The sequence below is a fragment of the Vipera ursinii genome (assembly GCF_947247035.1).
Source record: "Vipera ursinii genome assembly, chromosome: 6".
Classification (NCBI taxonomy): Eukaryota; Metazoa; Chordata; class Lepidosauria; order Squamata; family Viperidae; genus Vipera; species Vipera ursinii.
Genome location: NC_139515.1, coordinates 27,017,697 through 27,089,785, shown reverse-complemented (window position 1 = coordinate 27,089,785; position 72,089 = coordinate 27,017,697). Strand labels below are relative to the sequence as shown.

General features: G+C 39.3%; 2 protein-coding genes across 4 annotated transcripts; both read left to right on the top strand.

The window, feature by feature from the left end:
* The first annotated feature begins 3,666 nt into the window (after positions 1-3,666).
* On the top strand, positions 3,667-13,512 carry CAV2 (caveolin 2). Of its 2 annotated transcripts, XM_083365452.1 has the most exons (4): positions 3,667-4,088; positions 4,564-4,751; positions 8,130-8,288; positions 10,991-13,512. In XM_083365452.1, the coding sequence occupies exons 1-3, from the start codon at positions 3,687-3,689 to the stop codon at positions 8,275-8,277; spliced, it is 738 nt and encodes a 245-aa protein (XP_083221578.1). In that variant the 5' UTR covers positions 3,667-3,686; the 3' UTR covers positions 8,278-8,288; positions 10,991-13,512. The 2 variants fall into 2 exon arrangements, with proteins under 2 accessions (XP_083221578.1, XP_083221577.1); XM_083365451.1 differs by lacking the exon at positions 8,130-8,288.
* Positions 13,513-19,423: 5,911 nt separating this feature from the next.
* CAV1 (caveolin 1) lies at positions 19,424-70,041 on the top strand. 2 transcript variants are annotated; one of them, XM_083366719.1, is made up of 3 exons: positions 19,424-19,534; positions 21,279-21,443; positions 65,602-70,041. In XM_083366719.1, the coding sequence occupies exons 1-3, from the start codon at positions 19,505-19,507 to the stop codon at positions 65,941-65,943; spliced, it is 537 nt and encodes a 178-aa protein (XP_083222845.1). In that variant the 5' UTR covers positions 19,424-19,504; the 3' UTR covers positions 65,944-70,041. The 2 variants fall into 2 exon arrangements, with proteins under 2 accessions (XP_083222845.1, XP_083222846.1); XM_083366720.1 differs by lacking the exon at positions 19,424-19,534 and adding an exon at positions 19,830-19,882.
* The last annotated feature ends 2,048 nt before the right edge of the window (positions 70,042-72,089 follow it).

Below are 72,089 nucleotides of genomic sequence, written 5' to 3'. Positions count from 1 at the left end.
TTGTAGGAATTGCCACAAACTGAGTTCATATTGATATTGCCAGTGTATGTAATACCTTTCTTTCTAATGTTAGAAGAAAACTCAGGTCCAGTTCCAAGCTGGGAGAGAGACGCTAGAAATAAAATGGAGGCTGCTTAGGAAAGAAGGTTTACAGTATTGATGAGCAAAACCAACAACATACAATTCTAGGACAGTTGGCAAAATAGTTGGTTAAGTGGATGGATTTTTATGGGGTTATGGCGCTTTGAAGTTGAGATGTTCCAGGTGAGTTGTGCAATGTGTTGGGTTTTGTGTCTTTTGCTATTATAAAGGTGTTAGGTGATTCTTATTGTGCCTGAAAGGTCAACTCCTAATATTTGGATTTAGATAGGTGAATGCAGATTGTAAGAGTCTATATTTTTCTACTTTTTCTAATCCCATCAGCTTTGGCCTTCTGTGGGAGCTGTGTCTGAAGGAGTTTTGTGTATGAATGGATTACAAAATCTACATTCCCAAAGATTTCAGGCTGCCCTGCAACAGTAGGAAGATTGGGGGGTGAATTCTGCCTTTAAGAAGATGTCTCTCCTCTTCTCCTTTAGGAAATATAATATTCTGCTTCTTTTAATATTCCCCAAAATATTACATTCTCTGAAAATAGGGGAGGGGCTTCCCACACTAATACACATTAGACACTTCAAGAAACAAGAAAGAAGCTACTTGTTTTTCCTTCTTTCCTAGTGAAGCAAGCAAAAAATGTGCATGCACTATTTACTTAAAGTAGCCGAAAATGCAAATGATTTGCAAGCTTTCATAATGATAATCATGAAGCGCATAAAAAATGTGATTAAGAGTAAACATAAAGAAGGCCAAACTAATGACAACAGATAAAAGCAAACAACATTGAACTATCAATGAAGATATTGAAGTAATGGGTAGTTTCTACCTTTTACTTTTCAACAGTACAGTTACCAATAAACAAGATCTATACCACAGACTAGCATTTGGTAGGATAGCAATGAATGAATTGGAGAAGCCAAGAAAAGAAATGAGTGGATTATAGAGCAAATCTATTCAGAGTTGCCACTCAAGGCTCAAATGACCAGACTCAAATTGTGATATTTTGAACACATTATGTGAAGATCCAACTCTCTTGAGAAGTTTTAATGCTGAGAAATGTGGAAATAAACAGAAGAAGACAACCAGCAATAAGGTGGTTGATTCAGTCACAACAGCAATGGGTGCCAGATTGGGAACCAATCATCCTTTGAGAAGGTTATGTGGTTGCTAAGAGTCAACACTGATTTTATAGCACATAATCAATCAATCACTTAAGATAACTCTCACATAAAATTCAGTAGAAGTTATACAGAAATAAAGTATATTGTTTACACTCTACTAAAGCAAAATTCTTAATACTCAGTAAGAAACTTTGCAGAGTTCAGTTGAATTTAGCTAGGTAGTTAATATTCATAGTCTGGATCATCTTCATCATAAACTCTTCCATGGATTGTTGTTTTTTTTAATTCCACCTACTTTGTATTTCCTTTCTTCTATTTCCTTCAACCTTGCTAAGTCCAATCACATTCTAGTTCATCAAACATTACATACATGAATGTTTACTTCTGGATCATTACCTGAAACTCTATTTGACCCAGGAATTACTTGTTGCAGTCTCTAGAACTCTATGCATTTGTTTATCAAATTTGTATGGTGCCAATTTTATGCCAACTCATCCAGTTTGAAACTTCTCTCTTCTGCCTGTCCTTCTTTCTCAATGATCTACATTTACAGCCATTGTTTTAAATATTCTAAACAGTGTTTCACTGAAATGTAAAATAATCTTGCCTAAACTTGCCACTGCAACTTACAATATGGTAAATATTTTTAGTGTTGCATCTGGTTCACACACTACATAATAAGCAGTATTCTTCTATGAGCAAGAAAAATCAAGACATGTAACTGTTGCGTACCTATTGCAAACCTACAAAATTAGTGATTATGGAGAAGAATATACTTGAAATGACAATGAAAAAAAGATCAGAGACATAAACATTTAAAACAAAAAGGGCCACTTTTGAAATCTTTGCAGTCCATTTGAGTCCACTCTCTATTTGAATCTACTAAAAAAAGTGTTCATTTTATTTATATCAAAAGTGGGGAGGATGTATGTCTTGGAGTCACTGGGCAATAGTTAAATAACTGTTATTTAACAGTGTGTTAAATAACACACACAGAGAGAGAAAGGCAAACACCTCCTCCCTCCTTGTCTGGCCCATGATGCCATTTCTGAAATTATAGTAGTGAAATAATAATTTTCCATTGTACCCCCCCTGACATACATAAGAAATGATACTGAATTATTGTGAGCAGAGTACTTATTGCACATGTTTGTACAAAACAGCCTTTGCCCCTTATTTTTGGCTCTTATATAGTACAAGATGGCCCTGGAACTTGTCAATCATAACAATGCCTCTGACCACATATGGATTTTCTTTTTTTCATAGTCTTTAAAACTACTTTCTCATAGTAGTCTTTCTACTCCATTATTTGCAGAAGTTAAAACTGAAACTGCCCTTCTACAAGCAAAGGCATGGCCTTGAATAATCAGTAGCGATTGTGTTGTGGCTTGTTTTGTCCATGTTGTGTTTTTTTATTCTTTATTTTTAAAAGCTATAGAATATAAGCTGCAACACTCTCTACATGGGCCTGCCCTTGAGGACCACTCGAAGGCTTCAACTGGTGCAGAATGCGGCCGCGCGAGTTGTGATGGGGGCTTCCCGATACTCCCATGTAACACCTCTACTCCGCGAGCTGCATTGGCTTCCGGTTGCCCTTCGGATGAGATTCAAGGTGCTGGTGATGACCTATAAAGCCCTTAATGGCTTGGGTCCGGGTTATCTGAGGGAACACCTGCTGCCGGCATCAAGCTCCCTTCGTCCCGTGCGCTCCCACAGGGAGGGCCTTCTCAGGATACCGCCGGTTAAGGAATGCCGGCGGGTTATTCCCAGGGGAAGAGCGTTCTCTGTGGGCGCGCCTGCCCTTTGGAATGATTTACCTGCGGAACTCCGGACCGCCCCCGATCTGCGTTCATTTCGCCGGGACCTGAAAACCTGGCTTTTCAATCTATCTGGCCTGGACTGAAGGGGTTTTAGCTTTTTAAACATTGTTTTAATTGTTGGGCTTAATTAATTTAATTTATTTTAATTTATATTATCTTTTATATTGTATTTTATGCTGCCCTGTAAACCGCCCTGAGTCCTTTGGGAATAGGGCGGTATAGAAATTTAAATAAATAAATAAATAAATAAATAAATAAATAAATAAATAAATAAATAAATAAATAAATAAATAAGCAAAGTCCCAAACACATAGATCAACAAAGCAATCCTAAAAATAAAATTAATAAAATCAAGAATGAAGTGGGGAGAGAGAGAGACACACACACACACACACAGAGAGAGAGAGTCTACCTTATATATTACTTATAGATAGGACCAGTGCTTTTTTTTTTGTAAAAGAAAAAGGTGCTGGAACTCACACATGTCATACAACCCGCCTTGCCTACCCTACAAGTTTCCATCCATTCTATGAGAAAAAAAGCCCTGGATAGGACTCTTCGGATAAAGTTAAGTCTCCAAAACTTAGCTGTCAAAGACGCTGCCTTTCTGAGCATGCGCGGCTGCGAAGTGGGTGCGTCTGCAACTTCTATGGAGCTCTGCCGTTCCTGGGCCGCGCAACTGGTTTGCGGCAGCGGCAGCCGCAGAACGCGCGCCGGGAGGGCGTCGCTCGTGGGGGGTCCTCTGGAGCGTGGTCTGGGCTTGGCCTCCTCTGCCCAGCAGCACTCTAGTGCAGAGCCCAGGGCAAAGGAGGGGGCCACCGACAGGTGGGGGAAGGGAAGGCGTCCCCGGGCACAGCCCAGGAATTGCGCCGCCAGACTCAGGCTGCCCAGGCGAGCGATCATGGGGCTGGAGAAAGAGAAAATGGACACCAAAATCTTCATGGATGAGGACGGCTTCAATCGGAGCAACAGCTCCGCGCCGTCGGAGACTGACAAAAATCTGGAGAAAGCGCCCGACCGGGACCCGCACGGGCTTAACAGCCACCTGAAGGTGAGGGCGTCCTGATCCCCGCGCAGACTCTGGCGTCCCTGTCCTCACACCTTTCAATGTCGCCTTCGAACCCCCTTTGAGGAAGTGGAGCGTTTTCTCTTTATGCCATTTAAGGTGAATTTAGCGCGTGGGATATTCCCCCCTCCCGATCCCAGCCTGTGAGAATTCCTCTGGTCTGTTATTTGGGGGGCCGGTTTCCTCGCTCGCTCCCTTGCTCTTCAGAAAAGGAAAGGAAAGCCCGTTTATTTAGGCTCAGAGGTAGTTTCTGAGTTCTCGGTTGTACCTATTTTTTGAATCCATAAACGTCTAAATCCTTCCATGCTAGTCAACCAGATTCTTTCAGAACAGTAACAAAAGCAACAGGTTATTCCTGCTGCCTGCTGCCTGGCGCTTTCCCTCCCCGCGAAGACCCCACTCTGCATTTCAAAAGAGAAACTGTGTTTGCGGTGCTCATGCTTGTTTCCCTCTGTTCCAGCTGGGGTTTGAGGATGTGATAGCGGAGCCTACATCCACTCACTCCTTCGATAAAGTCTGGGTCTGCAGCCATGCTCTCTTTGAGTTCAGCAAGTATCTGATATATAAGCTCCTCACACTTGTCCTTGCCATTCCCTTGGCACTGGTTGCAGGGATTCTCTTTGCTGTGCTCAGTTGCCTGCACATCTGGTAAGAATTTCTACTGAAATGTTAATTTCCCTGTGCAAGTAATGTGAAAAATGTAATCAGTCATGTCAAGTGATCCCAAAGATTGCAAAGAGTATGTTAGAGTGATTTATTTGGAAGGTAGCAGGCTTACAGTCTAATTGCATTACATTTGCTGCAAATAAAATCTACTGAGTTGATATGCTTAATATGTATAATGAATGCCAATTAGATGGAGTTTAGCATCACAGGGTGCCAACTTACCCTGTGCTCAGCTGGCTGCAGATTAGAAGGCCAAAAACGAAAACCTAGAGATATTGGAGGGTGGCGGAGAGAGGTTGCATCTATTTCCTGGCTGACTGATTGGTTGGTTTCCTTTTCTCCTTAAAACAAAGATATCTTTATCTTCCTTTGCTTACAGTAAGAATATATTTAGAACAGGTCTCATACCATTTTCTGGCAAGACATATGGAAAAACGGCAAGGTTGCCTAATTCCCAACCATATCCTTTGAGGAGATTTTTTTTGAAGATGGGATTTCCCAACCTCAAAAATTTAAATGACTCAACAAATGAAAATAAAATAAAAATCTGCAGTAAATCTAAATATGGGACATGATCCCATATTGAATTTTTTCTCCAGCAAAATGGTTGGCGCTCTTTTTTTCACTATGGAGAGGTTTTCAGATCAGTTCTGCAGTATCTTAGATGTTGCTTCAGGACCAGTGCAGCATTGATTTGCAAAATGCTTTGAATGCTTTATGACATTATTGTAGCTGTAGTTTTAAATTAGACCAAGTTCATACCCATGCCCTAAAAACTTGGCTATTCGAGCTTGCCGGCCTGGACTGAGGGTTTTTGGGTTAAGGTTTTAATTTTTACTTATTAGGGCTAATTTAATTTAATTTATTTTAACTTTGTATAGTGTATATTGTATATTGTGTTTTAATTGCCCTGTACACCACCCCGAGTCCTTCGGGAGAAGGGCAGTATATAAATCCAATTTAATAATAATAATAATAATAATAATAATAATAATAATATTCTTTCAACAACAGTTATCAGGTGATAAACACACATCTGAAGCAGACATTGTTTTTAAACAAAATTGGGCCATTCTTTCCCAGAAAGTTTAACTAAACCCTAACTCCCAAGCACCCCTTATTTATTATTTATTTATGTACTTACATATTTACCTAACAATATGTGTAGAACACCCCACCCCCTTAAAGAATGTCACCATTATTCTCACATTCAGATATGTTTAAGACACGGGTATCAAACTCACCATGTCACATGACGTGTCATGACATATTGCAACTTTTTTTGCATTGTCGGAGCTGGGGTGGATGTGGCATCCGTATGATGCAACCATCCCATGGGCTGGCAGTTTGACGCCCCTGGTTTAAGAGGTAAAGAGATATCTTGCCAGAATGCATAAAATAAGCTGATTGTGACATGAGTTTGTCAACTATGAGCCTCAAACCTTTCAGTCTGTATGTACGTGAAAGATACAGAAAGTGTGTGCATGTTATTTGTTGCAACATGCAAAATAATAACAACACTGTCAAAAGGAGCTATTGAGAAGTGCTTTTAGTGAGTATTGAATCCCTGCATTTCAACCACGACTGTAAATTATCTCACTGAAGATGTATCTCCCTATAAGGCATTACTATGGCACAAATATATGAAAGTGATTTTCTATATTATGAGCATTTGTGAGCATAAACCCTTACAAAACTGCATTCAAGATATTAACTTTTTCAGAAGGGATGTGTTCAGTAAATCAGGAAGTGAAAATATTTTCATTAATGAGGTTTTTAACATCCAGAAAAAACTATCTCCAAGCTTATTTAGGGCTTTTTGTGCTATGATTTAACTAGAATTCATTTATAGATTGTAAGCTGTCAAGCAAGTTGATTTGCTGTAGTTGATAATTTCAAAAATTCTATGATCACTGAAGAAAAGTGATACTTGGCACATTTTATAAGTCCTTGGCCAAACAGTAGTCTATCCCATGGTTATCAAGTTCTTGATTATAGTTGTTTTATGGAACCTAAAAACAGATGGAACTGCCTTAGAAGGATGGAAAGCTGAGTCAACCTTGAGCCTGGTGGGATGCAAACCTGCACTAATTGCAGGCAGCTGGTGTTACTTAAGGAGGCATTAGCCCACTGCTCCACCAAGGCTCTTATGAGAATCCAATGCATGTTTCATAACTGAATTCCCCTGGGAAAGTGAAAATGCTGTATCAAATAAGTCTGGTTTTATAGCCCTTACCCATAGAAACAGAGCATTTAAGGTCATTTCATTTTAGGACTCCCCAAAGGGTGATTTCCCATTCCAGTAATGCTTGCCCAAAAATCTGAAGGCTGAGTCAGGTGAATGGACACGTGAGACCATTGTTCTGTCTTCCTGTGGAATCCCTTTGGTTAAGGAGTGTGCAACCGTTGCTTGTTTTGAGGGCAGGGTAGTGAATTCTTCTCAAATGCTCCCAATGTCCTTTGGGAAAGAGCCAAAGTAACTCCAGTTTGTGGATAGTTAGATTACATTCGCAGATGCACAACACACACAGAGACGCATACACAGACATGTACACACGCCTTGCTTCATGCAGTTTCATAAGCGAGTGCAATTCTAGTGCCATGTTTTGTTTCTTCATCTTCAAAACAGGGACTTTATTATTAACATGCTTTAAGACAAAACCTGTTGAAGGTTGAATACCACCACCATGGGTAGGGAAGCACTGCTGACGTGCCAACAGAAAGGAGTTGTTACACTGTTAGCCTGCCAAAAATTCACAGAAAAACTTGACCTCACATTCCTTCTACACCCAGAATGCACCCTGAGTGGAGAAACAATTGCACACCCACATTGGAGGACAGAGAGTTTCACCTCTCCATGAATTAAGAGTATGCTCAAAAAAATAATTTCATCAGGCTTGGTGGACAAATGTTTTTAATGAAATCACAATAATGACAATACAGTAATTTGTTTTTTAAAAGCTATGGTTGCTATTTTAATTTAATTTGGACCTTTAACTTATTGTACCTTTTGTAGGTTTTGTTATACTGGTGGCCATAGTTACATTATCTGTTAGACATAAAAGAATAATCTGAACCTGTGCCAATGCCAAGCACTCTGAATAAGCTGTTTGCAAGCATGTTCTAGAAAAGTTGCTGCTCTGCATTCTTCTGTTGCCTAAATAGATCTTTCTCCTTTTCTTTGGCTGCAGACTTAAATTTAGGAAGAAATGTCAAGAAGTACATTGCAAGTGCTGTATGAATATTTACATATCTTTTAAAATAGATCCTTGTGGTATATGCTTTGCGGTAATTATGTGATCTATTGATTTACTATCAATGTCTCCAGTAAAAGATGCCAAATTCTGTCTGTAATTATAGGAATAAGATGGAAAACCAAACTCCTAAAATGAAAACAAGAATTTTAATACATGCAATTCACTGCAGATTTATTATTTTATTCTTGTTTCCTGGGAGGATTGAAAGAAATGTCCTAGATCTTCCTCACTTGTATGGATTGCTATTGTAACCCTGGCAAAGGTAAATCAAATTTGTGATTAATTGCTTGCCTGTTTGGATTCCAAAACTATCAAAGAACCTCAGCAGCAATTAAAAACACAACTTCTGTTTTTAGATGAAAAGCTCCAACTAACATCAATATATAAATGAAAATAGGGCATTAAAAGTACTACTAGCATCTCATAATACTCTGTGGAAAACTCCAATATTAGCAAAAATTTATTTGTTTATAGATATAGTTTAGAACAAGAGTGGGTGGGGCCAAGCAGGCTTGAGGTCCCAATTGTGGGTGCAAAATCAAGAGAACTAAAGTTTTGACAGAAATTAAAGGGGAAAAACAGAAAATCCTAAGAATTGCAGAATTACCCATTGTACCCCTTGAAAAAAATATCTACCTTCAAAATGCAGACTGAACTTTCCTATTTGTTTTCTGAAAAGGATGAGGAGATCATTCTATAGTTCCAGCAGAAAGAAGGAAGAAAAGAGGACAGGGTTGTTTTCAGTTTGTCAGGAATTATTAGACAATACAAGATAGAATATTAACAACATTTTGTTGCTACTAAATTTTGAATCGTCAAATGGCTTAATGTGATACTTGCTTGTTTAAAAAAAGTTATCAGAAATCTTAAGATTATTTATTTATTTTATTTATTTATTTGTTTTTATAAACCGCCCTTCTCCCGAGGGACTCGGGGCGGTGTACAGAGTAAGGTAGGCAAGCATAATGAAACAGTACTGAAAAACAATAATCAAAACAAACTGGGACCCCAAATAGAGCTATCAGGCCAGGCCGGACTGCTGGAATAGGTAAGTCTTTAAGTCGCGCCGGAAGGTGCGGAGGTCGGGGGCCATCCGGATTTCAGTTGGTAAGCAGTTCCAGAGGGCTGGCGCACCCACTGAGAATGCCCTCCCCCTGGGGGCCACCAGCCGACATTCCTTGAGCGGTGGCACCCTGAGGAGGCCCTCTCTGTGGGAGCGCACAGGGCGGTGGGGTGTTGACATTGGCAGAAGGTGCTCCCGTAGGTAGTCCGGACCCATGCCATGTAGGGCTTTGTATGTCATTGTTAGCACCTTGAACTTCACTCGGAAGGCAACCGGAAGCCAGTGCAGCGCACGGAGGAGAGGTGTGATATGGGAGTATCGGGAGGCTCCCAAAAGTGTCCGTGCCGCTGCACTTTGCACCAGTTGAAGCTTCCGAGTGGATCTCAAGGGCAGCCCCATGTAGAGAGCGTTACAGTAGTCTAGGCGAGAGGTCACAAGGGCATGGGTGACTGTACGTAAGGCATCCAGGTCCAGATAAGGCCGTAGTTGGCGCACCAGTCGAACCCGGGAGAAGGCCAGACAGACAGTCAGAACATACTTTGTTCATATAGAGTATCAAATAGCTGCTTGAAATATAAGTCATCAACATACCCTTGTAATATAACAGCAACCTGTCAGGTGTTGCAGGAGCGCCCAAGCTAATAAAGCCATTAAATTGATAGAGGGTCATGCTATGCCAATGCCATCACCGGAGTGCATTTCTAAGCAGAAGTGATTGGATTCTGATAAATTGGTGAAATACATTAATCATAACATGATGCAGGTCTTCATACCGCTTACCCTTAACAGATCAGCATGTAGTACAGTGCAGCTGGGAAGAAGAGGTAAGACAGTAAAGATAATTAACTTAAAAAAAAACAACACAGTGGCATGGATGAGAAAGGTAGAGTGAAAACCAAGAGAAAAGGCTAGAGGTTCCCCCAAATACAAACTTAACCTATCAACTCCCAAACCCTGATAGCATCAGTGCTGCTTTTGTTGAGTAGAATAAGGGTTGCATTTGAGCATATCCAAGTTTTTAATAGTTGCAAGAAAGTTGTATGAAAGATCATAGCAAGATGATATCTAGCATCTGCTCAAATGTCAGAATAACTAGCTTGCAAACAGGCAAACTGGGAGCAGAAAAAACTTTCTCTTGGGCATTGAGCACATGTTCTTTAGGTAGAAAAAAGGGGGTGGGTATTTCTTTATTAGTTCTACAAATAGCTAAGTGTAATCCTGTTAATTGAGACCTAACTGGAATTGGGAATAAATGTTGACCTATCAAATTAGGGCTAAAAAAATTTAGATAACTATGAACTGGGAGGAAAAAATACAGAAACTCTTTTCTACCATTTAGTGATTATCAGATTTTTGCAACATCACTACAGGAGAACTGAACCCAGGAGAACATTTTTTTTCCTTTTTAATGTGATTAGAAAGCATTATTTCATTTTCATACAACCAAAGAGCAAATGACAAAATAATAAATAGTACTCAACAATGAAGGAAGTTAACAGAGCCCTGCACATATTTACTAAAATCGAGACCCAAAATGTTCTATGGTGTTCATTCAAATTATGTGTTAGTGTGATTGTAGGCTAAAATGAAACAATATCCAGGTTTATTGATCATGCCATTGTGATTTTAATTCATGACTTACTGAATAAAACATATAGTTACTAGATCTGCATATCATACTACATGGTAAACCATGTTTCACAGTCATTTTTGCAACAGGTGATTCTAAGTGAATTAAAAGATTTTGTAGCCATCTATAACCTACAGTAAGACCAATTCTATCTTGCTGGTGCTGTACTAAAATTAGGTGTTATTCAGGATGTTTCAGATCTAGCCATCTTCATTACAAAGGTAATGAAGTTTAAGAAATGATTGCTAATAAGTGTCTCTTTTTTGTCTAGGGTTGTGGTGCCATTCACAAGGTCTTGCCTTTTGATCTTGCCGTCCGTGCAAGCTGTATGGAAGAGCTTGACAGATGTTTTCATTGCACCAGTGTGTCACAGCATGGGACGTTGCTTTTCAGGAATCAACATACGTCTTGACCAAGAGTGAACACTTTGGATCCAATGCTATTTTAGTCTTAAGTTCTATTAAAGTCTCCTTATTGGTATAATATAGAGACATAAGCATTCATTCCAAAGCTACTGCTGTTTAAAGGGCTGACCTTTCCCGCCTTCAGCTGGGTTGCACTTTTTATGGGGGGAAAAGCTTTATTTGGGGACAGAAAAGATACTAGCTTATATTGTAACTAAGAGATAACAAGTGACACTTAACAATGTTAAGGTAATGGTACTTCTAATGCTTGGTTTCCATAAATGTGTTGTGGATAACTAAGAGAGGTCATAATGAGGTATATCAATCAAATGTTCATCTATTGTATCACTCAAATTTCCTGGACATCATGCTACCAATAAATTAGGCCTATTTATTGATGTTAGGCTATACAGCTCTTAGAAATAAGAACAGAATATAAAAGATTACTTTTGAAGAGTTTTCTTATCTGAATTCTGCTGGTCAACTTTTCTAGCCACATAAACAGCTAGCTGTGTTTGTATATAGATTCTATAATCTATCAGCTTCTTGAACTATATAACCTCTTAGTATACAGGTAGTCCTCGACTTACGACCACAACTGAGCCCAAAATTTCTGCTGCTAAGTAATACATTTGTTAATTTTGCCCTATTTTATGATCTTTTTGCCACAGTTGCTTAGTGAATCACTGCAGTTGCTAAATTAGTGACATGGTTGTTAATTGAATCTGGCTTTCCCATTGACTTTGCTTGTCAGAAGGTCACAAAAGGTGATCACATGACCCCAGGATGCTGCAGCCATCATAAATATGAGTCAGTTGCTAAGAATCTGAATTTTGACCATATGACTGGGGATGCTGCAACAGTTGTAAGTGTGAAAAGTGGTCATAAGTCACTTTTTTCAGTGCTGTTGTAACTGAACTATCAGTAAATAAACTGTTGTAAGTCAAGGACTATCTGTACTTCATATTTCAAGTACTGACAGTTTCCCAAACCCATGGATTTCCAACACAATAGGATCTTAAAACCTGGTAGAATCTATGCACAGCTATATTTGAACTCTTCAGTGAATAGTAAAAGTGAAATTTCGATGATTGTTTAGAGCACAGCAAGTCAGAAATGTTTATAGTACAACACAAGCAAAAACCAGGTAAATGCTTACATGGACACAGCCATTTGAGAAGCTAAGTTCAGTATTGCCTGCAAGCCACTGGGGCTCTTTTCCCTGTTTTTATGCTTTAAAATGTTTTGGAACATATATACACATATCCTTGGGTAAAAATGTGCTCCAAGTGCCGTTTCCTAATAACAGAGGCATTCATGCAACCATTTTTCTTCATTTGCATGAATGTGTATAGGAGAAGAGCCTAATGCTGGGAAAGATTGAGGGCAAGAGAAGAAGGGGACGACAGAGAATGAGGTGGCTGGATGGAGTCACTGAAGCAGTAGGCGTGAACTTAAATGGACTCCAGACGATGGTAGAGGACAGGAAGGCCTGGAGGAACGTTGTCCACAGGGTCGTGATGGGTCAGACACGACTTCGCAGCTAACAACAACAACAACTATAGGAAAGCTCTTGCAGGATTTCTGTGAATTAGACTAACATGTAAATTCTCCAAGCTGGGTAAACAAGCATATGCCTTATGGAAGGAGGGAGGTTATAAGGGATATCTTTTAACAGGATTTGAGGGTTTCCAAAATTCTGTAAAGAGTTGTATAGCAAGTAGACACAAAGCTGAACAGATAAAGGATACTGGCTGAATACTTTTCGTATCGTCCACTGTGTATATTCTTAAGTATCAGAAGAAAAAACCTTCCAAATTCACTCTTTAAAATGAGATGTTTATCTGAGAGGAGAGAAAATCTTTATGCTATATTTAATTAAACTTGACTTTTTTGTATATATTGTGTTTTGTATGTAAATGACAAAGTAAAAGTTATCTTGAAGCATTATTCTTATAATCTTGCCTAATGGTTATTCTAAAAACATGCACTGCTTCAGCCAGTGGTCTGCTCTAGAGATCTGCCTTGCATGGAAAGACAATTTCATGCATGCAAGATAGAAAGAGTAGGGGATCCAATGAAGTTGAATTCTATAAAAGAATCAAGCACAGCACTTATGTACATGGTGAACTAAGCATCTCACATAGAACTAAGAAATTTGTAGATATCCTTTCTATCCTAGGATGTGCACATACTTAAACTACAAGCTATGCTCTTACTTTGTGCAATATCTATATCCATTTTAAACACACAAATGTTCAATTAGCTGTATTAATCAAAGATTAATACAGCTTTGATTAAGTTATATAAAACTTCAATTGAAATGCACAGGTGCAATTAAAAACATACACAAGTCCTCTTATAATTTCCCTTTAATGCTGCAAACAATCTGGCAAACAATTCTATAGTATGTATCTTAAAAATTATTTTTATTAAAGTGACTAATATAACATTCATTTTTTTCTGTCTTTATGGTTGAATATAAATACTGTACTTCTCATAATAAGTATATTACTGACAGAGTTAGAAGGATGTTCTCTTGCAAAAAAAACATTTATTTAAAGTTTATTATAGTCATAGACAAAAATTGCAGAAATAAGTATGTCAATTCAATTGCCAAGTGGACTGACATCAATAAGCAATATAATGCCCGTGAGCACCTTTACCAAAGTGTCAATGGAATGTTGGGCACCTGCTAGGATCCCTTTTACACCTGACTTAAAAGAAAACAAAACCGTGAATGGTTGGGAGAAAAAGACAGTCAGATATGTTATGACAGGCCAGTGTATGCCGTGTTTAGCATATATTAGCACAAGAATCTTGATGCCCAGGCAGTCAGGTTTCATGCTAGCAACATGGATTGTTCTTTCTTTTAGGCAGTTCAATGTCCTGGACAATCTTGTCCAGTCCTATGTTATAATATTCCTCTTATTTTCACTTGACATCTACTTTGCAAGTGTTGCAAAGGCACCTTGTTTTGCAAATGCTCACATTTACAAATCAAACTCTTGGCACCCAAGTCATGTTAATTTCTTTTAGCACCTGAATCCCAAGTACCAAGAATACAATGACACATTAAGTAATTTATCCCTGCCTTTCATGGCACATCAAATTGGTGCTTGAGCAAGAGTAAATGGGCAAAATGACTGATTCTAGAAAAAGCAATTTGTGTGAATATCACTATACACTGTATTCATATGCTGCAAAAAATACGCAGAATGTTTTAAAAGGCTTTAGAAAATCAGATTGGATATGACCTCCAGGTCTAATATAGATGTGAAATATGGAGTAAATTGTATTTTCAAAATTCTTTTAATGAGAATATAAAGTTCTCATTAACTGCAGTTGAAGGTTTTATTTATATATTCAACAAAGCAGACACCAACTGAAGTTAAATTTTTAACATAGAACATTTGTATACTACACATGCTTTCCATATGTTTGAATAATGCATATCACCTTTGGTTTCTGGGATAATAATTTGGGAATTGGCGGCATGTCTTCAGAATCATCCTTTTCTGTCAAATTAATCACTGACAGAATGATATAAAGTGAGATGTCAGCCCTTTAAGGAAAGCCAAACAGAAAAAAAAATATTTTTAAAAAATCAAATGTTGGTATCATTTCTACTTGTGGCCCTCTGAATGTTGCTGAACTACAATTCCAGCAACCCCAGCTAGCAGAGACTACAGTAGGGAATGGTGGGAGATGAAGTTCAGCAAAACCTGGACAGATATACATTCTCCAATCCTTTGGGGCCCTAACTAAAACATCACTGAGAGTGACCCTTTCCTACAGCATAGTGACAATGTAAAGAGATCGGGAGAAATATGGGCATCTGGTTTAACTTGTTGTCTTCTAGGCCATGAGGAGTACAAACTATCAGTGTAAATTTTCTCTAGCAACAACACTGACAGGTTGCACCGGTTGGGTATCATTTAGCTGAAGCAGTCGGACACTTTCACTTAGCCAACGTTACTGGCCCCTTCCTTTTCCACCGTCTATTGATGCACTTGCCAACATGCCACACAAGGAACCTGATATTGTAGCTTCCTTCCAAATCCACTATGCAACCAGTTGACTTGACAGAGTTTCTGATTCCCAGTTAGGTATACTTTAACAATATAGAGCAAAAGTGAAGTTTATTTGTTTATTTATTTAGTTGCTCCAAATAGAATAACTAGATTAGTTATGGAAGCACCCTCCAGAATGGAAAGGAAGGGTGGCTGCATCCTTGCCACTGTTGCCTTCATAGGTTTTTTTTTCTTATTTGAATTTCTTTAAAGTGTTGTTTATGTTTTAATTTCTGGCTGGATCCAGTATTTCTCTATTTTAATTTAGTATTATCTTATTAGGCATAACTGTCTACTGAAAGAATGGTATTCATCAGAGAAGAAAAAAGTTTGGAGGGAAGAACTTCTAGGAAGTTTTTTGACCTCCAGTCTATCTTATTCTCCTGATATTGCTCTCCCATCAGACATAACCAGTGCTAATTCTGCTATCTCCAAAGTCCAGACAGGATCATCTAGAATCTAATACATGTTGCAGCTCTATCTAGTAGTCAGTGCTGTTAGGACTTCAATTAAGATCCTGACCAAAGATGCTTGCTGCACCTCCTCTAAAAGATTCTAGGCCCACATCACTGTTATTGGACTATCTTATAGTGAATGGTGATGTAGAAATGTGATAAACAAACACACAAATGTGACACCTCATGACTCTACTGTGTTATTAGTACAGGGGTCTGTACTGACACCAGTCCGTGCCATGCCAGAAACTGGTATGCGCAAACAAGCAAAGCCCCATCCTCAGGACACAGGCACTACATGAAACCACGCCCCCTCCAGTCCACAGAAAAACCTCTCTCCATGGAACTGGTCCCTGTTGCCCAAAAGGTTGGGGACCTCTGATCTAGTAGATAAAACCATTCTGTTAACTGCATCTCACAACTCTGTGCAATATATAGCAAAGGGGCCCCAGAAATGGATTTACTACATTGTAGCAATTGTTTGACTTTGTTGGATCCAAAGAAGCTGACACTCAGTTTATTGAAGAAAGGACAATCCATACCCTTAATCATATCTTATTCTATTTTCAAGGATGTGTTATGTATCTTATTTTTCCTTCAGTAAATAATTGGTAGAAAAGAATGGAGGCATTTTCATAAAAGTGGCTTTACAGGCTGCCAGTTCAGAGGCATTCTAGATATGAAAATGTTGGTTAACGGAACTATAACTGCAACTGCCTTTCTAGAGCTTAGTGATGTGTTTCATTTATCACAAGTTGTTTCAAATATCTGCATTTCTTATATATTCATATTTCACAACTGAGTTTAAGTAGCTACATTTGACCACTTTACCAGACATCACAATTCCTCCTAACCTGTTCTGAAATTCATCTGACCAAATATAAACTGTGCCAGCATGTATGTAACATTCCATGAACTGTGTCTTGCAATGTTGCATGGTTATTACAAAAGAACACCAAACGAAAAAGTTACATAGGATTTTAAAGTTCTGACAAATATTGTTTACTGAAGAGACAGATGGCATTGTTATGCCTAGTGCAAATAAGTAAATAGGAAGGAAGGAAGGAAGGAAGGAAGGAAGGAAGGAAGGAAGGAAGGAAGGAAGGAAGGAAGGTCTTAAAACTCAGAAATTCAATGACTTGAAATTAGGATGAATGAAGGTATGCCTGGATCATGTTTTTCCAGTGACCCATCAAGTCTTCAGGGAAAGCACTGCTTCAGATATTCCCTTGCTCATGAACCACAGGGCTTGAAATGCTTATGATAAATGATTTTTCAGTATTTATTACTGAATATTTGCATCTGAGATGTGGCAAAATTCTCCTGCTTAGGAGCTGGAAGTGATCAAGTTATCATAACCTGTCCTCTTGACAATTCCAATAACTTTTGGGCTAAAAGTCTTCAAGTATGAACCTCCCTTTAGACGTTATTTAATGATTCCCAGAAAGGGTCTGCAAACCCAATATTTTTCTCTGCTCTCATGATTTATGCAGCTTTATCCTTTTGGGGGTTGGTGGGAAGGATGAGCATAGCAGGACTGGATGCAGTTGAGGTTGGCTACTGTGGAAATACTGAAATTCACAATCCTTTTGTATCGACACACTGGATTCAATCTTGACACATAAAAAACGGCAGCAGTGAATCCAAAATACCAACACTGGAACATATGAAAGGGAGTGGTCTCCTAAAGAATGAGAATTCTCGAATACATTGAACTAATGAAATAGATATGCAAAATAATTAGTGTGATCTATCTTATTATTGAAGTCAAGTTTGTGCATGTGTTGTTTTGTATGATTTCTATTCAGTTTTGACTCCTGGTGACTACAAGGGTATCCATGTACAGTAGTTTTCTTGGCAACATTTTCAGACATTACCTTTTTCCTGGAACTGAAAGAGAAGGGACTGGCCCCCAAATGACCCAGCTGGCTTCTCCATGGAGGACTAGAATTCACAGTTTTAGCCCAATGCACCAACTTGGCTCTCATTGCAGCCAGTAGAATGACTGAATCCTTAGCAGCTTGTTTATTTTAAGCAAGACCAAATCACTGCTGGTGTAGAAAGAAAAATCTTCATCAGGGTCTAGTCCAAACTGGGAATAAACAACATGGAGACTGCTTTAGAAAGAAGGTTGTAGTTTATTGAATAGCAGAGCCAGTCAGAAAGATGGCTCTGGAAAAACTGACCACATGGAGCAGAGTGGTGGGCTTTTATACATTCTGGGGCTCTTGAGGTTGTTTCTTGTTCCTGTTTGAGGCTTTGTATTTCCTGTCTCATGTACTTTGACCTGTCTTTGTGTGCCCTTTTGGTATTGGTGGGTTAATCCTATTATGTCTCCTGTCCTTAGAATTTGGGTGAGGGGGATGTAGTTTTTAGGTGTCTTTTTCTTCCTAATTTCTAGCTTCCTGGTGAATGGATTATTACATTTGCATTTCTAAAAGCTGGTTTCTGCTGAGTTGTCTGGCTGTGGGGTGGGAGATGTTTCTGCCTTTTTAAGGATCTTCTCCATTATTCCTTTGGTAAAATATATCCTGCCTTTTTAATATCCCACAAAATATTTCTTTCTCTGGATTCTTCCCATACTGGACAACCAGATGTTTGATTAAATTTCCAGGATTTTGCTGAAGGATTGGACCCAGTGCCCCAACTGTCCCGTGCTAAGTCTCTATCTACTTTGACTTTCTATTTTGCTTTCTTGAAGCTCCTTACACTTTCTTATTTTGCTGCCAGCAACCACACCCTGAATTCCATGCTTTCAGTATGAGCAAAACAGTTTGGAGTCTCTCTCCTCTTCTCTGGCATTAATGCCCTTTAAAATACTTATGCATTACCATCCAACCCCATATGCCCTTTAAATGATCATTTCCAATACCAATGCAATCCAGGTGGTAAAACCTTTGTAAGGCAACACATTTGCTATTTATGGTATCATCAATAGTTTATGTTTAGTAAAACACCATGAAGAACAAACCAGTTCTTTAATATATTCATATGCATACTATACTAACTATGGAGGCAGGGTTTTTTGGGCTGGGAGGGGGAGAAAGAACCAAACAAATAAAAATATTTTGAAATGTAGCAGCGATGAACGAAGGTCCCTATGTCGCTCAGAGGGAAGCCCAAGTTTTCAAACAGAGGTTTTTCGCGCAGAAGCTTGTAATGACCATCAGCTTTGATCCAGCTGGATGACCAACTCTTTCAATCGTTCCGCATGATTCCTCCTCTTGGGGCAGAAGCCCCAAGGCAGCCCGTGACTTTTGCATCACAGCTTTGACAGCAGGAGAGAGGCAGAACAGTAGAGGACTCTCTCTCTCTCTCTTATTTATTTAACCGTTAAGAAAAGACCGCAACCCCAGCGACGAGCAATTGCAAACAAGGCGACCGTGTTCTTTTGCTTTTTTTTTTCCTTTAGCCGGAGCAGCAGGACCGCTCAAGAGGTAGAGCCGGCGCGTGGGCCCGGGGACATTCAGGGTTGCTGGGACTGAACAAAAAACAAGCATCGCCTCTGGCTTCCAACTGGGGAATAAAGTGGCGGGGGGAGGTCTGTTGAACGTGGTTAGGCTGTCCTGTAGTGGGTGGCATTCCCCCGCCCCGCGTGCCCCCGCATCCTTAGGGATGTGGCTCGAGACCTCTCAGCTCTTCCCCAGAGGTAGCAGCAGAAGCAAACTCTGGCGGACGGCCAACCCGGTCACTTGGAGATGCTTCCCACTCGGCAGCCGCCTCTGTGTGTGCGTGCGGGTGCGGGGCGGGGGGAATCGTGTGTGTTGCCAGCGTCAGGTCCCGTCCCTCTTCGGATCCTGCAATTTATCCATCAGAAACATTTCTGCAGCGCCTCGAGCCAGCCCAAGACAGCATGTCTGGGAGCAAATACGTAGATTCAGAGGTAGGAGCTGCTTTGCATTTTTAAAAACTGCTTGACATTCCTGGCAGCCGGTACCTGCACCAGCTGTCTCGCGAGCCCTCTTGGCTCGCCTCTTATCTCATTCTTTCCACCTCGGAGCCCCTTCCCGAGAGGGGAGGAAGCCCGGACTTTTCTGGGCAAGGGGAGGTTATTCGTGTCGGTGGTGGCCGGTAACTCGATCTCCTTGGCTGGGTACTTCTCTTTCCTTCCCCCTCCCCCCCCCACCCCCGGAGCTGGGTTGCTCAGTTTCTTTCGCCCCGCAGCAGTCTAAAGATCGCACCAGCTAGGGCGTCTCCACCCTGAGGCCAGAAGGCAAACGGCTCTCGGCTCGTAAGTGCAGTGGGGGGGGAGGCTCTGCTGCTCTGCAAAATCTCTCGCATGCAAGACCCCCCACACACACACACACAGAGAAAGAGAGACAGACAGACAGACAGACACACACACACCGCGTTGTGGTTATTAATTAAGGTGGGAGAGAGGATTTTTGGAGAACGCAATCCCCAAGTCCAGCGGCCACACGTCTGTAGAGGGGTCTTTCGCTCTTAGGTGGAGCAGATCTGTTGCACCCCATCCAAAAGAGGGAAGCGCGAGTTTGGGATTGCCTTAACAGAATGCCTCGGGTTGGGCCTCCGCCAGGGAGTTTTCACTTCTGACTACTGAGGTTTGGGGGCTTTTTTGTTTTGTTTTGTTTATCCTTTGAAGTAAAACCGACTGGGCATAGGAAAGGCCGATTTCCTCTTCTATTTTAGGAACGTCTCCCCAGAATTCTGCAATTCTTTTCCCTGGGCACCATCAACCAGGCAGCCTTTCCGACGTGGTCCAGTCTAGATTCAGTGACCACGCTGGCTGGGTGCTGGATATTAGAGTGCCAAGACTTTTGAAAGGCTCAAAGTTGGAGAAGGCTTGAAACTTCACTTTTCATTGTCAGTTTACTTCAAATTAAATATTTTGAAGTCTCATTCATCATTCCGCGATGTAATGAATAGTTAGCTATCGCTCTCTTCCGCCCAAATCTGCCTGCGGGAAAATCGGACCAAAACTGTCCTAAGTTGCCCTTATAATGATTGCTGCGTGGTATATTTGTCACCTACCCTAATTCCTTAGAATGCTCAACTGATGCCAACCTCAAATCCTGCCTAGGTAGTCCAAGGAGCCATGTTTGTAGCAGACTGTAGAACGAAATAAAAGGAGACTTTAGGCGATGCACTCGCGTTTCCTCGAGAGTAACTTGATCAAAGGGGAGTTCGTGCAATACGCAAAATATCGTGGGCACTGAAGTCAAGAACCTCCGTCTAACCAAAGGATCTGTGAAGTTGTATCTGGTTTTCTCCCAAGGAGTGGTGGGCGGGTAATTTTTGCATTTATCGGCGATTTCGGCGCCCGAAGCCTGGAAGCGCCGGAATTCAAGGGCGAGGTAGCCGCTCCCTGCCCCGCGGAGCTCGCCTCGCCCTGCTTCTGCCTCTAGAGGCCCCCTGGTGGCTCGAGGAGGAATTGCAGCTCAGGCAGGTTCGCGGAGGGGTGTGGTGAAGGTACTTTTTTATAAACACAGTCTTGAGGACAGTGGCCGGATGATCAGCTCCCCAATTCAGTCAGCAGCTCTGAATCGTAGCGGGAATTATTTTTTCCCACCCCTCCCCTTTTCTTTCCTTTCCTTTCCCAGGGACGCTCAGTTCAGGCAGCGCGGCGGACTGATCGTTTTCCCACCCATCCCCACTTCCCTCTCTAGGGTTTTCTCTACACGGGGCCTATCCGGGAGCAAGGCAACATCTACAAGCCCAACAACAAGGTCATGGCTGACGAACTTAGCGAGAAGGAGTTCCAGGACGTCCACACCAAAGAAATCGACTTGGTTAACCGGGACCCCAAGCATCTCAACGACGAGGTAGTGAAGGTAGGAGATGCAAATCCGTTTCTGCGCCCGCCCTCCCCCCCCACCCCCGTGTTGGAGTGGACGGAGGGAGATGGGAAATCCACGGAAGGTGCGCAGGCATTCCCTCGGGGAAAGTGATGACGGTTTCTTTCTTAAGCTCGGGCTTTCATACAAGGTTAGAAGTTTGCATAATGTCGCTCAGGACTCACTTTTTTAAGGGCGATGGATAAAATCTGACGCACGAGCCAGCAGAGAGTTGCAGGATGTACACCTTTATTACGGTTAAACAATTTTGATGGCAGAAGGAATCAGTTAACATGTTTAGAACGAGAAAAGCACTCTACTGCAGGCTTGAAGCTTTTAAATGTTTACCATCCTAATGGATGCTTTGAGTATATTATTACCTTTTAGAAATGTGACTTATTCCACAAATAATCATCCAGAAAAGCTGCATGCAACTGAATGTGGGTCTCTGTTTTCCAGCAAATTAATATTTGAATGACTTGTTGATCACCTGTAAAATGGAAACAATGCCAGTGACAAGAGTGCTAAAGCTATGAAAAAGTAAAGTATCACAAGATACATAAAAAAGAACAGTCAATCTTGTAGAAAAGTGTTTTGGTTTTGGAGGGGGGGGTTATGGATATCCTCCATAAAGTTTTTGGTATTCTGCATGGGTTAGTGTTTAGGATGCATGTAATTCATTTTTTTTAAATACCGGGTAATTTTACTTCTACACTCACCTCTCAGGGCTTATTGTTGAATAACCATTGCATTATTTTGCAACATTTGCTCATTGAACAGAAAACAAGTTGCTGCCTAAAATAAATTTGGGAGGTTGTATGATTAAGAAGAAACATGCATTTGAATATTTTCTCATTAAACATAACATTATTCACAAGATCCTGACGTCAGAAGATTGGAATAATTAAAGGGGGGGCGGAGAGGAGAACCGTGAATTCATTGGTAAGCTAAACTAATGGAAAAGAGTAGATCTGCAGTATTTAATCACTTTTGGATTATTTAATTCTAAAATGATGAAATTAGGCAAATTGCTTTTTTTTAAAAAAATAGGTATTTTCAACAACTGTAAATAGGGAGTGCTGCTTAGAAACCTATTCCACTTTTTCTATGTCACCGATGGAAATGCCAGCAATAAGATGATATTTATTAAAGGGGTAGAAAGGACAAAAGGAAAGTAAGGATGTCAGGAAGTGTATTTAGACATTTATTTATTTATTTTTGAAATTCCTGTAATGTCCATCACATTTGCGTGAATGACTCTAGGCAGTTTACAAATAAAATAAAATTAAAAGCCATAGTCAAAAACAAAGTTAAAAACAGGAGTTAAAAACAACAATTGCAAAGTTGAAAGGCATACTTTGAGATGTGTATTGGAGGTCACACATAAAGTAGGCAGAGCCTGCCAAAACAAAATAAAATTTGAATTAAGTTAATTCTTAGGACATCTTTCACTTCTTCATCCTTCTGGAGATGGTCTAGAAGTCTCATATAAATTTTGGGGGGATTACATATGGCCTCACATTAAAAGCCATAAATATAGCAGTGGTGACATTTTGTTCTTAACCATTGCCCAGTACAAGTAAATTTAGAATGTGATTGTATGCAGATTGGTCTTAGAATAAATCTCACGAATTCTGGATGCACAGTATTAAACCCTGATTCAGTTTTCAAAGGGTTTTCTTTAAAAACCTCACTCAAATGCAGTTAACAACAACCATATTTTTGTGGGACTTGTATTCCCACAAAAAAAATGCCATGGTCTCCATTTTGTTGCTCAGAGATTTCAGTAAGTTTGTTGCTGATTAACAGGTTGTACAGTTTGAAAAAAAAATGCAAACCCATGCTCTAAATCATTAAAGGATGGTCCAGATTTCTTTAACTGAAAGAAAGATCTGAAAATTTATATGACACGTATTTATGGTTGATGAAAGCACTCTATTTCCTAGATTCAAGGGTCAGTATTTCTGCCTATGCAGACACTGTGGCATCACAGATCACAGATGGGATAGTGTGGGGTGGCAGAATTAGAATTTGTGGAAGTATAGAAAAGGACAAACCAAACCAAAATAGTGGAAGGAGGGTAAAAACAATGAGAGAGAAACAGGGTTTGCCAAAAGGCAGCTCTATACTAATGCCCATTAAAAGTGGCAGCAGCAGACATTTGCACTCAATAGAATGAGTCAGAGGAATGGTGCCACTGCAACGGCTGCATGGTCTATGGAAGAATCAACCAATATTGTGGTGCCGGGGTGGGGTGGGGGCAGATAGATAGGAAGAAGAATAAGGATAAGGTTCAATCTGCCCTTCTTCTGCGCTTTTTCTCTTCTGATACCTGAAGCAGCCAATGTACCATATGTCTACAATAATGTCCAGGTCATCCCTGGGACCGTGCATTAGAGATGGCTGAAAAGGGTCTGGCTGGATTCTATACTGTCACATTGTGCTGGAGTTCCATCTGATCTGTACTGCTTCTATTATATTGATCTGGATTGCAAGATGTTTTGCAAAAGAATCATTTCCAGCTTCACCAGTCCAGACTGCACCTGGAGACACCTTTCCCTGTTAAAAATGTGTCATTTCCCCCACCACCACCACCAAAAAAGAAACATTACAAGAAATGATTGGGCAGAAGGACTCTTTTGAATCTCTTGTTGCTTTGGTAGTCAAACTTGGTCCATTTCAACAAATCTGGGTCAATAGAAATTACTGGGGGGCGGGGTGGATTATCAAAGATAATTCTGGATATTTGCATTTGGAGATATGACTGTTGAGGGTGAAGGGGATATAATTGAAGTCTTCTTGGTTTAGAAAGCCTTTCCTTCTGCAGTGTACTTGACTTAAAACCAAGACATGCAACAGCTGAAAGTTTCACTTGGCTTTTTGATGGAGTGCCAGAGACTGTATGCTGAGGAACAGGACCCAAAGTGGGAAAAGCTAGAAGGAAAATGGTTTGGTTTTTATTTAATGTAATTAATTAAAACCCATTGAAACTATTTAAATACAGTTAAAGTGATTCCTGTCAGTGTATTGTATCATTTTAATGTTTTTCCATACGAGAAATTGCCATTTGGTGACAAATTTGGGAAGAACTTCGAAATCTTAGTTAAGGCTGTACAGTACTATCAGGGCTGAAACCTATTTATAAGAGTTACACAGTAGTGTTCCCTAATGGATGTTATGTAAGGGGAAAAACTGAGTTTACACTATTGTTAGAATATTGGAGTAGGCAAGATTTTTCTAATATTTCTGAGGAAGGTTGATATACATGAGAAAGCTTTGTTGAATACTGCCCAGAGTCACTTTTTTGTGAAATAGGCAGCTATGTAAATTTGACAAATAAATAAACTAAAAGGTTTTTTTAGGCCAACAAGCAACTGAATTTGTACTTCTGGAATTTAATTTTCCAAATTTCTATGAAGGACTTTTATGAAATTGAAAGAGACTCAAGTTGATTCTGGTTATTTTTGTTTTAGTTAACTTTATAAAATTGTAGGTAATTTGTAGTAGAACAAGAGTATATAAATAGTGACATCTGTGAGGAAGTCAAATAATCAGATGGTGGTTATGTCTACATGACTGAAGCTCCACCACATTTGACATGCATGTCACATCAACACATATACCAAAAGCCTCAGGGCTTTGATTGCAGAGTTATGACCTCCATCTTGACTTCTTTGACTTATTCTGCAAACACCCCTGGTCCCTGTATATATATGGAGCATCCATTACAATTGAATAAACAGATGCTACATAAAATATCAAAGTAGATATTTTTCAACTGAGATTAAAAAACTAGTATGTTCATATTTCATAGGCTTGAAGTAGTTTTTAAGCTAGTTCGTATCTTGATAGGAAATTATATCATTTTCACAGTGTTTTGTTTACAATGGTTTTGCTCACAATGTCTTGCTTGCATTATTACATTTATTTTGTCTCAAAGTTAATTCAGAAGTTTGCATAGCACAAGTGGTTCAGTGAACTGGTTAAGAACATATATTACTTAAGAGATTGTATATTTGGACATTTCTGCATGTTATATGTTTCCTAATGCTAGAACTCACTTCTGAGATTCTTTCAAGGATTTTCTTTTAATTGATTGCCAAATGAGCAATTATCACTGTCTACTATATCTGTATTCTATAGTAGTACACTGAAGTGAGCCTTGTCTCATTTCTCCTCTGGGTTTCCATTAATTCTTAATATTTATGAAAAGGATGGGAAACTTTCACTTTGTCCATCAAAGAATCCTTGTTATGATTAGCCAAAGGGCCTTCTAATCTATACCCTTCCACCAGTCACTACAATGTAGGTTCCTCTTCTAAACCCAAAATCATCCAGCAGAATTTCCACACAAGTCAAATATTCTGATTTCAGCCATTACAAATCAAAATTTAGAGAACAACACACTGAATTAGATTTGGGTTTTTCACCAAAAGACAACATTGTCTAAATAGTTAATATTTCTTGCAGATCAGTGCATGAGAAAGTAGATTAATACTGCAACGTAGCTTTTTTAAGTTGGAAGAGAAAATAGGCTTAGAAAGAAAGGAGCATTTCGGGAATTCAGAAAACATACTTCCTAGCCTAGCTTGTTCTTCAGAGCAGCTGAAGGTTACAAAGCAAGAACATCTTACAAGGCTTAGTGATATAAGGAAGGCAGGATGGAATCTACATTGGTCTCTAACAACATATCCAAACAGAAATAGATGGATACTACTGGGAATAAAAGGCAGCTCACACGAAAGAAAAATAAGAGCAAAAATGCATATTTTAGGGGAAATGTTTGCAAACTTTCCTCTAGAGGGAAATCAGATATGTCAGTTACATCCAATGTCTTAAAGAAAAATGGGAATGCTACAAACAGGTTCAAATTATGAACCCATTAAATACAAAAGATTTTCCTCTCCCATCTCCTTGTACTCACATGCTACTGGTGAGGCATTTCAAAAGTATAGACTCATCTGCTGCTTTTTAAAAAAAACTCATTTTGGGGGATGGAGGTTTGCAGCATTTTCTTTTGAAGATAATTCTTCTTTCATTTAGATAAAACAGCAGCCAACTTTTCATCACCTTTAAGAATACTTTAGAACCAGACCCAAGTTACAAATATGAACTGGGTGATGTTATGTAAAGCTTATTTCAGATTGCAGTGACTAGGGGACAGACCTAATTTTTGGTAAAGTTTTGCATCCAAATTGAAAGTTGCTATTCTATGTAATTGCATCGGGGCAGGGGAAACTTCAAAATCAATAGAGTAGAGTAGAGTAGAGTAGAGTAGAGTAGAGTAGAGTAGAGTAGAGTAGAGTAGAGTAGAGTAGAGTAGAACAGAACCTTGGAGGTCTTCTAGTCCAGCCCCTTGCTCAAGCAGGAGAACCTATATACCATCTCAGACAAATGACTGTCTAGCATCTTTTTAAAAATTCAGAGAAGAGCAACTATGATGATCAAAGGCCTGGAGACTAAAACATACAAAGAACAGCTGCAGGACTTGGGTTTAGCTAGTCTAAAGAAAAGAAGAAATAGGGGAGACATGTTAGCAGTATTCCAGTATTTGAGGGGCTGCCACAAAGAAGAGGAGGTCACATTATTCTCCAAAGCACCAGAGGGAAAATGAGAAACAGTGGTTGGAAACTGATAAAAGATAGAAACAACCTGGAATTAAGGAGAAACTTCCTGGCAGTGAGGACAATTAACCCGTGGAACAGCTTGCCTCCAGAAATCGTGAGCACTTCATCACTGGAGATTTTCAAGAAGAGACTAGACAGTAACTTGTCTGAGATGTTAGAGGTTCTCCTGCTTGAGCAGGGGGCTGGACTAGAAGACCTCCAAGGTCCCTTCCAGCTCTATTCTATTCTATCTACAAGTGGTTGCAGACTTACTTTCTGCCCAGTCTAATAGGGATCTTGAAGTAAATGTTACTTTTGAACTGCAATTGTTTGGAACCCTGGTAAATACTTTCAGTCCCTGAGTAAAGGACAGAGAAAAAGTTCTCCTACCAATGTCTGGAACAAATAACAGGGCAAATTTACTGCCTTTTCAAATGTATTTCAATTTTATTTATTTATTTATTTCGATTTATATACCGCCTTTTTCCCGAGGGACTCAGGGCAGTTTACAGGGCAAATTAAAACAATACAATATATATACAGGTTAAAATAAAATTAAATTAAATAGCCCCAAAATAATTAAAAATTAAAACCTTAACCCAAAAACCCTCAGTCCAGGCCGGCAAGCTCGAATAGCCAAGTTTTTAGGTCCCGGCGAAATGAGCGAAGGTCGGGGACCATCTGGAGTTCCACAAGCAGCTGATTCCAAAGGGCAGGCGCGCCCACAGAGAATGCTCTACCCCTGGGGGCCGCCAGCCGGCTCTCCCTGACTGGCAGCACCCTGAGGAGGCCCTCCCTGTGGGAGTGCACAGGAAGTTGATGCTGGCAGCAGGTGCTCCCGAAGATAATCCGGACCCATGCCATTTAGGGCTTTATAGGTCATCACCAACACCTTGAATCTCAATTTCTCAATCTAGTTACAGCTTGGGTATGTTCTGGTTGTCTCCTATCTATACTACCAGCAGATGCCCTCTTTAAACATTCACCTGTAACAGCTTAGCTCATTCTGTAACTGACTAGGCCAATCCTGCTTAGCTTTCAAGCCCAGACTAGGTTAGGGTGTGGTCCATAGCCAAGTAGGTGAATGTGTGTAACTTGCTGCAAATATATCCATTTATCTAGGAATAAGCTTCCTTAAAATGACTTGAGTTCCAGTTTTAAATAAGCATGCATGGGATTGTTAATTAAGCTAAATGATAATAAAATACCAATTTGTTTTAAAAAGAAAGTTCTAGCAACTGTCACTTAAAACATTGACTTGAAAGGCACAATTCCCTTTTTGTGTGAAATTTCTGCTTATATACTTGTCTCTCTCTTTTGCAACTACACTTGTTTTAAATAAACAAGGATCTTTAAGGCACAGAGTAGACCCTTATTTGTCTTCTTGTGATGTTCTTGACTTACTTGAATGTTTGATCCACCATAGCCATTTTAGGGTTATTGAATTACAGATGTGATAATCATTCAGCATTACCCCTCCAAAAATATGCTTTCCGTTTTCATTCCAGTTATAGCGTCAGCTTTTGAAGGTATTCCTGTCACTTCATTTTTCATGTTTCTTTCATAGGCATCCATTATAAGCCACAAGTTGTTTAACATAGTGGCATGCATATTATAATGCCATGATGAAAAATGATGCAAGTCCATTTATTTATTTGAGTCCTTCCTTTATGATTTTTATAAACAAGGCGGCAAACATATCTAATTCTCCTTTCTCCTCCTATTTTCATAACAACAACCACCCAGTGAGGTGAGTTGGGCTAAGAGAGTTTGACTGGTCCAAGGTCCAACAGCTGACTTTCATGGCTAAGGCAGGATTAGAACTCATAATCTCCTGGTTTCTAGCCCCTCCCTTCTTCCTCTCCCTCTCCCTCTTTTGCAAGATGACATCAGCATTATTGTAACATTATTTCCTCTCCCTGCTCTTCTACCATCATATGCCTCAGTTCCTTTATTCAGCAAGTGATACCCCCATTTCCCCGAAAATAAGACCTAACCAGAAAATATGCCCTAGCATGATTTTTCAGGATGCTCGTAATATAAGCCCTTACCCCAAAATAGGCCTCAGTTAAGATCACCAGCCAGATGGAGGCATTTATTACCGTATTTTTCCCAAAATAAGACCTAATCGGAAAATAAGCCCTAATGCATCTTTTGGAGCAAAAATTAATACAAGACCTGGTCTTATTTTCGGGGAAAATAAGTAACTTAGAAACTAGTGTTTGGAATTTAAAAGAATGTAGAGCAAAAGTAGTGACAATATTTGGCCCAATGTTTATGTGTTCCTATAAATCATAGAATTGGAAAAGACTACAAGGATCTCTTAGTTCAACCTTTTGCAGCCCACAGAACCAATTAGATCTTCCTTGAGAAGCAGCTATCAAGACTCTTCCTAAAAACCTCTAGAGATGGAGAATCCAGTTTTCATCAGTACACAGTTCCATTGTTATTTAGGCATAAATAATTTTATTTTCTTAATTACACTAAAATGAAATTTTAGAAAGCATATTTCATACCTATTGTTTCTGATCCCAAGTTTCTGTAGCAACAGAAAATATATTTCATGGAAGCAGCTTTGGAGTCATTACAAAATAATTGTTAAGGTCTGTATTTAGAATCTATTGTTTTGAAGATTGTCCCCCCCCCCCGCCATCTCATAAGGTATCCTGGGCCACCCTGCTCAATTTCCTATAATACTCTAGAGCAGACATGTCAAACACAAGGCCCGGGGGCCAGATCCGGCCCGTGAAGTGGTTTCATGTGGCCCGCGAAGCCATCCTGGAAACAGTGAGGGAATGGCCCCCACTGCCTTGGCCCTGGCCCAGAGACCCTCCTTCTGCCAGAGACCCTCAGATCTGTTCTACTCCTGCCCAGGCCCCCATAGGCACCCTTGATGCGAACGATGTAGAGCTGGCCACGCCCACCCAGTAGGGCATACACACTCTAGCCACGCCTACCCAGTAGGCCACGCCCACCCTGGTCATACCCACCCGGCCCCTTGAGGGCAACCACAATGCTGATGCGGCCCTCAATGAAATTGAGTTTGACACCCCTGCTCTAGAGCAAAACCATATCAGTCCAGAGGGCAGTATAGAAATTTAATAAATAAATAAAAAATAAAATAAATAGCAAAAGAACCAGCTTGGACTAGTAAGGAGGCAATTTGGTCTAGTGATTAATGCACCAGTCTAGAAACCAGGAGCTGTGAATTCTAGTCCAGCTTGAAACATGAAAACCAGCTGGGTGATTTTATATTTATATATATTCTCAGCATTGTGAGAATTATAAAATAGCAGTCCCACACTTACCTGCCTGCTACCAGTGACCCATGGTTAGTGTCAATAATGTGTTCTCTTGGGTGCTTATAAGCCAATATTTTCTCAAAGATGCCTGTGTGGGTGCCAGGTCTTTTGCCATGTAAGTAAGCTTGTTAAAGTGGAAAGGGGTTTCCAGGTTTTGTTGTATGCCTACAGGAGAAATAAGAAACCAAGTTATGAAGAATACATTAGATTAATAATGGAAGATATAAATATGTAACTATTGCTAATAGATTTACACTCTTCAAAGTCACTTTTTTGCATGTATGGGATCCCTGATTTATTCCAGTTAATTGGTTTATTTTATATTCTGTGTATTGTAGCCATTGTTAGAATTTTTGCATTGTGTTTTCCTAATAGAAATAGCACTTAGACTTATATACCACTTCACAGTGCTTTACAGCCCTCTCTAAATGGTTTACAGAGCCAGCCTGTTGCCCCCAACAACCCGGGTCCTCATTTTACCAACCTGGGTCCTCATTTTACCAAGATGGAAGGCTGAGTCAACCTTGAGCCGGTGAGACTCAAATTGCCAAACTGGTGGCAGCCAGGAGTCAGCCTGCAGTGCTGCATTCTAACCACTGCACCACCAAGGCTCCCTAATGCCAACACCTACATAGAAGCACATAGAAGCACAGCCGAACACAGACAGATGATTAAGCAAAGGCCAAGGAATCTGCTCTGTAAACAGTTCTTTACATGGCTTCAGTATTGTTTCACAAAGTGCTTCGTAAAGTTATGTATTTGTTCATTATTTGGGGGTGTTAATATGTCATGTGCCAAGTGCATAAACTTCATGCCAAAGGGGAGAGAGACATTTACAAGGCAGAAAGTAACAAACACGCAGAGGGACGTCTCAGAAGGAACTAAATTTAATGTTGCTGGATAAATGTTGCTGATTTGCATGGACAATGTTGAGTTGCTGACACTGCCTAAGCTCCTTGGCCCTCTGACGGAATAACACAAGAATAATTCACACAAAATAACACAAGTAAGGAATTCTTCAGATGTCTTAAGTATTGTTTCCAAAACTGTTTTGCAATCTGTGAGAAACAGTGGATTTTTTTATAATTTTACTATTTGTATCCTCTGTATAAATAGTACAGAGGATTTTGTTACAGTGAACTAAGTAATAAGAAACTTAAAAGCAAGTCAGAAGATGCTCTGAGCTAGTTTTTGGTAAAATCACTGACTTGGGCTAAGAATTGTATTAATCTATACATCTAACCTATAAAAGTCTAGACATCCATTCAGTGACAGTGGAGTTAGAATTTTCTGTTTCACTTGTTTACCATCTAGCAGTTATCTGGATTCTTACAGACCTCATTAAACCCGAATTGGGAAATTTCAGTGACCAGAAGCCATGGTTAGCATTTCTGGAGCAAAAGTTGATGGGGTGATAATTCAAAATGAGTGACTCCATTATCTTCTATTTTTTCCGGTTTGGAAGACTTTAGAAGCCCTTTTTAAAATTGTGCTAATGGATTTATGCCATCATATTTGTTCCCAATATCAAAATAGTAGAAACCGTAACGTAAATCAGTGTTTTCAACCTTGTCCACTTAAAGAACTGTGGACTTCAATTCCCAAAATTGGCTGAGGATTTCTGGGAGTTGAAGTCCATATTTCTTAAAGTTGCTAAGGTTGAGAAATATTAGCATAGATAATTGGCAATGGAACATGGGATCTAAGGCTGTAAAGAGAAATTTGAGCTGCAGGCAGCCCTTAAATTTTGGATTTCCATATATGCACTAAGATGTAGTTTAATAAGAAACCATTTGATTTCTACAGTAATTTGCATTTAGCAATATGTCAAAGCAAGTTGGCATTTTTTAATCCTTTTTTTGTGGACACTTGCCTTTAACAAATTATACAGGCATGAATATAATTGGAGAAAGCAACTTAAAGAAATCAAAAGGCAATGAATTAAACCATTTTTTTCCTATATTCCCTCTCCCTTATCACTTTTCCATATTACCAATGAATATTAAATAATTCACATTTAAAGATGGCTGTTTGAAAAAGTTAGATGGTGTTTCTCAACCTTAGCAGCTTTAAGAAATGTGGACTTCAACTTGTAGAATTCCCCAACTGGCTGGAGAATTCTAGGGGGTTGAAGTTCACATATTTTGCAGTTTCTTTGAGACACACTGCTTTAGAAGAGAGGCTTATCACAACTAGGCTGTGATAGCTCAGTATGGAAACCACGATCAAAGAAGCTACTTGTAAATAATCAGAATTTTGAGATAGAGGGTAGGAAAGGCTGTTAATTTTAAACAATTTTTGGAAACCCTGGAATAATCTGGTTGATGGAGTTGGAAGCAGGTATTTGATCAGTTACTGAACAGAATCTTCACCCCCTTCACATGTGGGGGGAAAAAGCACCAAGTAGCTCATGCTGAGAACTTTAAAGTTTAAATTCTCTTTAAACTTCTTTAAAAGCTTGCTCAGTTATAAGATGGTTAGTTCCCCATAAGCAGTCTGTTGAAAGTTTATTTTCCTTATAAAGCAGCATAGCCTCTTCACTTTTAATGTATCTTACACAATCATAATATACAGTCACTAGAACCCATAGAACTGCTTTAGAATGGGAAAGAATGTATATTTGTTTATATTTGTCTGAACGTTTTAGCATCCAATGCCAGCATGAATAGTTGAAAACTGTTTAAAATAAATAAAAAAATCTAAAACAGACATAATCTAATGAGAAAAAACATTAAAATTGTAACATTAAATATGTAAAGAATACACAGGAGAGAGAGAGAGAGAGAGAGAGAGAGAGAGAGAGATGCTGGAAGAATCTCATTACACGGAGTCCAGAGGCTATGTGTCCAATGTAAAAAATGGTTATGACGCTTATGTACATAATTCTGTATGTTAGTTGGAATCATTCAAAATTTTTTCCAATGCTTTTTTGTTTCTTCCCCAAGTACATCCTCTCTTTACACCCACATATGGCCTTTATCTGAATCTGTAAATATTACCATAGATTTACCAATAGATTATTGTTTTCAGCCTGCTTGAGCACAGCCAGTCAAATTATGCTGCCTCTCGAAAGGGTGCAGCTGAGAGAAAGGGGCCTTGTATATGTGTGTGCCCTTTGCCAGCTCCTACTCATGGTTGTCTATGACTTGTTTCTCTTAGTTGCTTTTTAAACTAAAATTATAATCCTGTACATGCTTACTGGGAAATAAATGCCTTTCCGATTGGTTAATATTAACTTCGAAAGAAGACGAGGATCTGGCTATTAGACCCTTTACACATTTGTTTTCATCAGAAGCAATCAAGCCATTAAAAACATTTGTGGAATGGCTTGGTATTACTGAGCAAAGATCAACAACATTAAGCCATTGCACAAGTGCAGTTTTGTTATTCAGGTCATTCACTTTATCAACTCTTTCAGCAGTCTGGTATTACCTCTCATCAGGATTAGACATAGTCCAGATACTTAGTTTGGAGATTAATAAACTCTTGCCAGCCCCAACTAGGTATGTTGGCTTCTGGAATCGATCATATTAGTTACACTTCAGTGCTGATCAGAAATGTTGGGTTATGCATTTTAAGAGAATAACTGCTGAAGTTGAGTAAAGTCAGGTTGACTGGTTCAACTGAAGGCATTATTCACATTAAAATAATGCCTAGAACTACAGTTTCAAATACATTGGGAATGTGAAATTGGTTTATTATTACTGTTGGAATTACTGATGGGGGTACCCTCAATGTTAGCCTTTGCATTTAACTGATGGGCATTTCCTCAAGATAATTTATTGGAAAATAATACATTAGTTGGACTTCTGTAGCTCTGGCTTTACAAATGGGCTGATAAAACTTATCTTCTGCACCAAAAGCCCATTCAATTTCAAACTCCTTTGCAATGCACCATAAGTCCAGCCTGCTTTTCCTTCCCTTTCTCCTCATCTACAGCACATCACAAAAACTTTCAGGCTCCTGCTGCCACTGATTGCATGACAATCAAATCAAATTAAATCTTAATTATATTCATAGATGACATAAATAACTAAGAATCATGAGCTGGGCAGGCATGGATGTGGCAGGCAGGCAGTGTTTCCAATGAAAAACAGTACACTGGAGAAACATGCTGGAATGTGCATTCCATCTGACACAGCAGCACAGGATGGGGGAAAACTCAGCTTCCCATAATAATAGAACAAGCTTTTTATTTGCTGCTTGCATTGTACCAGTGTTAGAATACTGCTGCGCTATCATTGATGGGGCATACCTTGCAGCAAATAAGGTATAATCTTCTATGTCATGACTGTCAAACTTGCCGTGTCACGTGATGTGTCGTGACATATCATGGGCACAGCCTCTGCATGATGCAACCAGCCTGCGGGCCGGCAGTTTGACACCCCTGCTGTATGTGAAAGACATAGTTCCGAACCTGGCTTCCCCCTCCAGTCAGGTTTTATATTCTGAAATGTTGGTTTTAATGATACAATTCAGAGATGCATCATCCCTTGTATACTGTATATCTAAGCCAGCAACATTGAACTACAGGTAGTCCTCTATTTACAACCATAATTAAGCCCAAAATTTCTGTTGCTAAGCAAGACAGTTGTTAAGTGAATATTGCCCCATTTTACCATCTTTCTTGCCACTGTTATTAAGTGAAACATTTCAGCTGTTAAATTAGTAACCTTGTTGTTAAGTGAATCTGTGTTCCCATTGACTTTGCTAGTAAGAAAGCTACAAAAGGGATCACAGGACCCCAAGATACTGCAACAGAATAGTTGTAAACAGAATAGTTTACCCTATCCTAGTTTACGCTATCCTTTGCCTTAGCATGACTGTTAGACTTACAGTAAAATAGTGGTAAGAGAAAAGAAAGCTGTGCAGCTCTGTGCACTTCTGTTTCTCTGGGAAATCAGTAATTTCCGAGAGACGATATTCTGAATTGTATAGATGAAAATATATACAGCTGAGCCTGTGCTTTTATTCACCCCTGAAGTGAAGGAATACATACAGTAAATTTACATTTTCTTTCTTTACATTCTATTTGGCATCTTGCAGAAATACAGGCTCACCAACCTCATTTAAGATGCCATAGTCAGGGACTATAGGATGTGTGTAGGGCCGACCAAATAGGTATGATAGAACATACAACATAGAATAATAGAGTTGGAAGGGACCTTGGAGGTCTTCTAGTCCAACCCCCTGCTTGAGCAGAAGACCTTATACCATTCCAGATAAGTGGCTGTCCAGTGGTGGGGAGCACCCACAACTTCTGAATGCATGCTGTTCCATTGGTTGATTGCTGTTATAATTAGGAAAATTCTCCTTAGTTCTAGGTTGCTTCTCTCCTTGGTTATTTTCCACCCATTGTTTCTCATCTTCCTTTTGGTGCTTTGGAATATAGTTTGACCTCCTCATCTTTGTAGGAGCCCCTCAAATATTGGAACAGTGCTATCATGTCACCTCTAGTCCTTCTTTTCATGAGACTGATGAGTCTAATGAAAAGTCCTTCTTTTCATTAGTCCTTCACTAATGAAATTAACTTTTCACTAACTTTTCACTATTTGTTCTTTTCATTAAACTGACCTCAAAATGCACAGATTATGAGTATATATTCCACTCCCTTCTAATTCACAGATATAAATAGGTACTCTTCAGAAGGGTAGGGAAACAATATATGAACACATATCTGAACGAAGGGGATTTTGTAACCATTACCACGTCATTTTCTGATTCGGAGAAAAAAGAGATAAACATAGTAATTTAAAAGTTACAGGACTGTATGCAAAGTGGTATACTTCAGTTTGCTCTTCCTTTCAGAACATTTCTGTTCATAGCTTTAAACTGTGACTTTGCTTGAGTAAAGGCCAAATTCACTCAGGATGTAGAATTACATGAGTTTGGTAAGAATTACATGAGAGATGAAAATGATCCAGAGTTCTGTTTATATCTGAGGCACTTGCTTTATTTTCAACAAAGTGGGGCTGATAAGGTCAGTTCCTCAAATAGGAAAGAGAAAGATTCCATCACAGCTAAGGGTGAAATTGTTGCATTCTTTAGTAAGCCTGCTTCCTACATAAGCAAAGATTTTTAAAGGACATGTTCTTTTTTCTCTCTGTGCAAACTCTGTGGCAAAAGTATATATTTGCAGCAGGCTCTGGATGATGCATCCTTGAAATGACAGCATATAGGCGAGGGGTCTTCAAACTTGGCCCTTTTATGACTTGTGGACTTCAACTCCCAGAATTCCTCAGTCAGTCACGCTGGCTGAGGATTTCTGGGAGTTGAAGTCCACAAGTCATAAAAGGGCCAAGTTTGAAGACCCCTGATATAGGCAATTTTGGCTGATCACAAAAAGAAAATAAAAGAACCTGTCCTTACAAATTTCAGGGCTTTAGGCTAAACTGAGAAGTCAAACAAACTATCCTGGAAGAAGGCAGTGGTTTCTGTACTGTCATTAAGAAATGAGATGCACCAGGCATCACACTCAGTTGCAAGGAAATTTATTTACTTACTTTATTTACAGAAGAATAAGTGAAAGAAAGCATTGACATATACCTCCTGAATCAAACTCTATCCTCAAGTGTGCGTGTTTAATGTGTTTATGACTGCTGTGCTTGCTTCTGATTTAACACTGCCCATCAACTGAAGCTAGCATAGTCTCTTTGTTCGTAGAAATGGGATTTAAAGGACTGGAAAAAGATTGGTGATGTAATAAGATGTCTATAAAACATTTTTGGGAGATGTTGATGTCTATGCTGGTGCTCTAACCTTCATTTTAACAGTAAACCATTACTCAGCAAAGAAAAGTCCACATAATGAAAACTAGAGAGTAAAATTGGATCTTGGATGTAGGATAGTCCATCTTCTCTGCTGTGACCTTCCAAATTCAATTTAATATTATGGTTTGTTCCTTTAGCTTAGTGTGATGTGCGTACAATACTTGAATCTATAAGGCTAAATGTGTTATATGCAAATTATATCACTCAAACCTTGGTTTAAAAATCCTACTCATCAATGTAATGTGTCCTTATCAGTTAAGCAAAACCATTGCAAGGAGCCACACGATGACTGGGATCAAGAATATTTAGATATGGCTGCTCAGTGTGTTGAGCTCTTAGAACACTGTTTCTCAACCTTGACAATTTTAAGATAGATGAACTTTAACTCCCAGAATTCCCCAGCCACCATTGCATGTCTTCCTGTTGGTTAATATTAAATCAACTGGATTCATCCACTCAGAAAGAATACACAAGGATTCCTTGTGCAAGATTTTCATGGCTTCAGTTTATTCTTTCTATCTTAATCCCTTGAATCAGTTCCTGATGCTGCTTCAGTTTCCTGATACTGAGAGTTGCCTGTACAACTTTACATCCAATTCTAAAAGATAAAGGAATTCAAACAGACTCTTGTCTTTTTTGTTAGCCACTGAACTATAGAGCAGTATTGCTGACTTGGTAGAACTTGGAAGAGGGAGAGGAAGAGATGTGTGTGTGTGTGTGTGTGTGTGTGTGTGTGTACACAAGCACATCTACTTGCATACATATACAGAGAGAGAGAGAGGGGTACGTGAGGGGTTTTGTGTAGAGATTTACAAGGCTCAGTAATATTTGCCAGCTGCAAATTATTTTCATTAGGTAGTTTAGCACTAAATGTTTTAGACACAATCAGACCCACACATTTGTCCTAAACGTTATCTCTTGCAGCCATGTGGACAGTGACCTATCATGGTTTTCCTCTTCAAATGCAATGTTTCTTTGATAAGTGCAGTGAATGTCCGGAAGTCTGTGAGTTACATGTATATTCAAGGAAGTGGAAAAGTGCTGGTCAGAGAAACTTTTGCTAGTTCCATTACTTTTTTGGAAATTCCTCTGTAGCTTTTTGAAAATTTAGGTCCAACTTGCAAGGTTCTCCAAACATTTTAATGTTGTTGTCGTTGTCATCATCATCATCATCTCAGAGTATCTCAGAGTTTATGGATGAACCCCTTTTAATCTGGCAAAATTAATTGTTTGGCAGAATTGTAAATTTGGTGTCTTCTTCTCCTCCCCAAATGTAGATTTGTAGGAGTTACTCACGACTATTTTATGATCAAAGCCTATTTTGACCCCTTTTAATTGTTATAAAAGGAAATCAGGCTATATGAGAACATGACTACAATAACAATCTTTCTCTAGTGTGATAAACCTAATCTGTTTTCAACTGTATAGTTTGGGACATTAAACATTCAAAAACATTGGCCTTGATGTGACCGGTTTCTTTGATTTCAGTAAACAAGTTTGTGTCGAATCTTCAAATAGATTCTCATCCACACACAAAAATAAATATTTAAACAATATAGATGATTGTGTCAGTAAAGAGTTGGATAATCATTTATGAACAATATCAGTTCCCTGAACATGAATTCTTAATCTGCAGCATTTCTTATTAAGTTCTTTAATAATGTCGATATAACATTAGATAACGTTTGCGTTTTCCCAAAGATAGGTCCCAAAATGTAAAATGGTGTTATTCCAAGATAAGTAGATATAAGAGTGGAGGCATAAGACTGATTAACTTCCCTTAGTCAAATTTACTATAGACTAAGATAATTATATGTTGTCAACTCAACGTGATTTCTTTGAGACCACATAGATCTTCTCCACAATTTCTTGATTCCCAATCTGCCCCTTCAGGTTTTCCAAAGGTTTACCCATTGCCATTATAACCAAGTCCATCCTATTCTCTTTCCCTTTGCATTTCCTAGCTATATGGACTTCACAAGGGAGCTAAAATTTTGCATGATACATTCAAAATATAATATCAGCCAGTTCATTTGGGCCTTAATGATGTATAGAATGATTTGTTTTATGATCCATTTATTCATTTTATTTCTATTTATGGTATTATCAAGTCTCTCTCCACCACCAACGTACAAAAGAGTCAACTTTTTTCTATTAGACTTCTTTAATGTTCAACTTTGATTTCTGTAGAGCTTTATGGGGGGAAAAATGTCAGCCCTATTCTGATCTTCATATACCTTGTTTTCCCAAAAATAAGCCCTACCCCCAAAAATAAGACCTAGCTTGATTTTTGGGGGTGGGCCTAATATAAGCCCTACCCCAAAAGTAAGCCCTAGCATTGTGGTTGCCTGCGGGGTGGCGTGGCCAGCTTGATGTCACTCACATGGGACATGAGGGAGCCCAGGCGGGGCTGGCGAGGGGAGGGACAGGAACTACAGAGTTTTGCACTTCTACAAAAGAGGTAGAAGATACAGTTACCACAGCCATTTAGTTCAAAGTGACCAGTGAATGTGGTTTTAGCTTTTACACTGTCTCTTGACTAGAAAGGGTCTAATTCAGGAATTGTTCCCCTTTTCCTTCAGCCCGGCCCAAGCTCCCTGCACTTCTTTCCAATTCTGCCTCAAAGCCTCAGTGATTCAGTTCTCTCCCTGCCTTCCCAGCATGCAAGCCTAACACCACCCCTTACCTTCAGCTACCACCTCCTCATTTCCATCCACGAAGGGCAGTCTTTCTTTCTCATTGCTTGTTCTTCTCCAGGACTGTTTTCTTGCGGAGTTGACTTTGAAGAAGCAGCTGCCTGAGTTTCAGTTGCCAGGTGTGGCATCTCAATGCTGTGAGTTCACTGAGCTGCAAAAGTTTTGCTTGTTTACTTTCTCAGCAGCAGAACACACACACACCACTCTGAAAGGAGAGGTTTTTGGCTTATTGGAGGGCTTAGCCTGGTTTGATGATTGGCTCTTCAGCCTGGTATATGCTGGATGCTGAAGTTCTGTCCAAGTGAGGTTTAGCAGGCCAAGCCACTCTATGGCCCCTGACTCCATGGAGGAGTCGGGTTTGCTCCATGGCAACAGCGGTGGTGGCAGCAACAGCATGCCAAATCTGCACTCTCCGTAGCATTGGCTGGCAGTCTGGCTTGGGGCTGCTTGTGCTTTCTCTTCCTTGCATACTGCCAGCCAGACATGGGAATGGGGGCCAGTCTGGGAGCAACAAGTCCCACGAGACCTCAGCAGGCCAACTCCCCATTCCTCCTGTAGGGCTGGGCAGCACTGCCAGGTGCCTGCACTTGCCAGGCGGGGGCTCTGCCTGGCTGTCCTCCCACTCTCATGAAGCCGTGCTGGGACAGGAGGCCATTCAGTATTAAATGGAAAGCAACACAAGGAAATGGATGGGGAGCGGGCTAAGTTTAATACAAAAAAAGACCCAATTAATGACAACTAGTACAGCAAAGAGCCTAGCCTTAGATTTGAGAGTGCAGTTTTAGACAGCTCTTGTCTTTAAGACTGATTAACATGGAAGAAACTGCCAATCAATAAATGTGCCTTGAGGAGAGTAAGAAGTTCGAGGATTCCCATTTTCAAAGACCTTTCTATAATCAGTGAAGCACATATTGACTTCTTTTTTAAACTTTCACAGTTATCTAGGATGTATCAGCAATAACGTTCTTTGTTTCCTATCCTTCTCTGAAGCCAGCTTCAATATTTAGCAGCTATCTTTCCATGTAGGGTTCAATCTGTGTTGGATGATTCAAAGTATTATTTGGCTAGCATATGAAATTAAAATTACTGTGTGATAGTTTGCTCACTAGTGAACCTTCTTTCTTTGGCATTGGTATATAGATTTCATTCTGTAGGGCATTGAATCATTCTTCATATTTGCTGCCTTTTGTTGCTTGTCATATTACTATGAGATATTCCATCCATTCCTACAAACCTCTGACTTGGTAATCACAGAATGCTGATGTAATTTCTTTTTCTAGTACAAAATGTTCTTGTAACTATGGAACATCTTTTAAGTTATTTTGGAAGTTGACATCTCTACTGAATGGAAATTTAATATAACCCTTCAATCTTTCTTGGAACTTCTGTTGTTATCTATCCACTGGCATCTTTTACCTACCAATTTGAAATTGGAACCTCTTCCTGAGTTCAGAGATGTTTTGGAAGAATGTTCTTGTTTTTTCACACTAGTTTCTATCTTTGATGCCTTTACATAAATTGTAATACTACCTCTTGCCTCTTTTAGCAGCTCTCTGATGTCTCTGTTAAATTCCTTTGTCTTTCTTGGTTTTTAGCTTCCCTTATCTTGGCCATTTCCACTATTTATTCTGACATCCAGTTTGATTTCTTCTGGGTCTTTGACAGTGTCTTTTCATATTTATCCTTGACAGCATCTTTAATTTCAATGTAAAGTTCCTCTGGTTCTCAGAGTGATTCCTGATGTTCTCCTTGAAAATGGGATGCAGAAGAAATATGCCTAAGATCATATTGTGAAAACTGATTGACTTTGTTCTTCTATTTTAGCTTAGGATGGGATTTGCTTATGAGTGCTTCGTGATCTCTTCCACACTCAAACCCTGGCCACAACCAAGGTTTTCATTTTTTTATACTATCAGCATAGTCAGTTTTGTTTTTGTGCACTTCATCTGATGATGTCATTGTATATACAGTTGCAAGAAAAAGTATGTGAACCCTTTGGGATTACATGGAGTTTTGCATGAATTGGCCATAAAATGCACTCTAAACGTCATGTAAGTCACAACAATAGAAAAACACAGTCTGCTTAAAATAATACTACACAAACATTAGCTGTTGTCATGTTTTAATTGAACATAAGATGGAAACATTCACAGTGCAGGGTGGAAAAAGTATGTTAACCTTTGGACTTAATAACTGGTTGACCCTCCTTTGGCAGCAATAACCTCAACCAAACATTTCCTGTAGTTGCAGATCAGACCTGCGCAATGATCTGGAGTAATTTTGGACCACTCCTCTGCACAAAACTGTTTCAGTGTAGCAATATTCTTGGGATGTCTGTTGTGAATCGCTCTCTTAAGGTCATGCCACAGCATTTCAATCAGGTTGAGGTCAGGACTCTGACTGGGCCACTCCAGAAGGCGTATTCTGTTCTGTTGAAGCCATTGTTTGGTTGAATTACTTGTACGCTTTGGGTCATTGTCCTGTTGCATCACCCATCCTCTGCGGAGCTTCAGTTGGCGGACAGATGGTCGTACGTTTTCCTGCAAAATGTCCTGATAAACTCTGGAATTCATTTTCCCATCAATGACAACAATCCATCCAGGCCCTGAGGCAGCAAAGCAGCTCCAAGCCATGATGCTCCCTCCGCCATGTTTTACAGTGGGGATGAGGTTTTGATGTTGGTGTGCTGTGCCTTTTTTTCTCCACACATAGTGTTGTGTGTTTTTCCCAAACAACCCAATTTTGGTTTCATCTGTCCACAGTATATTTTGCCAGTAGTGCTGTGGAACATCCAGGTGCTCTTTTGCAAACTTCAAACGTGCTGCAATATTTTTTTTTAACAGCAATGGCTTCCTCCGTGGTGTCCTCCCATGTACTCCATTCTTGTTTAATGTTTTCCTTATTGTAGATGTGTCAACAAAAATGTTAGCATGTGCCAGAGATTTCTGTAGGTCTTTAGCTGACACTCTAGGATTCTTCTTTACCTCATTCAGCATTATGCGCAGTCATTTTTACAGGACGACCACGCCTAGGGAGAGTAGCAACAGTACTAAACTTTCTCCATTTGTAGACAGTCTGTCTTACCGTGGACACATGAACATCAAGGCTTTTGGAGATACTTTTGTAACCCTTTCCAGCTTCATGCATGTCAACAATTCTTGATTGTAGGTCTTCTGAGAGCTCTTTTCTGCGAGGCATGGTTCACATCAGACAGTGCTTCTTGAGACCAGTAAACCCAAAACAGGTGTGTGTTTTTAAAGGGCAGGACAGCTGTCAGCAACACATCCAATATCATCACAGTGGTTGGAGTCAAGGTTGGCTCACTCCTGGCTCCAATTAGCTCTTGGAGAAGTCATTAGGCTAGGGGTTCACATACTTTTTCCACCCTGCACTGTGAAAGTTTCCATCTTATGTTCAATTAAAACATGACAACAGCCAATGTTTGTGTAGTATTATTTTAAGCAGACTGTGTTTTTCTATTGTTGTGACTTACATGACGTTTAGAGCACATTTTATGGCCAATTCATGCAAAACTCCACGTAATCCCAAAGGGTTCACATACTTTTTCTTGCAACTGTAAGTGTTATATTGGTAGGGAGAGAGCAAAAAAAATATGAGTGGTAATATTCCACTCCACTTTTGTAGAAGCTCCTTCAGCCAATTCCAAGAATACATCAAAAGTGCTTTCTAAAAATACTTATTTTGAAATAAACACGTTAATACTTTGGAACTAGCTCAATTATTATTTCTTAATGCCATTCATTTAGATGGAAATGGATATTACAGAGCATGCACTCTATAATGAGAAATACCCATGTATTTTTGTCCAAATGTTAGGGATTTACTCAAATTTTTCAAATCTTTCTCATAGAAAGTAGCAGCATGTGGCAGTTTTATGTTATATAGGTAATCCTTGACTTATGATTAGAATTGGGACCAAGTTGGACCTGATCATACAACCATTTTATGATGGTCATTGTTAATCTGCAGTCGTAAGTGTGGATCCATTCTTCAAAAAGGGTGTTTTTGTGGAAACTGGCAAAAAAGTCACAAAAGGCAATCAAGTGAGTGCAGGACACTGCAACAGCCATAAATGTGACCTAGTTGCCAAGCATCTAAATTGCAATCACATAACCATGGGATGGTGTGACATTGATAAGTGCAAGGACCAGACTTTTTTTCAGACAGTTATTAAATGAATGATTGCAAGTCAAGAACCCAGGAAATGACAGCCAATCAGTTTAACATTAATACCTGGGAAGATCCTAGAAAAGATAATCAAAAAACAGATTTGTGAACAACTAGAGGCAAACAAAGTTATAACTAGTAGCCAGCACAGGTTTGTTAGAAACAGATCCTGCCAAACCAATCTTATTTCATTCTTTGACAAAGTGACTAAACTAATAGAACAGCAAAATACTGTGGACGTAGTATACTTAGACTTCAGTAAGGCATTTGATAAAGTAACCACAACCTACTCCTTGGTAAGCTAGAAAAAGGTGGAATAGACAACAGCATCATCAGATTGATCTGTAGCTGGCTGGCAAACTGTACTCAGTGAGTAGTCCTCAACGGCACTACATCTACATGGAGAGAAGTAAGCAGTGGGGTACCACAAGGTTCTGTCTTAGGCCCAGTACTCTTCAATATCTTCATCAATGACTTAGATGAGGGAACTGAAAAGGAACTCATTAAATTTGCAGATGACACCAAACTGACAGGAGTAGCCAATACCCCAGAGGACAAACATTTAGGCAGGAAAAATCAAAGGTACAAGTACAGCTTGGGCAAGACCTGGCTTAAAAACAGTAACCATGAGAGGGAACTTGGAGTCCTAGAGCACGGCTTTTCACCTTTTCACAGATTGTACACTTTTAGGACATGACAATATTTGAGTACCACCAGTGCTTAGCAAGGTGTCAAAAACTTGATGACTAAAAAAAGGGGAGGGGGGATTTTGGATTTTACTGATTAGATTCATTTGTTGTTATAGAAATGGCTAGTTTGTAATATTATGGAAAAGTAAAAAGTTGAGGTTCAATGTTAATGCTTCCTTCTACTGCAACAGAGAAAGTCTGTTCTTCTTCCCTTCTCCCCCTCACTCCCCCCCTTTTTCCTCCCCAGTGTCCTACTATTTGCTTTTGTATTTTTGTATTTTATTCTATAATCTAATGAAATATTACAAACTGTAGAAAAAAAGGAAAAGAAATTTTTGGTGGCTGTTCCTCTGCTGAATCACTTTCTCTTTGCACTGACAAATGTATGATGAATTTATCCATGTTTATTAATATGCACAACTACCAGCTAGCTTAGGGTCTTCAAACTTGGCCTTTTAAGACCTGTGGACTTCAACTCCCAGAATTCCTCAGTCATCATGGCTGGATGAGGAATTCTGGGAGTTGAAGTCCACAGGTTTTAAAATTGCTAAGTTTCTGGACCCCTGAGCTAGCTAGTCGGCCTTTCTTAGCTCTCCTTCCACAGTGTAGTAAGAATGCACCCCCACCCCACCCCCAATCCCTTCCCTGTACCCTTAAAGACACAGGAATCAAGTGCAAAGCAAAATAGGCTCACAAAATAAGAAACACATAAATTCAGGGGGGGGGTCTTTAAGCTGCCACAGGCGTTCACGTATCACAATTTTGCAATCCAAGACTGAAAGGCTCCGGCAATTGAGAAAAGCTTTAGCTTTGAATTAAGCCTATTTACCTTCAAAGAAAATTTTCTAAAAGCCATAGAGAGACTCAAGATAAAGGGGTAAAACTAATTACATTTGTTTAAAGGGATTAAACCTATGGAAGTCAATGCTTTGGATTCATTGCTAGCCTAAAATACAGACTAAAATATTCCAATAACCAAAGCACACGAAGGAGCCTCTGAATTACAAAACGCTGTATAAACTGTACAGAAATCCTTATGGTAACCCAATCAAGCTGCTAGCTGATCCAGAATTAAATAAACCCACCTCCTTTCCGACATGCCAGCTTTTCATTTCATCAGCACTGATCGCATTCTTCTGGCTGGAGAAAACGAACAAGAGGACCTTTTCTTCCAGCAACAGCTGCTGTTTCCTCTCTGTCCCTTTTTCCTCTGCTGGCTGACCTCTCCTTCTCTTTCCCTGTTGTCTTTTTTCCCCCTTTCCTGCCCAAACCACCTCCTTTTATAGCCTCTTCTCTCCTCCCCCCCTTTTCTTCATTTCACCTCCAGCTCCACACTGCTTCCAGAAGCACCATCAGCTGGAGCCAATCATCTGGAGCCCTGCCAGCTCCTGGGGTGTCTGCCAGCCCAGACAGTCCTGCAGCTGCCTCTCCCTCAGGCTTGGGTCGCTTTGGCTCATTCCCCTCCCCTGCTACATTTGGCTAGCAGTCATGTACCACCTGCCACATGGCAAAGTACCACTGGTGGTCCGTGTACCACCAGTTGAAAAGCCCTGTCCTAGAGGACAATCACTTAACCATGAGCCAGCAGTGTGCAGCAGCAGCCAAAAAAGCTAATACAAACCTGGGTTGTATAAACAGAGGCATAGAATCAAGCTCCTGTGAGGTATAAGTACCACTTATAAAACCCTAGTAAGACCACACCTGGAATAATGCAGCCAATTTTGGTCACCATATCACAAAAAAGATTTTGAGAGTTTGGAAAAAAATCAGAGAAGAGCAACTAAGATGATCAAAGGCCTGGAGACTAAAATATATGAAGAACGGCTGCAGGACTTGAGTTTAGCTAGTCTAAAGAAAAGAGGGCTGACTTGATGCACATCATCAAGACCTAGTCAAACACAAAGCGAATTTCACTCTTGGAAATGAGCCATCTTTGTTTTGAACATGTCACCAGCTGCATTCCCAGGAAGGGTGGGATGTGGCTATATTCTTATGAGAGTGGTTTTCAGAGGCATTGCTCTTCAAAGAATTAGATGTGAGATACTATGAAGTTAGGTCAAGGATCAGATCAGATGGCATAGGAGCTATTGTATCAGCCTTCCTGCTGCAAAGCATCTTCCCTTCTTGGAGTGCTTCATGCTGTGACTGTTTGGCAGTAGAAATCCAATTTGTCTTCTCTAGAGGAAGAGGTAGCTCAGGAATTCACGGCCACCATGGCAACCATGGACCTAATGATGTTATCATTAGTTAATATCAGATATTGTCATGGTCATACTTATGGTAGTTTGAGGATTTTCTGTAGCTGTTCCCTGTCACAGGGAAGAATGGTGGCTAGGACTGGTGCTCAGAGTTCTAGCCACTGCAGTACCTTACCCCCACCCATGTGATTGTGATCAGGGTGGTTGACAACCCGTTTGTTCTTACAACTAGTTACCAAGCACCTCATGGTCATGTTATTGACAATTGGAACCTTCCCTATTGGTTATAATGGTATGTGGGAATGATGTCGAGAAACATTCTTTTTCGAACAATCTGGCCTGGTCTGACGGGATGGGGTTGGGTTTTTAAAACTAGTTTTAACTTAATATGTATTGATTTTATGGGCATGATGTTTAATGACTTTTTAATTTTTGTATTCGATTTTTATTGTGTATTGCCCTGTTCACCGCCCTGAGTCCTTTGGGAGAAGGGCGGTATAGAAATCAAATTATTATTATTATTATTATTATTATTATTATTATTATTATTATTATTATTATTATTATTATTATTATTATTATTATTATTATTGTTAGGCATATGGTGTTAGCCTACAATGTTGGGTTGAAAATATATTAACCATAATGCTATGTCTTTAAGATGCTAATTGGCCAATGGGTGTGTAAGTGTTCTCATGGCCATAAGAGGAAGCTAGGAACGTAGCTTCTCTCTCTCTCTGAATTCACTGATCTCTACTGTTACTGTTTTTGCTCTGCTGTTGGTTTACTACTGTTGTAACCTGAACTGTGTATTGACCTCTGGACCGGTAAGAAGACTTTGTATTTGGATTACTCTTTGGACTGTTGCTATTGTTTATGACCTGGACTGTTTATTTTTGACTGTGCATTTTTGTTCTTACACCACCTCAAAAGTAAACTACTTTTTGTTTTTATAACTCAGTGTATTCTTGTGTGACTTTTTCTACTCTCAGTACCATTCCTTGTCTGTGCAACTCTTTGATAGCACAAGGAGACCTCTGCACAAACAAATTCCTTAACACTGGTTATGGGCCCAGGCCTGTACTGAGAGTTAGTACACACAGTATCCTAGCTGAGTTTGCTATTTGGTGTAAAATGGCACAGGAACTGTTGTCAGGCATCTCCTGGATAACCCGGTTGGATGGGACAAACTATGTTTCCTGGTCCACAAAATGCTGCTTGTTTTTGCGCAAGGAAGGACTATGGACTGTTGTAAATAACCCACCAGATACTACTGCTTGGGATCCAGATGATGAAGAGGATGCAAAGAAGTTAGACAACTTTAAACGAAGCAATGAGAAAGCTCTTTGCGTTATTGGACTAACACTGAATGACCAGCAGCTTGTCCATATTCGTGGTGAGGAGTCTGCTGCTAGGTGTTGGGATGTTTTGCGAAGGCTTTATGTTCGAGACAGTGTGGGTGCACATATACACCTTACACGTAAGCTGTTTAGGGCTCGTCTGCAGAAGAATGGAGATATGCTGGCCCATTTAAATTACATGAAGGCAACTTTTCAAGAGCTTCATGAAAAGGAGCTGATTTTTTCAGAGTTGCATCAGGTCTACATTATTCTGTCATCTTTGGATGAGAGTTATGATGAGTATGTTTCTTCTTTGGAAGTCCTGACCAGAGAGGAACTGACATTGACTAACATTACTGGGAGACTGCTGGAAGAGTCCAGAAGAAGGCGTGACAGAGACCAGCTGAGAGAGACACAGCCACGAGAGGAGCAGCAATTCACCACTGCTTACAACGTCAAGAAATGTTATTCTTGTGGGGCTAGAGGGCATATAGCCAAATTCTGTAGAAAGGGTAGAAAACAGAATGTAAATAGCAGTGGAAAAGCTAAAAAGGGCATTGGTTTGGCTATTTCTGATGAATCAACATCCAGAAACAATGAATTGTGGGTTGTTGATAGTGGGGCTTCACAATGCATTACTAAAGTGAAGGTTAGGTTTATTAATATGAAAAACAGCAACCAATGTGTTTCACTAGCCAACGGTTGGAGGATGAAGGCCTCTGGTGAAGGTAATTCCTATTGTCCATGCATTGATGAACAGTTACCTATGTTATATATACCTAAACTAAGATTCAACCTGTTATCTGTAAGGGAATTGGTTAAGGTTGGGTTTGTGGTAACATTCAGAGGGGAGCAATGCACTATTGAGAGGAATGGAACCTGTGTAACTGCTAATTTGAAAAATGGTTTATTCGTTCTCACAAGTAACCAGGTTAGTACAGTTAAAGCTAACTCAATATGTGAGAACAAGAAGCCACATGATGAATGTATACATTTATTGCATAGGCGGTTAGGGCATATAAACTTTAACTCACTACGTAAAACAGTTGAGTTAGTAGAGGGAATTAAACTGAAGCCATGTAGTAAGTATTTGAATTGCAATGCCTGTAATCAGGAAAAGAGTAAGGCAAGTCCGGCAAACAGGATAAACAGCTTCAAAACAACTGTACCTTTGGAAGTTGTGTTTGCTGACTTAATTGGACCCATGAAGCCAAGTTTAGGAGGATCATGTTATATTTTAAGTATACTTGATCATTACTCTCGTTATGGTTTTTGTTATCTGCTTAAGTCAAAGGCAGACACTTACCAACAATTTGCAAACTGGCTGAAGTTCGTCGAGAGAAAAACAAAGAGAAAGGTTCAGTGCATAATTACTGATAATGGTACTGAATTTACAAATAAGCGTTTTGTTGATATGTTAGAATCTGCTGGCATTGAGCATAAACGTTCAGCCCCTTATAGGCCTCAACATAATGCTTTTGTTGAGAGACGTGGGCAAACGTTACAAGCCATGATGAGAACCATGTTAAGAGATTCTGGCTTAACAGATAGACTGTGGGGGGAGGCAGCAAAATGTGCAAACCATGTTCTGAATATAGTTGTTAATACTTCTACTGGTAAAATACCATACACTATATGGCATGGTAGAAGACCAAACCTTGATTACCTGCACACGTTTGGCACCCCAGCTTGGGTCCACATTCCTGCACAACTCAGGAGTAAAGGCCAACATAGGGCTAGGCAATTATACTTCGTAGGTTATGAAGCTAACCACAGATCCTATCGTTTCTGGGAACGAGGCACAACTAATGTATATAATAGTGCGAGTGCAAAATTCCTTGAGCACGTTGGTTGGGATAGGTTAGAGCAAGAAACTGTTAATACTGATCCTCTAGTGTTTGAGGACTCCCATGATAATGTAACTAGTAATGATAATACATCTCCTGTAAAAGATGAAGAGGAGATAGGGGAGATTAAAGATGAATCAGAGGAAGGAGAGGAGTCAGGAATTCAAAGCCCTGTAATTCCTTGGCGTTCAACGCGCATTAGACATCCACCTGATCGCTATGAAGCTAGTATAGTATGTCAAGTTAGTGTAGAGCCATCTAACTATGATGAGATCAGGATGTATCCTGAAAAGGAACAAGCATCATGGAAAGCTGCAATGAACAGGGAGTTGAAGTCTTTGCGGGATCTTAAGGTTTATGTGAAAGCAAAACTGCCACCTGGTGAGCAAGCTATAGGTTGTAAATGGATATATAAAATAAAGAAAGGAGTAGATGGAACTATAACCCATAAGGCACGTTTGGTTGCACAAGGTTTTGCCCAAACTACTGAGGATTATGACGAAGTATTTGCACCCAGTCTAAGGTCAACTACTTTAAGAGCAGCTTTAGTATGGGCGGCTAAAAACCAATATATGGTTAACCATGTAGATGTTGAAACTGCATATCTACATGCTCCATTGCAACATACTATTTATTTAAGAATACCACCAGGATTGACCAGTGATAGAGACCATGATTGTTGGGAGTTAAAGAAAAGCCTCTATGGATTGAAACAATCAGGCTATGAATGGAACAAATGTATAGTTAATGAGTTAAGTGCATTAGGTTTTGTAGCCAGTAATGCTGATCCTTGTTTGTTTAGAAGAGAACACAACGGAGCATTATCTTTTCTTTTATTATTCACAGATGATATTGCAATAATAACAAAAACTGAGTTAGAAGCACAAACTATCATTTCAAGATTGGAAAATAAATTCACAATTAGAAATCTTGGGAAAATAAGCCACTATTTGGGGTTAGATATTGTGAAAACAAATAGGGGTTTTAAGATTTCGCAAGCCAGTAAAATATCTCAGTTATTAAAGAGATACAATATGGAAATGTGTAAACCAGCAAAAACTCCGATGGCTATGGATTTTAAGGACACTAATGTTGAGAGTCCTGTATTTGATAAGACTATGTACCAATCTTTGATAGGAAGTCTTATGTATCTGAGTAATTGGACTAGGCCTGATATTTCTTACTGTGTAAATCAATTAGCCAGGTACAACAATAATCCAACTGTTAGACATTGGCAATCAGCTAAACGAGTATTAAGGTATCTGAAACAGACTATTCACTACTCGTTATATTTAGAGCCAAATCGTGAGTTAATCCTTACAGCATATGCAGATGCGAGTTTTGCCTCTGATACAAACACTCGTAAATCTACTTCAGGGTTGGCTATAATGTTGGGTGATTCTTTGATTGGATGGAAGTCTATTAGACAAAAGCACATAAGCTTATCTACAATGGAGGCTGAATTTTCATGTCTGTCAGTGTTATGTACAGAACTGCTAGTGTACAAACAATTATTGTTAGATATGGGTTTAAATGTAAATGATCCATTTACTGTGTATGAGGACAATCAAGCTGCAATAAAGATGGCTAATAATGCTGCAGTAAGAACAAGATCTAAACATACTGATCTTCGTTATTTAAATGTCAGACAATGTGTCAAAGATAAATTAATACAGCTAGAGTATTGTTCATCTGATGTAAATATTGCAGACCATTTTACGAAGGTACAAAGTGCTGTGAAACACAATGCTAATTGTGAAAGAATGTGCATAAGATTGTAAGAGTTATATATTATTCTACCCAAAGGGGAGAATGTTAGGCATATGGTGTTAGCCTACAATGTTGGGTTGAAAATATATTAACCATAATGCTATGTCTTTAAGATGCTAATTGGCCAATGGGTGTGTAAGTGTTCTCATGGCCATAAGAGGAAGCTAGGAACGTAGCTTCTCTCTCTCTCTGAATTCACTGATCTCTACTGTTACTGTTTTTGCTCTGCTGTTGGTTTACTACTGTTGTAACCTGAACTGTGTATTGACCTCTGGACCGGTAAGAAGACTTTGTATTTGGATTACTCTTTGGACTGTTGCTATTGTTTATGACCTGGACTGTTTATTTTTGACTGTGCATTTTTGTTCTTACACCACCTCAAAAGTAAACTACTTTTTGTTTTTATAACTCAGTGTATTCTTGTGTGACTTTTTCTACTCTCAGTACCATTCCTTGTCTGTGCAACTCTTTGATAGCACAAGGAGACCTCTGCACAAACAAATTCCTTAACAATTATTATTATTATTATTATTATTATTATTATTATTATTATTAAATGGGAAAGATCAGATAATAAGAAGAATGCATTTTCCTTGACTCTCCCGACTCCGTCTCCCATCCACAGCAGCCATGTACTTGCCTGCAGACTGGGGACTTTGGTTGTGGGAAGCCAGCTGGAAGTTGCCTCCCTAGCAACTGTAGGATTCAGAGAATGGAGGTAACCAGGACTACAGGATTTGCCATCAATGTGGTTGCACTTTATGACCACATCACGTAGTGACAGAAAATCCAGTCCCAATTGCCAGTAAGTTGAGATCTATCCGAATTTAAATAGGTGATGGCCCCATATGGATGCTGCATGCTGTAAATTAGTAATTGTTTTATGTTTTTATGGCTTTTTACTCTCGGTTTTTGAATGCAGAAATCTATGCAGAGTTGATAGTCTACAAATGCTCCTGATAAATAAGTAAGTTGCATGCTCACAAATAAACTGTCCATCATATAATATTACAGTACATGAGGGATAATAATCTCATTTATTTAGCAGTGTGCACTGCAGTGTGATAACTAAAACTGTATACTGCCAATCAAAATGCCTTGTTAATTGATTTTCTTCAGGGTGAGGTGATGATATTTATGACAAAATTGTGCACAGCTGCAGATATTCTGCTAACCATTTGGTTATATGCACTGCCACCAGTATGGTATCTGTTTAGCTAGAAACATGCTTTTACATCAAAACCCTGTTTTCTACCACAGTTCTTGGCTGAGAGTCTAAACTTCAATTTTCACGCAAGAATGCTCATGTTTGAAACTGCCCTCGTTAAAATACCAGAATTCACTGCATCTATTTTTTAAAAAGGTAAATCATGACCCCAATGCAACACTAGCTTTTAGTGTTTTATAGCAAAAATGAACAAAAGACACTGTAAAAATAACATGCCCCAATTCAATAGTGGGAAACAAAGAAGCACTGAGATCAGGATGTGGGCTGCAAATGAAAACTGCTGCTGCAGTTTAAAATCTTTTGCCCAAACAAATGGTTTTTACAAGTTTATTGGCTCTAGTTAAAGTGTATTTTTTTTTACTTCCTATAATTTATTATAGTAAAAGGTAAGGTAAAGGTTCCCCCGCACATGCATGCTAGTCATTTCTGACTCTAGGGGCTGGTGCTCATCTCCGTTTCAAAGCCAAAGAGCCAGCGCTTGTCCGAGGACGTCTCCATGGTCATGTGGCCGGCATGACTGGATGCCAAAGGCACACGGAATGCTGTTACCTTCCCACTGTCATGGTCCCTATTTTTCTACTTGCATTTTTACGTGCTTTCAAACTGCTAAGTTGGCAGAAGCTGGGACGAGTAACAGGCGCTCACTCTGTTACGCGGCACTCGGGATTCGACCCGCCAAACTGCCGACCTTCCGATCGACAAGCTCAGTGTCCTAACCCACTGAGCCACCGCGTCCCTTATAGTATGATTAGCATTTTAATATATTTTAATTTATTTTATAGTATGATTAGCATTTTAAATGTCCAGGTTATTTCATAATATGCATTGATACTGCAAAAATTATACATAACTTACATAGTTGGTGTATCGTATTCAGGTTGTATATAATTTATATATTATAGGAATCTGTTATTAATAGGTAAAGGTAAAGGTTCCCCCGCACATGCGTGCTAGTCATTTCCAACTCTAGGGGCCGGTGCTCATCTCCGTTTCAAAGCCGAAGTGCCTGCGCTTGTCCGAGGACATCTCCGTGGTCATGTGGCCGGCATGACTAGACACCAAAGGCGCACGGAACGCTGTTACCTTCCCACCGTAGTGGTCCCTATTTTTCTACTTGCATTTTTACGTGCTTTCAAACTGCTAGGTTGGCAGAAGCTGGGACAAGTAACAGGCGCTTACTCTGCTACGCGGCACTCGGGATTCGACCTGCCAAACTGCTGACCTTCTGATCGACAAGCTCAGTGTCCTAACCCACTGAGCCACCGCGTCCCTTTTCTGTTATTAATAGACATTGGCAAATCTGATGAGTTGAGAAAAATGTATTTCTGTGATGAAGTTGCTAAAACAGCGTCTTCAATCTGAAGATCTTCTAGTGATTATTGCACTCCATTTTCATCTTCATGCTGGCTGTGGAATAGATCATCTATTTTATTTTTAATTTTATTTGTTTGTTTGTTTGTAATGCTTTTATTATTTTTACAAATAACTCAAGGCGGTGAACATACCCAACATACCTTCCTCCTCCTATTTTCCCCACAACAACAACCCTGTGAGGTGGAGTTGGGGTGAGAACTCGTGGTCTTCTAATCTGGTGCCTTAACCACTAGACTAAACTACTAGAAGACTCCAAATTAAAGAGTTTATCACAGTAAACTAGGGAGGTGTTGGTTTAAATCCTTATTGAACTGCAGGGCTTTCTGTGTAATCTTAGGCTATTTATGAATTGAGATCAAACTTAAGACTAAAATACAGTGTAGTTGTTTGATTTTTGCTTAGTGTGTTTAGCCCAGTAATTTCCTCTGGTAAAATAAGTTGTGTTGGCACAATGTGTGAACAAAGCCTTTCTCTTCATTCTCCTCAAGAGTGGGAAAGTACCACATAGACTACTTTGAAATTTTCAGAGGGAAGAAGAATTAAATGTATAAAAAAGTATCCCTATAAAAACCTAATAACCAAATTAAAATTATAGAATAGTTATAATAGAATTGCCACATAGTTAGCATTACATCCCTTCAACCTAATGCTATTTTGTTGATATAAATCAAAGATAAGTGAGATTTCCAGTTTAAAATGTGCTGTCAAGTCTTGGAAGTCTTACCCAGCTGTTTATATCAGAAATGATTTATTCTGCTAAAGTGTTTGGATAATATTGAAGTAAAGAATGTCTTTGCTGACCGTGTTCTCCCATTTATTTAAAATTTGTAATTCCCCAAAGACTTTATCATACATGCATTGTGGATCAATGCATCAGAATATATAATCTAATAGTGTGATGCAGACAATTACATGGAATTTTTTTTTACTTCTTGGTCTTGGGCTTCAAAATGAATTACAGTATGTTATTATGATACTATAATTTGGGGGTAGAAATACAAATAGGTCTCACTATTTGTATTAATATTTGTTAGACAAAGCATTTTGCAGGACATGATCTATCTCTTAGCAAGAATGATCAACATTTATTAAAGTCAGCCTATAATCTGGAATATACTTAGCCTATAATTGGCTTTTGTAGATTCTCAAGACCAAGGATGGTACAAAACTGGTACAAAATTTGTAGTACATATAACAGATGCAATGTTTAACATAAAATTTTCTAAAGCAGACTCTCTCTTGCCTTGAGTAGCACATTGATGTTTTATGCTTAGTACATTTGGATATTAGCAGTAATTTAGTCTTTAACCTTGCATTCATTGCAAATTCGTTTGCTTTTTTCCAGATTTTCTAAATATGGAAACTTCAAATTTTTTGACCCCATATCCAACATTCTGACTTACATGTATGCATTCATTCATTCAGCCATCCATCCATCCATTCCCTATCCTTTGTGAATCCTTTTTATTCTTTCCAACACAATACAATTTAAAAAAATTCTATGTAAAGAGAGTCAGAACTCTATCTCTATCTATCTATCTATCTATCTATCTATCTATCTATCTATCTATCTATCTATCTACAGAATAGCATTTTGGGAGAAAAAAACAGGCTAGGGCTATATGCTATGATGGGAAAAGCCAGCAAAAGAACTAAAAATAGGGTAGAAGGGGCTAAGATCTGCAGAAAAAAATATTTTTTTAAAAAACTCTTTAATCAAGCCTGTTGTTCTGCGCATGCATGTGCGTGCGCGCACGTGCGCACACATTTTGCAGCTCCCAGGGTTTTTTTTGTGATGGAACTGGTTCCGAGTGGCTCTTTTACTGTTTCAGTTGCTGACCCCTGACATAGATATTACCCATAAAAATACACAATATATCTCAAAAATATTTACCCAATATATCTCATACAATATATAGTATATTACATTAAAGAACTTAATGTAAAGTTAAAGAACTTAAATTGTAGATTTCTTTGTGAAGTCATTTTTTTTACCAAAAAAGTCACACAAGTAACAGATTTTTCATAATGAAACCCTAAACCATATTTTTGACCAAATTCAGCACTGTTTGATAGTCCACTTGAACCTAAGAGAAGACTACTTTTACTGAAAAAAGGTAATCCATTGAGATTGTGTTTCAAGATATATCTTTTAATTTAATCAGAGTGTTTTATAAACTTGTGTACTACATCAAAGTATCCATTCTAATTTATGATTCATCTTAAAGTATAAACTTTTTATCACTAACAGATTGCCAGAGGAAATCCTTTGCTGGAGTACATTTTTTGGGATATTCAGCACAGAAGGAATAAAACTCTTGCCAACTGAGCAACCTTATATTAGTTTTAGCTTTTAAAAAATGTTTCCAAAAGTTCAAAATTTTCAGAAATGTCAAGAGTGTTATAAGATTGCCCACCTTTAAGAAACTGCTGGAAATCTTGAGCAAAGGTTTTTTAATGGCGTACAAAGCAAATACAGTGATCACCAGGTCCCCAGCTAGAAGTAGCAAGAACCCCAAACTTTCCAGTGAACAAATATATAGGAAGGGAGATTATAAAGGTATCATCAAGATGTCACGAATAACTAATTTATGACACTGGCACCTCTGCATCTGAATAAGTCTTCTCTAGCCATATCTTCATACCAGCAACACAGTGTTTCTCTGGCAGTAGGGATGTTCTTTACTTTTGTCCTATGACATGCCAGGTCTAGGTCCAGTATTTGTCTCCTAAGCCATTATCCAGAATTACTGATTCACTAGAACAGGGGTGTCAAACTCAATTTCATTGAGGGCCGTATCAGCATTGCAGTTGCCCTTGGCCCACCAATGGTGCCAATGGGGGCCTGGGCAGGAGTGGGACAGATCTGAGGGTCTCTGGCAGAAGAAGGTGGGACCGGGGCAAGTGCCAAGGCATGGTCCACTGGAGGAGCCTCACTGTTCCTCTCAGGCCTTCGGGGGGGGGGGGGTTGGACGGTGGCGTGGAGGTCAAATGCCCAGCCCAGCTCCACTTCCCCAAGGTGGCGCCCAGCTGCACCTACCTCCTCCTCAAGGCTGCTGCTGCTGTGCTTGCTCTCCTTAGCCAGGTTGCTCATGAAGGGTATGAGGGCAAAGTCAAGAGGGAGGCCCACTCCCTCTCCATATGAGGAGACCTGGCTTTGTATCCAAAGCTTCCTTAGCAATAGGATCGGAGACCCCCCCCCAGGATAGGCCAGGAGGAGGGGGCAAGGGGATGGTGAAAGGGCAGCAGGGCAGGACTAAGGCAGGACTTCCCTCAGACCCTCCCTCTCCTTCCTTCCTTCCAAGAACAGAGTGGTAGGAAAATATTTGAGATGAGGGAGGGAGAAAAATAGGCAAGAAACGCAGCTGGGGAAGTGTCATCCTTCGTGAGGAATGAAGAAATGCACCTTCGCCTGGAAGTGGCCAGCACATGGCTCTCACCTACTTCACATATCCAGCTTGGTGGGCTCTGGGGGAGGGGATGCCATGAGCAGCATGAGAGTCAATGTTACCTGCACAATGCTGCCTAGTCCCCAGCCTGTCTGGTTTTGGCAGGCAGTGGGGCACTTTCCTGACAGCGCCGGGAGGCTGAGCCGAGTGGCATGAATCTGAAAAGAAGTGGAATGCTGCCCAGGCCCTAGCCTGCCCAAAGTAGGCAGGGTCATATGCTGGCCACTTCCAGGTGATGGTGTATTTCTTCATTCCTCACAAAGGGTGATAACTTCCCAGCGTGCTCCCAGGGGACAGTGCCGATGTGGCATGGGCCGGTCCCTCACTGTTTCCAGATGGCCTTGTGGAGCTAAGACTGAATGCATTTCAGCATAGATGACTACCACGAAATTGCACATTGGCTTCTGGCTGGCCGGGGCCAAGGCAGCGGGGGCCATTCCCTCACTGTTTACAGGATGGCTTTGCGGGCCACATGAAACCACTTCGCGGGCCGGATCCGGCCCCTGGGCCTTGTGTTTGACATGTCTGCACTAGAAACATAACACCCAGCATTCCTATAGGAAATATTACAAAAGTAATTAGCAAACTAATTATAAGACCTTTAAGGAACATGGCCAGTACTAAAAGGTCACAGAATACAAAAAAATATCTTAATTACTATAAATAAAACAAATTTAGTCTTATGCATCAAGCCATCTCTTATTCTTTATCAGTGATTATATAACATGTTGATGGCAGGAGGCTTCTCATAGTTTACAGCCAGAAGTTTCATTCCCTTCTTATTAGTTGTACTGGTTTAACGTTTCCCATTTTAATATTGTTATCCTGAAAAAGTGTACTAAAAATGATAGGGATTATCACTGAATTCACATAAATCATAGGAAATTTAATTACAGCAATTAACTCATTAATGTACTTAGTCTAAGAATATGTCTATCTTGAGTAGAAATTATTGTCCAGGATATGAGCAAAGTGTTTTACCCTAGTGTTTTGTGGAGATATACCGTAGTTTCCGGCGTATAAGACTACTTTTTAACCCATGGAAATCTTCTCAAAAGTCAGGGGTCGTCTTATACGCCGGGTGCTGAAAATTTAAGGACAGGGCTGGCTGGAAAACCTGGAGCGGATCTCCCATTTAGTCTGTGCAGGGAAAGCGGGACCAATTGGAGAAGAAGCTGCAGTCTGTGATTTTTTACAGGCTGGGGTCTGGGTGTCTTTTCTTCTAAAGTTGAAGAGCAGCTGTAGTCTATCCCAACTTGAAAGGCAGGTGGGGAAGGCAGCAGCCAGAGCAGCGGCTTAGTTCTAAGGACACATTTGACTCAGGAACTGGGCGGGCTGGCTGGAAAACCTGGAGCGGATCTCCCATTTGGTCTTTTTTTTTAAAATCCCATTTATATCCTGCCCTTCTCTGAAGACTCAGGGTGGCTTACAATTTAAAGTACAAATCAATGTGCTTAGCAATAGCCTTCATTCTGTGTATATGCCTGTTTATTAGGGCTTTCACCCCCCCCCAAGCAGCATTATTACAAAGCCAGCTTATTGCCCCCAACAATCTGGGTCCTCATTTTACCTACCTTGGAAGGATGGAAAGCTGAGTCAACCTTGAGCCTGGTGGGATGCGAACCTGCACTAATTGCAGGCAGCTTGTGTCACTTAAGGCTCTGCGCAGGGAAAGCTTTAGAGTGAATTAGGAAAAGTGAAAAAGTGAATTAGGAAAATAGGGAATGGTTGCTGGAATCAGGGGCTGCCACAAAGAAGAGGGAGTCAAGCTATTCTCCAAAGCACCTGAAAGCAGGACAAGAAGTAATGGATGGAAACTAATCAAGGAGAGAAGCAACCTAGAACTAAGGAGAAATTTCCTGACAGTTAGAACAATTAACCAGTGGAACAACCTGCCTCCAGAAGTGGTGAATGCTCCAACACTGGAAGTTTTTAAGAAGAGACTGGACAGCCATTTGTCTGAAATGGTATAAGGTTTCCTGCCTTAGCAGGGGGTTGGACTAGATGACCTCCAAGGTCCCCTCCAACAACTACTACTACTACTACTTCTTCTTCTTCTTCTTCTTATTATTATTATTATTATTATTATTATTATTATTATTATTATTATTATTATTATTATTATTGTTTAATCCACTTGCACTGTTTTATGTTTACATGTTTGATGACAAACAGCCTTATGTTTATAAGTGACAGTTTTCCTACTAAGCACCTGCATGTCATAAGCATTTGAATTAAAATTACCATATTAAAATCAAATCTCATGTTTTTTTAATTTTTATTTTGTGTGCGTTGGAAGAGGGGTAGTCTTATACGGTGAGTATAGCCCAAACCCTATAATTTAACAGGAAATGTAGGGGGTCGTCTTATACGCCCAGTCGTCTTATACGCCGGAAAATACGGTAGAATACGAATTAGTTGCAGTATTTCTCTTTCAGTAATATTCATCTTTTCAACTGAGTTTCTGAAAACTAGATTTTTTTCACCAATTCTAATTTGTAAAGAAATAAGAAACATAAACTAATAAAAATAATGTAAAATAATATTACATTATTATGGTTAGTTGCACAGTCAGCCAGATGTTTAGATGGTGTTAGAGGTATTGTCACAGTACGTAAGCTATTCCAAGTAAAGCTGCCTTTTGCAATTGACTGATGGTGATTTTGCTCAAGTAGTTTTTGGACTGTACCCAAGAAGCCTATTACTATTGGTACTATATTTGGTGGGTTTTGGGTTTTTTTTGCCACAATCATTCTATTTCTCTTTGCAGGTTTTTGTATTTTGAGATTTTACCCAGTTCTTTCTCTTCTATTCTGCTATAAAATAAAATATTATTTTATAATGTTATAAAAATAATTTTACAAATTCATATAATATTTTAACTTGCTATTGATTAATCTGTCTTCTGTAATAATATTTCTCTGAGAAAAAAATAGATGTTAGAAATATCTTAAGTATCAGGTAATACATGGATTGATTGTTTAAAGAAATTAATAAAGCAGAGGCTGTAAATAATTTCAGAACTATTGCTTCCTTCCAGTTTTTTAAGACATTTAGGGTAATTTTTTATGAAATGCTTAGATAGTTTAGCACACATTCATATCATATTGACAGATTTAATTGAAGCTTATTTGAGTATTGGAAAAAGGGCTTTCAATACTATAATAATACATATCAGGATCCATTTTGAATCTCCCTATCTTCCTGAAGAAAACTAAAATATCATCAATGGACACATAAGATTTGAGAAAATGTCATATGATTCTAGTGCCAGTGTATCCAATATCCTCAATTCTGCACTTTCTCTGAGTTAGTTTTACTGTTCACTGTATTAAAAATGCTTTCTGATGATGTGGAAGAGTATATCTGCTATGAAGCAATATAGAACAGGAGACCCCTAACCCCTGGTTCATGGCCCTGCACCGGTCCTCAGGTGGTTGGGAACCAGAACATGCAAATGACAAATGAGTACACAAAGCTCCATTTACACAAAGCAGTGGGCATGTATAGGAAACCATCTCCTCCCTCCACAATTGCCCCCGGTTTCTGAACCAAAAAGGTTGGGGACCACTGATATAGAAAGTTTCAGACAAATGTAACACATTATACCCAGTGGTGGCAGAGCACTAGCAGAGCGCTGGTGGGTCAGGGAGTGTGTTGAAGGAAGCTGGTGTCCTGTCTGTAGCACCCATGCTGGTTGCCCCTTCCCTGCCAAAGCCAGCATGCCATCGTATTTACCATAAGTGCTGGTACTGGTAAATGCCGGCCTTCCGTCTGGCAGGCCTGGGCAGCTGCTAGAGAGAGACGGACGTGTTTCAGGCCTGGTGCCCTTAGGGGGGTTGCCCTTTCACTCCCTTTCCGAGCCAGACTCTTGGCACTTTTGATCACCAGGTCCTCTTTGCAGCTTTGCCCACACAGCCACTGAAGTGCCAGGTGGAGCGCCAGAGCTGGAAAGCATCACAATTCTCTGCCACTGTGGAGCTGGAGAGCTTGCCTCATCCACCACTGCCCAGATGCCCTCCCTTCCCAAAGCATTTCTTTGCTAACCTTTCCAGCTCTGATGCACTCCTCCACCGCCATGGGCAGTCCCACAAACAAAAGAAGTTTGTGGGGACTAAAAAAAAAAGTGGAGTCTGTGTGAACGCCTGCCTTGCATCCACCATGCTCTCCATGGCACTGCAGCTGATCCAAGCATGGAGAGCACAGCTGATGGGTGAGTGTGTAGCAGGCGCACACACAGACTCTGTTGTTTTCAGTGGAACTTCGGTGCCTGGCCAGCCAGTTCAAGTCAGCTTCAGTGCACCGTGGAGAACATGACAGACACAGGGCAAGCACGAGGCAGGTGTGCACATGGACTCCGGTTTTTTTTCGGTGCCCTCCTGAGAAGCGGCATGGTGATTGGTTGGCAGACACACCACGAATGGGAATTTACCACTCCCCAAACCCTGCCGAGTAAGAAGAGGAGTCCATGTGCCTGCCTGCCACATACTCACCCTGCATTAGCCGTGCTCTCCATGGCTTCTTTCGCAGCAGCAGGGTTTAGGGGATGGTGAATCCCCATGCATGGTGTGTCCGCTGACCAACTGCCATGCCACCTCTCAGGAGGGCACCAAAAAAAGCAGAGTCCATGTGCATGCCTTCCTCGCACTCACCCTGCATCTGCCATGCTCTCCATGCCATGCTGTAGCTGACCCAAGACGGCTGGCCAGGCACCAAAGCACCGCTACACACTCACCTGTCAGCCATGCTCTCCATGCCTTGGGCAGCTAGCTACAGTACACTGTGGAGACCATGACTGATGCAGGCAAGGCAGGTGTGCACACAGACTCCGCTCTTATTGGTGGTGCTTCAATGCCTGGTCGGCTGCCTTGGGTCAGCTGCAGTGCACCATGGAGAGCGTGGTGTATGCGGAATGAGTGCAAGGCATAAACTCTGCTTTTTTCAAGTACAGTTTTAACAACTGGTTTGCCAAACTCAAGAGAAAGTAGGTAATGGTTCTGCCGAACCGGTGCAAACCAGCTGAACCCCACCACTGATTATACCACTTATAAAGAACAATAAAACTGGTGAATTCCAGATGCTTAACAAAGAATAACAGATTATGAAAATTGTTATGACCTCAAACAGCTACTACTATATTGTCTTATTTAATTGCAGTAGGTTCCCAGCTATCTGTAGCTCCTTCTCAGGAATCTGAGAAACTTTGAGTGAAGAGTTTCTCAGAAAGTCTATTGTGCACATGTTTAGTGTATAGCTCATTAAATTCAAGATTCTGTGTTATGTTTTTCCTGTGGACTTGACATACCTCTATTATTTGGTTATTTTAGCTGCAATAAATATCCTGTGCTGTGGATTATATCAAAGACATGGTCATGTGATACATAGAGTTTATGTTTTGTCTCAAGTTGTTTCTGTTAATTTTCTATTTGGAAGTGTTATGACACTTCTGGGATATTTTGGCATTTCATTTGAATATGTACTTCCTTGGAAAACATTTCATGGAATACTAAAATTCAAACTCCCCAAATTTTAAAAAAAACCCTGGATATTTCTTCTTAATAGTCAAATTATATGTTTGCCTATCAAAACAAGACCCAGCATTTCATATAGGAATATATTAATACTTCCATAATAAAAGCATGAATCACACAAGTTATTTAGTTTATTTTTATGCATGACATTACTTCCACAAATAAAGCTAAAATAGTAGAGTTTCTAAAAGGGGTTGGATGGTCATTAGAAATTTGGAATTCAAAATTATTAGCACACTGATGGACCTTAGCTCTTCTGTCTCCACCTGTAGCTTTTTGACAGCTGCCTGGAGTCTGTATTGCCTAGGGTCCAGAAATTAAAACTGATTACAGATAAGAAAGAGGTGGTGTAAGATGGGTGGTTTTCAGCCTATGAAATTAAAACCTGGCTTCTGTATGTGTGTGTGTATAGCAAGTGGGTAAGGTGAGAGTTATCAGAGGAAATTGTGTGCTCCATGCGCAGCATTCAGTTATGAAGTAATGTAGTAAAGTGCTTTGTACCAGCTCCATAAAGAAGTCTTATTTTTTCTTAGCTATTCACAGTATCCATACAGATTCAGGAAAAGAATTTTCTGAATTCAGAAGGCATTTATGGTTTCTCATACCAAGAGAATTTATTAAAGGAATTCTTGAGGAATGTTTTCAAAATTGTGCCCGAACCAGGTTCTCTTTTACCAATTAGTAGAAGAAACCTGCTCTGCCATCTTTCCTGGCTTTGCAGAAGTTCTGATGGCTACTCACTGTCCCCACCACAGTCAGCTGACCATACTTTGGGGATTCAGCAATCACCCTAGTTTTATACTGTTTTGCACCATCCCGCAGTCACATGACCACAGTTTGCAATGTTTTTGCCAAAAACCAGCATTTTCTTTCAGTTTTCAGCAAAACACCCTATGGGGAACAATTCATTTAATGATTAAATATAGCTATAATTGAGCCCAAAATTTATGTTGATTAGTGAGACATTTGTTAAGTGAGTTTACCCATTTTATGAGTTTTCTTACCACAGTTGTTAAGTGAATCATTGCATTTGTTAAGTTAGTAACACGGTTGTTAAGTGAATCTGTCTTCCCCATTGATTTGGTTTGTCAGAAGGTTGCAAAAGCTGGACACATGATGCCAGGACACTGCAACTATCATAAATATGAACCAGTTGCCAAGCATCTGAATTTTGATCATATGATCATGGAGATGCTGCCATGGTTGTAAATGTGAAAAACAGTCATGTCACCTTTTTCAGTGCCATTGTAACATTGAATGGTCACTAAATGAACTGTTGTAAGTCAAGAATTAGCTGTATTTGCTTTACAACTGCTGAAAAAATATTTTAAAATTGGGTCAGTTATGTGATGAACAACTTTATGGTTGTCACGACCTATGACTATAATTAGCCAGCTTCATTACGCTGTAAGTCGAGGACAACCTATATTTTTTTGGTTGACCTGCTGAGCTCAGAGAATTTTACTCTAAGCATGTTCTTGGCTCCTGCTGATACTGAGATTCAAGATGCCTTCATAAATCCAGGAAGTCTTCCCCTTCAGAACCATTTTAAAAGCTCCAAAATGCACAGAGCACGTGCTCGCTTGAGCTTGGTAAGGTGTCAGTAGAGGATCTGTTTTTCTCCCTAGAGTTGTCAGTGCAGAAATCTAAGCTGGATGGCACTCCATTCATCCTCTTATTCAATGCTGATGAATAGAAATTTTGCTGAAAAGCATGATTGAACTTACTGGTTTGATCTTTCTACTATAGTTCCATCCCTTTAGCATTTCAAGTGTAAAAAGGGTGAATAACTCATGATTGCTATTTTGATCTGCATGCTGCAAAAGATGTAAATGTAATTAGCTTTTAGCATGTAAGTAAAAATTCTGGTGTGGAAGACAGAAGATTTGAAAGGGAATATGAAATATGGCTTTCTTTTTCATATGTACCATTGAAATGTTTGTCTGTTTATTGAGTTTGTGGCCAGGGGCATCCTCAGCAGAGTTGAAAAATGTCTGTATTATCAACATTCATAAAAAAGGAGTGGGACTTCAACCTCGTGGTAGGAGCTGCCAACTTGACCTTTTTGGACTCCACTTGTGGATACCTCTGATTGTAACTTAAAAGTGTCTGTGTTGAAGCATCTGTTATGAATTTCATTCTAACTTGTGTCATCTTTTGTGTATAGATTGATTTTGAAGATGTGATTGCTGAACCTGCAGGAACCCACAGTTTCGATGGGATCTGGAAGGCCAGTTTCACCACCTTCACTGTGACAAAATACTGGTTTTATCGCTTATTGTCTGCAATCTTTGGCATTCCCATGGCTCTTATCTGGGGAATTTTTTTTGCCATTTTGTCATTCTTCCACATCTGGGCTGTGGTGCCTTGTATCAGAAGCTACCTAATTGAGATCCAGTGCATTGGCCGAGTTTATACTATCTTTATCCATACTTTTTGTGACCCATTCTATGAGGCTGTTGGCAAAATGCTTAGCTCTATCAGAGCAACAGTACGAAAGGAAGCATAAATGACATTTCAAGGAGCTGAAGAATGAGGGGTTTTTTCCCCCTTCCTTCATATTTTGGTGCCAGTCTCAAGGCTGCCATAAATTAATAAAATGACTGGCACTTAACAGCATCACTCAAAAAAAACCCCCAAACAATCAACTTGAATGCAGCAAATAATTCCTTTTTAACGTTCTTTGCTACTTAATCCCTCCTGGATTTATGCTATTCACTCTTTTCAGGAGGAAAGAATTTGCATTAAACAAACACAAACAAATTAAATAGCTGCTCGTCCATTTTACCTGCTTGTTGTTTTGCTGACCTGAATTGTTCTGCTTACCCTTTCCATTCATTTGTTGCAAGTTAAACTCACATTGATTATAATGCAGAACTGCAAATACGCTTTCCAGCACTATCACACTGCTCTTCATTTTACTGTGAGTAAAAACGGTATAAAAGCTACTGCAGCATAATGAACATGGCAACAAGCTGGCTGATGTCAACAGAATGTTCCTTTTATAGATGTATTGTCAGATGACTGTAGCGCTTTACTGTAGTGACCATATCTAATTGCCACACACAGATTTAAAGAAATGACTACTGTAACATATATGCTGAGAGAAAGAAATCAAGTGTCTTTAAAAAGACAAAGCTTTCAATTCAAACAACTAGGCATATTGACAAAAAGCTATTAGTGCTGCTTCTGACTTATCTTGTAATCCCATGACAGATTATTTGGATTATAAATATATAATATATGTCACTAAGAGAAATTGTAAGGGGTGAGCTTAGTGCTTTTCTTTAACCAAAGAAATTATGAAATCCTGATGACACTTGCTTGAGAAGTTTCATGCAAAGAACAGACCCTTTTCCTTGAGATCTTCTTAACTAGAAATGACAGGATCTAAACAAAGAGCTTTTTAGAAGTACTACACAATTTTATCTCTGAACAAAGACTTCTAAAAATTTCAGTATATAAATCAAAAGTCAAGATAGGAATATGGTTGGATTTATTTTCTGAAAATGTTTCCATCAAGAAAATCCTTATGGCATGCACATATTGAAAGTTAATTTATCCCTAGATTCAAATAACAAGGACACTATTATATTTAATTTTTGAGCATCATTCTAATTAATTTAAACAAAACTTACTACAAAAGGTCTAATTGTTCTCTTAAAAGTAAATAGCAAGGTAGATACAAATTGTTTTGAATCATGCCAACTATAAACTGGGTTTGTAAGAGTGATTTGACCATTTTCTATGAAGGACAGCTTTAAGACTCTTTAAACCAAATTCATTAAATCTAAGCAAGTCCCCAGTGTGCTAGTCCAGTTTATACATTGCTAACTTTTCCCTAATCATCCATACAAGTGGTTTGGGCCACACTATGTTATGGTTCACTGTTTTCCCCCCTTCTAAACTGAGCTGTACATAATTCAAGAAACCTTCCTGGTGCATAAAAGTCTCTGAAAAAATCAGAAACAAAGCATTTATAGCATTATTTAATATTGTGATGTAGAATCATTACTGTCACCACAGTGACAATGAAGTGAGAGAATAGCTTCAATGGTTTTGTTTGAATGTGCTAGTTTTTTATAGCTATTAACCAGGATGAGCTTTCTTAAATATAAACTGAGGAATTTCAAAATGTGTTCTGCTTTTGTTAGAAACTAGTTACAAGGAGGGCTTACTTGGATCTTGAGTATCTAGAATAGGTTCCAGGTACAGTCCTAGCATAATTAATAATAATGCCCTGGCTAGTTTTTTTTAAACTGATTGCTTCAGCCTGTCTATTTTTATAATGCAAGCCTAAGCATATGCACTAAGAGATTGGTATCCATCAACTGAAGGAGGCAAGTGCTGATCCCAAACATGTTGCTTATCTGAACTGGATCTCAAATGGCACTTCTCTTCTCCCCCACAGCTGCCCCTGTAAAATAAAAATAAAAATCCACTCATATCTCCTTGACACTTCATGATAGCACCAGTCCTGAAGAGGACCTCTTCATGAAACTAACATTATATAAGAATTGCTTGGATAGCCTGTATATGCCTTCCTTTTTGCAAATCCAGGTTTTACTAAGAGTAACCTTGGTGTCCTTCATTAAATTACATTCCTACTATTTTGGATAATTAGCTAATTAGATTTATCTTTCATGTGCATTGATACAGAATCATTGCAGCCCATTATTTTGAATAAATGATGACCATTTTATTGACAATAGGCAATTGTTGCAGTAGATACAGGTGTAGCATCATTTTTTCTTTTATTACTCTCCTATGCTAACAGTATACACACACACACACAAATGCAAGTAGGTATCACTTCAGTTGGAAGGTAACAGTGCTCTGTGAGGTCATGCTGGCCACATGACCACGGAAATGTCTTCAGACAATGCTGGCTCAATGGCCTTGAATCGGAGATGAATACCACCCCCTAAAGTCAGCAACGAGTAGCAGAGTAAAATCCACAGGCACTCCTTTACCTAAGCTAATAATGTACAGGCTGAAAAAATCCAGAAAAGAACAATTACATACATTATTTCAAGAAAACTGTGTGGACATATGAAACTGAACTTCAGAATGTCTTTATTTATACAATATATGATATACAGTATATTCAACTGTATTTTGACTAATATTTTATTGCTTGAAAAATGCAATGTGCCAATGATGGCATTTATTTATTGGCTTCATAGGGGTCAAAAGTCTGTGCCATATTTTGGATTACCTATTCAGAAATCACATTAATGTACTAGAAGTAGCTATTGATAACAGTAATTTAGTCAATGAAAAATATAGTGAGCACAGCAGACTCACTTTCCATTCTCCCAGAAAAAGTGTTTTATCATTTCATTTAGGCTTGATCTCCCAAGGCTTTAGTCAGTTCTTTCTAGTATGTAATCTACACTGAACAAAGTTTATCTCCCAACTAAACTTTGTGGGGAGTGAAATAATCTTTCCTAAACTATTATACTTTGCATGTTTTAAATTCTTACTTCCCATAAATTCCAGCCCCTAGAATGCTGGTTAGGAATTATGGAAACTGAAATTCAGGAGTTGAGGACATCAACCTATGTAACACTGATATGGAATATGGAAACAGTGGTGTTTATTCATATATACTGCTCAAAAAAATAAAGGGAACACAAGATAAGACATCCTACTATTAAATAAGTACATTGTGTTGTTTAAGTGTTCCCTTTATTTTTTTGAGCAGTATATTTTGCTCAAAATTGTTAATATAAAATGTATTCATTTCATGAAAGAGAAAAAGGGTGTGGTTGAATATGTAGTCCAGACCATTAAGATCAGCTTGAAATCACATGAAGTAATGAGAATGTAATTACAGTATATACAGTTTGCTCAATAAATGTAAAGTAGCAAAAGCTTTGTTGCCCAAGAAATTAGTACAGGAGCCCTGGTACTGCAGTTGTTAAAATATCAGTATTGTAAGCAAACTCTGCCCACAGCCTAGAGTTCAATCCTGACAGAGCTCAAGGTTGACTCAGCCTTCCATCTTTCCAAGGTCAGTAAAATGAGGACCCAGATTGTTGGGGGCAATATGTTGACATCATAAACTGCCCAGAGAGTACTGTAAATCACTATGGTGCAGCATATAAGTGCTATTGCTACAAGTGCTATAGAGTATTACCCACAAATATCAGTTTTACTCAGGAGCAATTCCCTATAAAATTTCAGTCAGCTTTCAGTACTGTAACTCTAAATACTACCATAGTAGACATTTTATAAAAGTGCTTTTTTGTCTTTCGAACACATGTTTTTGAAATATAAATAACTTTATATGTTTTCCTTTTGCATTTAAAACATACACTGGTCTGGCCCTAACTTTTATAATGTACATAAAGGAGATATATTATTTAGATATATATCTATGTATGTTGTAATACAGCAACATCATACTTTTGGTGAGAATGTAAACATATTTTAATTTTATATAATTAAAAAAACACTTTGAAATATATTGTCTAGAATGGTATATTCAGAAAGTGCATTCCAAAGCAGATAACATTATTGATCCAAGATATTCACATATGCTTACAAGATGTAACTGGCATTTTTTTATTCTGCATGTTCAATAGCCATGGTTACAATCTGCACAATAAAAGCTGTTTTAATACAAACACTGGTCTGAATCACTCTTCTCTTTAAAAATAAGTTCTAACTACTTAGTACAAGTTTTCAGATAGTTTCAAGAAATTTAAGTCTGTTCACTGCAGCTCCCATATGATAGTTTGTCAAAGTTTGAATAACTATGCAGATTGATTGGGTTCACACTTTGATGCAGAATGGCCAGGTTCACACATTACACTAAGCCATGTTCTATTTGGCTATGGTTTACTCAAGCCATAATTATCTGATGGACTCAACATACCACAATTGCTGATTTCATACTAAAACTAACCAGTCCACATCATGACTTAAGACAGTGGCTCAATTTCCCAATTTTGGGAAGCTGATCAAAACATCTGGAATTTAGAGAATGTGGAGTGTTCCTTCTTGAATAATTATTGCTGTATTCAAAAAATTCTGCCTGACTTCTGTTATACTCTGCCTTGCTCCACAGAGTACTTGAAGGAAATGAACTATCTGGACTCATTCAGTTGGGTTTCAAACTGAATACAGAAACAGTATTGGTTGCACTTGTTAACCTGTGGCAGAAGTATGTGGAACACATTTTTGTGTTCCTTGACCTTTCTGCAGCTTTCAATACCACCAACCATGATATACTTCTGGAATGGTTTGGTTTGGGATGGAGGTCATTATCTTACAATGATTTTCATTCCTCTGTGGCCAGTTGCAGTTGGCATTGACAGGAAACATGTGTCTGCAGTCCTTCATTTATGGGATGTCTTAGGGCTCAATGTTCTCCTCCCTCCTATTTACCATCTACATGAAATTATAGAGTGAGGTCATCTGTCACTTTGGAATTGTGCAAAGAATACTCCAAAATATGTCTTAACCCTAGGCTGTCCAGGTGATATTGTTAACATCCTGACTCAGTATCTTAAAGTTTTATAGATCTGGGTGGGAAGAAAGAAACATGGGCTGTATTTGGCAAGACCAAGTGGCTCTGTTTGGCCCTTCTATTTGACCAGTCCATATTTGTTTTCAGATAGAGTTTTGCTATCCTATTTTTAAAAAGGTGGGCAATCCGGGGGTTGTCCTGGACTCACAGATCCTGCTTGAAAAGAAAGTGGCAGCTGTGTCCAGATGAGTCTTTGCACATGTCTCTCTAGTGCACCAATTATTCCCTTTTCTACAGTAGGAGGCCCTTCTGGCAGTCACCCATGACTGACTATGACTTAATCAACTTACGAATGGACTACTGTAATACAATCTACATGGGTTGCCCTAGAAGGCCACTCAGAAGCTACAGCTGGTCTGAAATAGAATAGCACACCCCCGGGAGATCTGTTTGCCTTCCACTTTTCATTTGTACTGAAAGTCTCTTATATATACTGTATATATTATTGAAAGTTTTAAAAACAAAAGTAAAATTAATATAAACTAAAACAAAACATGAAGGAAAAAAGAAAAAAGAATCCTAAAAGAAAAGAAAAAGGGGAGAAGAAAAATAGAAAAAGTATAAAATGTGGTTTCCAGTCTTTTTCACAGCAATTATACAGTAAGTCTAATTGTAGATTTACCACTTTCTCTAAAGTTATGTCGTCACTATCATCTTTCTATAATCTATCCTGTTTAATCATCAAAACCATAGAACATGTTTATTTTTTTTCTGTTTAAAGCAAGTAAGCCCATATATTGCTTTCACTCAGCAATAAACATGATATTGGTCTTTTCTTTAATCAGCAGGTTTTATCATCTTCACTAAATATTCCTCTATTTAGATATTGCCAAATCTTTCCAACTTTGTGCCTAAACAGAAAACTGCTGTTTTTCTATATAAAAATAAATGTTCATGACTTTTTTCAAAGTCCCTTATATATCAATCTTCAAAATCCTCTGAAAGAGTACTGTATATGGATTTGAACCCAAAATCTAGCTTTTTTGTATGTCCACCAAGCATAGTAAAAATGACCCTGCTTATTATTCACATTTCCAAAATAGATTTGAACCACTTTTATTCAGGACATTGTAGATAATTTTTCTGGTAATCATATATCAAATGTTACATCATTTAGT

Excerpts from the sequence above, each read along its gene's own strand:
- CAV1 (XM_083366719.1), top strand. The coding sequence starts at position 19,505 with ATGTCTGGGAGCAAATACGTAGATTCAGAG. Across the intron at positions 19,535-21,278 it reads GCAAATACGTAGATTCAGAG|GGTTTTCTCTACACGGGGCC; the intron begins GTAGGAGCTGCT and ends TTCCCTCTCTAG. Across the intron at positions 21,444-65,601 it reads TCAACGACGAGGTAGTGAAG|ATTGATTTTGAAGATGTGAT; the intron begins GTAGGAGATGCA and ends TTTTGTGTATAG.
- CAV2 (XM_083365451.1), top strand. The coding sequence starts at position 3,687 with ATGGAGCTCTGCCGTTCCTGGGCCGCGCAACTGGTTTGCGGCAGCGGC. Across the intron at positions 4,089-4,563 it reads GGCTTAACAGCCACCTGAAG|CTGGGGTTTGAGGATGTGAT; the intron begins GTGAGGGCGTCC and ends CCTCTGTTCCAG. Across the intron at positions 4,752-10,990 it reads CTCAGTTGCCTGCACATCTG|GGTTGTGGTGCCATTCACAA; the intron begins GTAAGAATTTCT and ends TTTTTTGTCTAG.